The 72,089-nt window shown below is 44.8% G+C and overlaps 1 protein-coding gene and 2 long non-coding RNA genes across 3 annotated transcripts; 2 read left to right on the top strand and 1 right to left on the bottom strand.

Annotated features, from left to right (window-relative positions):
• Positions 1 to 44,070: 44,070 nt before the first annotated feature.
• LOC127291814 (uncharacterized) lies at positions 44,071 to 47,001 on the top strand. Its single transcript, XR_007844749.2, has 4 exons — positions 44,071 to 44,501; positions 44,642 to 44,892; positions 45,365 to 46,126; positions 46,236 to 47,001. It is a non-coding gene; the product is annotated as an uncharacterized lncRNA (long non-coding RNA).
• Positions 47,002 to 48,535: 1,534 nt separating this feature from the next.
• Positions 48,536 to 51,607, bottom strand: LOC139830441 (uncharacterized). The gene is made up of 5 exons (XR_011742350.1): positions 51,264 to 51,607; positions 50,902 to 51,174; positions 50,690 to 50,784; positions 50,116 to 50,200; positions 48,536 to 48,804 (listed from the first exon to the last, which is right to left on the bottom strand). It is a non-coding gene; the product is annotated as an uncharacterized lncRNA (long non-coding RNA).
• Positions 51,608 to 61,816: 10,209 nt separating this feature from the next.
• Positions 61,817 to 62,239, top strand: LOC139838841 (uncharacterized). Its single transcript, XM_071828858.1, has one exon. It carries the CDS (start codon positions 61,817 to 61,819, stop codon positions 62,237 to 62,239), a length of 423 nt encoding a protein of 140 aa, XP_071684959.1.
• The last annotated feature ends 9,850 nt before the right edge of the window (positions 62,240 to 72,089 follow it).

Raw genomic sequence — 72,089 nt, 5'->3', positions numbered from 1 at the left:
TATGTGGACTTATGTGGGAGTATTTTCTTTGAACACTTTTAATTCATGTAAATTACCGCTTGTACTTCCTGTTGTCTCCGCCTGTACTTCTCGGAATCACTGCTCGTACTTCCTCGCAGATGACGGGATTATTTTGTTTTTTCTATATTTGGACTTTGTCGGATTTCTTGTACTTCCTATATTAAGTAGGTGTATTGCTCGTGTCGAATGGTTGTACTTCTCATTGTCAAGTATATGAACTTCTTTAAGGGTGATGGGATTATTATTATTTTTTGCTATGTGGACTTATGTGGGAGTATTTTCTTTGAACACTTTTAGTTCATGTAATTACCGCTTGGGGGCGGCGGTGGACCTCCACGAGGCGGCGGCGGAAGCACATCCAAGACTGCGGGGAGTTGGGATCGAGGGAGGTCGGGGATGAGTGGGTCGATGGGAGAGGGGAGAAGGGTGTCGTGCGCAAGGTGGGGAAGGGACCGAGTTATTTTTTTGTACTTGTCGCAGCCATGTACTCGTACTTCCGTGCCTATTTTTCTTTGAAGCACATGTCGTAATGTTATTATTATTATTTTGGTTTTTTAGGATGACATAGTGACAATTAATGAATGTCTTAATCGTACTTCCCGTTGCTACTCGTTTGTACTGCCAGGTGCTACATATGTGCACTTTCCTGATAAATTTTAACTTTTTTTGCTTGGACTTCTAGGCGTTATGAGCTTGTACTTATCGGCAGCATATACTCATACTTCTGTGCCTAATTTTTTGTGAAGCATATGCCATAACATTATTATTTTTATTTTTCAGCATTTTAGGATGACAAGATGATAATTAAAGAAGGCATATGTATCAATAATAATAAAATGAAAATAAATATGGCCTCCACCTTATTTTTTGCACACTATTATTTGAAGATCGTTTGTCTTTTGTTTTCTCGATGTCAAAAGTGTGTTGCCGAGTATAAATCTTCGTACTGCTATGATTTATTTCAAAATAATAAAAGAAATTAATTTCAGCTTTCACAAAATAAAACGATTTGCTGCCCCGGTCCAAAAGTGGATTTCCTCTTACAACAGGGTGCCCTTTCTCTGATGGCAGCACCCGAGGAGCGCAGGGGAGGGAGAAGCTGCGTGCGGGTGTGAGCGGCGGGAAGCGGAGCAGGGTCACCAGGTTTTACAGCTTTTATTTTTACAGGGCAAGATCGCACAACAGCACAAAGCGTTTCTTTTGGACTTCCCAGTTAGGAGCAGTAAACGTATTAGTTTCAATCATCTACACTGCCCAACAATTATTTTCTACAAATTTACCTGCAAATCAAACTTCACACGGATGATATGCCATCGAACACTATCACACAACATCAAATTAAAAATTGAACGAATGATGCTTGATGCCGCGGTCTGGAAAATGGGGGAGGGGTGACGTGCAAGGAGGATGGCCAGATGTAGTGGAGGAGGTCCACGGCAGATGGGGAGGAAGGCCGCCGGCGCCAAGGAACGCTGTGGCCGAAGCCAAGGGGATTGGAGGTGGGCTGACCGGCGATGTACCAGGGTTGCGGCCGCCCGCGTATCCGGCGAAGAGGAGCTGCGAGAGGAAAGCGTCGGTCACCGGAGCGGCGCACAGACGGCGCTAGCACCAGGGTGCAGCGGCGGTGAGGCCACCTGGGGGCAGCGGCGTCGGGGCAAACCAGGGGAGGTGGCGATTGGGCCAGCCGGGGCGAGGCGAAGGGGGGCCGTTACCGGCGGCGGCTTGGGAAGAGCGTGGCCGAGGGCGGCGAGGAGGGGAACGCGTGGCCGGCGGTGGCTCGGGAGGGCGCGTGGCCGGCGGCTGGCGGGGTTGCGTGGTGGCCGGCGGAATCCTGTGAGGTAGGTGGGCAATGGATCGAGAGAATTGTGGTTTGACTTTTTTTACTTCGTCCCCACCGCGTCGCTGTCTTATAGGGCCGGTTGGTGCTCAGAATAATATTCTGAGCACTGGTTTCAGAATAGTGCGACCATATATATATATATATATATATCTATCGAGCCAAGTTAACTTCAATGTTCCCCTTCCTTTGATTTGGAGCAAGTCTGCTTGATTCCAAACGATCATCTAGCTTCCCTGATTTCGAGCAAGCGTACGTGGGAAATTGATTGTAATCATCGTTCAAGATCGACGCGCGCTTGCAGGGGCACGCGTGTATTCATACTACTGCATATTAATTGTTCTTCTTTCCTCCCAGTCTTACCGCCCAGCGGCGGCGCCCTCCGGTCCTCATCGGCACCACTCCACGGCGACCGTCCGCATCATCTCCGCCCCAACGGCGCCGACCCTCCACACGTGGACTCCACTTATCCACGGTATGTTCCTACTCATTTTGATGTGCTCACACTTATGGATCCAATTCTGCTGATGACCTCGTTATATGCATCTATATATATGTCTTTTCAGTACTATTCTAGAGCGCAACTGATGTTATCTCGAGGATACTGTAGCTGGAACAAAAATATGGTGACAAGAAATTAGTAGATTGATTGACATATAGTGCACACCATAATGAATGTAATCATCTTTAAGCATTGATTTCTTTGGTACAGTAGGCTATTCAATATTCATTGCTGTTTTCCCCCACGTACTTGATTGTGGAATAGCATAGTATTTCTCAGTATAGAACTGTGCCCCTGTATGCCATAGTTTGCATGGGAAGTAGCATGTCAAATGGGAAAAGTCCCGTGGAGCAGGTTCGCAAAGCGCATGCATATCATAGTCGTTCATTGTTTCTGGAGATATGAGACCGACGACCACACGGTCAGATGGTGCCATCTATGCTACTGTAGCATATCAGTTGACTTCCCTCTTTTTTGTCTTGTACCTGGCATGTTTGCACAGTGCACCCACGGCTCAGACACTCTCTTTCCTGCGTGTTAGCTAACCTTGCTGCTGATGATTCTATTTCTGAGGTATGTTCAGTTTCTTAAAGTTCACTCTCTCCTACACTCTGCCAACAGTTGCTTACTTTTTGGTTTGATTTTTGTTATCAAGTGGCATGCATCTGCATCTCTTCTCTCTCTCACGTGGCTGAACTCTCTCTGACACAGAAGAGTATTATTGTAAGAAGGAGACAAACTATGGTGGAACCCACTCAATTTAGAATACCATTTCACTGTATGGGTGCGCAGCGCGCACCTGCGCTGAAAATGCACTCGCATGTCAAATACCAAAGCTGAGTCAGATTTTCAACATTTGTTGAACAGCTCCTGGTGTGATTGGTTTTGTTGCTGTTCACTTTTGGTATGTAGGATAGAGAAGTAAAATAGGTAAGATTGGTAAATCTTTGCCATATTATTGTTTGTACTATAGATATGCTAGCTATTGTCATTCCCAAAACACTTCGTAGTGGTGATTGATGGCAATTTGTGGTGACATATCCTATTTTCTAATTACTGTTTTTTTCCCGCTAGAAAGACGACACCAATCAGCTGATGGGTAAAGTGCTGGACTGGAACATGTGTGGAGCCAAACTGAAGAAGTTTGGTGGACGCGGGGATGATTGCACAGCTCCCCCGGAGGATTGTGGGGATGGCCCTGAGGGTGGTGGCAGAGGCCTTGAGAATCATGATAGTGGCATGAATGATAGTGGAATGGCCTCGAAGGATAGCAATGATGATAGTATATCACTTATTGGACTATTTGGCCACGTGCGGTGCAATTGTTGGCCATTTGTGCAAACTTCCCTATCTGCGAAATCGTCGGCTATGACTGGCAGCACACAAGGCGCATCTACGTGCAGCGCGAGAGGGAAGTACAAGAGGTATATACTAGCGACCTTATATTATATCTACTATATGCTTTATGCCTGGTACATACTGATACATATCGTAATAAATTAAAACCCTCCACATCCATGCTTGCATGTGCAGGAAGGAATGGTCGATTTGGTGCCCATTGGACCCCGTGAAATTCTCATGGCTTATAGTACCTTCGGCTTGGAAGTTTATACCGACGACGAGTCTGGTCCTCCCACTATCACAGAAGCGTGGGATGTTTGTGCCGACGATGAAACTGAGGAATACACACAAACCATATGTGCAGGCCCTGGCCGCAAGTTGGAGATCACATACTTGGTGATTCCCTATGCTATTGAGGCCAAAGTTGAGGTCAAGTTAAAGTTGAAAGACCTCGGTTCTAGAAGCCGTGCCATTTATGGTAAGATCAAGGCGCGTCCACATCTTCAGTTGTGAACGAGGGACGAGCTTGTCCTTTCCCTCTGGCTCCACATCTAATCTTCCGTTGAGTCCATCAAAGGTTGCCGTGCAATGTCGTTGGCAGCTCGAACTCCACATAGAAGTGGACCTGACAGTAATCACATGTGATAGTCAAGAAGAGCAGGACATGAATTTAAAATTCAGTCTAGAATTCACCCATGAAATTATGAGCCAAGAAAGAGAAGTAGATGATGATCAAGTTGAAGTGAAAATCAAGTGGTAGCCGATTGGTTGATACTTGGTACCAGGAACAGAGACGTGATGTAGTATTGGCAGCGCAAGATGACTATGAAATAAGTGAAGGGGTGTCATGGTAGTCGCAGACTCGCAGCACCAAATCTTGAACTTTTTGTATGTTTAACAGATGATCTTACCAATTTTCTTTTCTATTTGATCGATTAATGTCGTTTTTATTTGAACTGAACTATTCAAGTCATTGGGTGAATGGGTACCAAAAAGAAAGGTACCCGCGCTAAGGATATGAACTTTGACAGGGAAGAGCAATGCTGGACATTGACGTCTCAAATTAGATGCAAGCATGTTTGCGTTTCAACGCTTAACATGGTCCAATATATGATGGATGCTTTGTGGCCATCACCCGATCCTGCCGCATCAACTCATGTTTGAACGAACTCTCATACATTCAGTAAAAGAACAATCGCTTTGATATATTTATTATTATACCTTAACTGCATCGATATCACCTGACATCCAATGTTGAGTGAATCGCTTATCGGTTTCAACTCGGTCGGCTGCAATCAGTCGATTAATCGGCTCATAAATTAGTTAATCGGACGATAAATAAGTTAATCTGCTAATTGGTGACCCACTGAGTAGCGATTAATCAGCCGATTAATCGTTGAATCGGTCGACTTTTTTACCAACGATAGCTTGTTGAACGTGACTTCAAACGCCTCCACGTCGTAACAGTTTAACAATGTGTAAATAGGTTGAATACAAAATCAATAAAAATCTAGTTAATCTGCCAATCACACTAACCTAGTGAATCCGCGAGATGCGGTAACGGTTCATCTTGACCGCGCGCGGAAGGATCAATGGCAATGCTAAATCATGACAATGTATACAAAGGAAAAAATCTAGTAAATCTTAACACATCTCGAGCGAGCATGTGTTTAAACTCGCGGAGAGTCTATAAAGAGCATGTGTTTAAATCTCACGGGCACGCCAATCACACCCGGCGGCGTGGTCTCCCACCTAAGAAAGAGAAGTCGATGATGATCAAGTTGAAGTGAACATCAAGTGGTAGCCGATCTCAGTAGTAAGCCTTGTTACATGTTCCGTCGTGGCCGCGCCCACGCCCTCTGTCGTGGCGCCGGTTTGGCACATAGCTGCTACCAGGCGGATTATCGCACTAGAGATGCATGCAGGCGAGCCACTGTGCCTCCATGAACAGGACCTTGCTACTGGAGTCGTGCTTGTCGTCTTCTCGTTCATCGTTGACCTTCAACCGGCCGACGAGCTACCCGATGGACAATGTTTTCAAGTCCACTAGGCTCTCAATGGCCAACATAGCTGCTTGTACTGCTTCAGAGCGATACAGAGGAACTTGAGGACGACCTTCTTCTCGTCGAGTGGTTCACTATGGACCTCCAACTCAATAGCCAGATCTTGGAGTCTCATGGTGAATTCATCGATCGACTCCCCGAGACTGAACTTGATCTCTTCGTAGTTAAGGCGTAATGTTTGCGTCCTTGACTCGCGCACGTGCTCGGAGCCGAGTCGTAGAGTCTTGATTGTGTCTCATGCCTCCTTGGTTGTCTTCTTGAGGGCGAGGTGGCGTGCATGTCCAACGGCACGACATGAAGGATTGCTTCGAGTGCCAGCCTGTGCCGATTGATTAGCAGGTAATCCATTTATATTTTCTCCATTCTATGTGGTTGTTCGCCCTTGTCGTTGTTAAGTTCCTGTTTTTTTCGATAATAGGCACTTGTATTACTTGAGCAAGCAATTACACCCGACCTCGGCATAATCAGGATGCACACAGCCGTTTAAAAGTCCTCTAAGTATGCATTAAATAAAGAAAAAGGCGGAATACATGTCGTGACGAGAAAATGTGAAACGCCTATGAAGCAAGAGGAGCTCCAATCTGCAGATTATGCGGCCATCCATGTAGGGAAAGAGTATCCCTCGATGTAGCCTTCAATCATGTACAGACCTTCGTAAAGAGGTCGCGATTCACCACCCACTGAGGAGGCGACCACAAACAAAGAATACAGGTACATTTGTGGATAACCTGCAGATAGAATAATTTTTATCACTATCTTTTTTATCATTTCTACATAGCCATAACGCCTAGATAACTGCAAGCGCACCCATCCAAATAAGTTTCAAAAACCTTAAATCGATACCATGAAGCCAATTGCAAAAGACGTTGGCAACACTAGTCGGAGGATGAAGGCTGGAAGCTACTTGGATGATCGACCATATAGATCTACCAAACCAACACTGGAAGAACAAGTGTTGAATAGTCTCATCGTGATGACATACTACACACCGAGTACTTCCATGCCAGTTCCGCTTAACAAGATTATCTTTGGTGAGAATAACCCCACGATGAAGATACCATGCAAAAAATCTTGTTTTTTAACGGTATTCTCATCTTCCAAATTTTTTTATTATTATCAATTGTTGTATCTGATAGAAAGATTGCTTTGTAAAGAGAATCTACCGAGAAATTGCCATTGACACGTAGATTCCATCAAAATTCGTCAGGTGCATCCGATAATTCGTTAAGTGCCTGTATCTGGTAGATCCTCTAGTGATTGGACCTATTATAGAACGAGAGTGAGTTAGGGAGAGAGAGAGAAATCGGGTCGGTCTTTCTGCCGGTCGTAGACAGTAGATTGCTGTTTTTTTTGCCAAGGGAACATTGCTGATTGCTCCAAAGTTGTAACGCGTTCAAGGCTGGCTCTTTATTTATCTTTCGGTTTTGATCGATCGATCGAGTAGAACCTATGTACTCCTCCTACTACTCCTATTCGGTATTTTTTTCAAGGGCTCAATGGATGATGCAAGGCGTGAAATTGGAAAGCCAGCTATGATTTGCCCACCAAACCCAACGTTTTTTCCCCATCTCCTAAGAAAGAAAAAAGAAACAGCGAGCGAGCAGAGGCGTAAAAGATCCGGTCTCCATCCAGAGATCACGGACGCGTTCACCGGTGCGACGTGAGTCGATCTCGTTTGATCGATCGTCATGGGAGCACCGGGAGGACACCCGATCGGCGGCGGCAACATGTGGGCTCTCCTCCTCGACAAAGACCCCGGCCACAGCGCGGCGGCCGCCAATGACCTCGCTGTGGATGTCATCGATCTAAAGCTTAAGAAAGCCACCCCCGTCGTCGCCGTCAAAGTAAAGGAGGCACCGCCCGCTCGTAACGTCGCCAAGCCAGCCAAACGCGTCGACAAGACCAAGAAGAATAAGAAACCCTCCGCCGGGAGCAGTAATATGGCGGCTGCCAACGTGGACTATGGCGGCAAGGTGCAGGTCAACGTCGACGCAACGTCCAACCACGAGGATAGAGAAGTAAAACAGGTAAAATTGGTAAATCTTTGCCATACTATTGTTTGTACTATGTATATGCTAGCTATTGCCAGTCTCAAAACACTTTGTGGTGACATGTCCTATTTGGTAATCTTTTTTTTTCCACTGGAAGGACCACACCAATCAGCTGATTGGCAAACTGAAGAAATTTGATGGACGTGTTCTTCACACTGCCAACGAGGATGGTGAAAGAGGCAAGGATGATGCCACAGCTCTCCCGGAAGATTGCGGGGATGGCTCTGAGGATGGTGGCAGCGGCCCTAAGAATCATGATAGTGGCCTGGATGATCGTGGAATGACCTCGAAGGATAGCAATGATGATTGTGAACCACTTGGCAACCGTGCGGTGCAATTGTTGGCCATTTGTGCAAACTTCCCTATCTGCGAAATCATGGGTTATGACTCTAGCCTAGTTCGGCGCATCTACGTGCAGCGCAAGGGGGAAGTACAAGAGGTATATACTGGCTACCTTATATTATATCTATTAGATGCTTTATATCACATATTGTAATAAGTTAAACCCCTTCACATCCATGCTTGCATGTGCAGGAAGGAATGATCGATTTGGTGCCCATTGGACCCCGTCAAATTCTCATGGCTTATGGTTACTTCGGCTTGGATGTTTATACCGACCGCGAGTCTGGCCCTCCTGCCATCACAGAGGCGTGGGATGTTGAAGTCGACGATGAAATTGAGGAATACACACGAACCATCTCTGCAGACCCTGGTCGCAAGTTGGAGATCACATACTTGGTGATTCCCAATGCCATTGGGGCCAATGTTGAGGTCAAGTTAAAGTTGAAAGACCTCGGTTCTAAAAGTCGTGCCGTTTATGGTAAGATCAAGGCAAGCGCCACTGACTATAGGAACAAAAGTGTCCACCTCTTCAGTTGTGAACGAGGGACGAGCTTGTCCTTTTCCTCTGGCTCCACATCCATTCTTCCGTTGAGTCCCTCTATGGTTGCTGTACCATGTCGTTGGCAGCTCGAGCTCCACATAGAAGTGCACCTGACGGTAATCATATGTGATAGTCAAGAAGAGCAGTACAAGACTTTAAAATTTAGTCTAGAATTCACCCGTGAAATTATGAGCCAAAAAAGAGAAGTCGATGATGATCAAGTTGAAGTGAACATCAAGTGGTGCCCGATTCATTGATACTTGGTACCACGAACTGAGACCTGATGTAGTAGTGGCAGCACTAGCTATGAAATAAGTGAAGGGGTGTCATAGTAGCCGCAACACCAAACCTGGAACATTGTGTATGTTTGACAGATGATCTTATCTATTTCCTTTTCTTTTTGACCAATTCATATTGTTTTTTTTTTTTTGCGAGAAATCCACCGATCTATTAATAATCATCAACAGTAGTACAAATAACCCAAAAAGTAAAGAAAAATACAAATTGGTATTCGGACCACCTAGCGACGACTACAAACACTAGCACGAGCCGAAGGCGCGCCGCTGTCCTCGCCCCTCCATCGCCGGAGTCAGGCAAAGCTTGTCGTGGTAGAGCTTGTTGTAGTAGACATACGGGAAAGTCGTCGTGCTAAGGTCCCAAAGGACCAGCGCACCAGAGCAGCAACCATCGCCAATGATGACAACCGTAGATCGGAAGAGACTATCATGAAACCACACCAACAAACATGAAAACCGACCGGATCCCAGCAGATCCGACGGGCACACAACTCCACGCGCCCTCCGACAGCGCTAGATGCACCACCGGAGCGAGGATAGGGCGGGGAGGACCTTATTGTGACTTCAGGATGTAGCCGCCGCCTCACCATCCTAAAAAAGAGACTGAAAAGCAAACTAAATTAAGAACAGAAACTCCCCGCCGACGAGGGACCGTGGTCCACCACACCTCCAAGGCCCAAAGGCCACCGGAGGCGGAGCGGACCGGCGGTATCGCCGGCGAGGAGGACGGAACCCTAGATGGGTTTTTTGCCTTTTTTCCGCCGCCTCCTGGGTTTCCTTGGCACCGTACCGGTTCGACACAAACTAGTACTCATATTGTTTTTATTTAAACTGAACTATTCGTATCGTTGGGTGAGTGGGTACCGAAAAGAAAGGCGCCCGCGCTGAGGCATAGGAAGTTTGACAGGGAAGGGCAATGCTGAACATCGACGTCTCAAAATTAGATACAAGCATGTTTACCGTTACAACGCTTAACATGATCCTGGCATTCATCCTCCAACAGCTAGGATTCATCGGAATGTAATGACTGATACATCCAGATCGTTTAACAGCCAGAAGTGATTTCCGCATATATGCAGATGCCTCTTCTTGAGAAATGCGCCAGAAATAGCTGGATTTTGTGCCTCTCTTGGGTACGAAAATAGAAACAAACTGGCTAGTATTGTTTTTGTTATGACCGGTATTGGTTATGTTAGGAGGGGGCCCAACCATGGGCCCAACTAGGGGTTTAGTCCATTATCAGTTTAGGGTTTAGCTCTTTATATACTGGATGTAACGATGCAAATAGGTAAGCAATAATCATATTCATTATTGCCGACTCCCTGAGGAGTCGGTCTCCTAAACCTAGCCGCCGCCCTCCTCTTCTCAGCCGCGCATGACGGCGCCCTACCGCCGGCGTCCGCCGCCTCGTCCGCACACCACTCCCTCCTTCCCCTACAAACTACGCCCTAGGCCCGGTAGAGCTATTGGTTCTACCAATTTGGTATCAGCTAGCTCGGCTGCGATCATGTCGTCTCCGCCGTCAACCACCACGTCGTCCGCGCCTCCGCCCGTTCCTTCGGCCGCCGCCACCACGGCGGGTTCTCCAGCGGCCGCCACGACGGCGGGCTCCGCCGCGCCGGCGCCCGTCCTCTACACGCCCAAGCAGATGAGCGGGGTCGTCAACGACCTCGTCACCGCGGTTCAAGGCAACCGCCTCTTCTTGATCGGTTCCCAGGGGCCCCCGACGCCGCCGCAGTCGGCCGTCTTCTCCGTGCCGGCGCCCGCACCATGGGTTCCGCCCTTCACGGGCGTCCCGCTGCAGCCTCCGCCGGCGCCGGCCCTGGCCGCAGTGGCCACCGTCCGCCCCCGCCAGTCCAAGTATCGTAGCCACGGGGGGCGTCCCCATCCACTGGATTCTCTTCCCCCCGTCGCCGTCGCCGCTGCCGGCGTGGCTCGCCGCGTCGTCGACTCAGCCGGTCTACACCACCGCTGCCGAGCCGCCGCTGCCCTTCCTCCCGAGCGCCGGCCCCGGGGGTATGCACGCCCCCATGAGGCGTGCACCGACGCACACGGCCCGGCGGGGTTACACAGCCACCGCCCCGCTACACCAAGGTCGACTTCGCCACGTATGATGGGTCGGAGGACCCCCTGAACTGGCTTAGCCAGTGTGAGCAGTTCTTCCGCGGGCAGCGCACCCTGGCGTTGGATCGCACCTGGCTTGCCTCCTATCATCTCCGGGGCGCCGCCCAGACGTGGTACTACTCCCTCGAATAGGACGAGGGCGGCATGCCTCCTTGGGACCGCTTTCGGGAGCTATGCCTCCTTCGCTTTGGACCGCCAATCCGAGGGAGCCGCCTCGCGGAGCTGGGGCGCCTCCCCTTCACGTCCACGGTGCAGGACTTCGCCGATCGCTTTCAGGCCCTCGCCTTCCACGCCCCAGGCGTCACGGGGCAACAACGCGCGGAGCTCTTCGTCGGCGGATTCCCGGATCACATACGGGTGGACGTGGAACTTCAGGACCCCCACGACCTGCAGACGGCGATGCACTACGCTCGGGCGTACGAGCGCCGAGCACAGGCCCTGCAGCCGCCTCCCCCGAGTCGCGGGGCCCGACCAACCGCCCGCCCCCGCCGGCCGCAGCACCGACCATGTAACCAGCACCGCCCGCTCCAGCAGCGCTGCAGCGGACCGTCCGGTGCCTCAGCCCGGCGGAGCAGTTGGAGCGCTGTCGCCTCGGCCTGTGCTTCAACTGCGACGAGCCCTACGCGCCAGGTCACGTCTGCCCGCGCCTCTTCTACTTGGAGACGGTCGACGATTGCGACGCGGACACAGGCATCGACACAGCGCCGGAGACCACCATCGACGCCGCGCCGGCCACGGCGTGCGTGGTCTCGCTACATGCGTTGGCAGGCATCCGCAACGAGCAGAAAATGCTCCTGCCGGTGACGATACACGGCGAGCAGCTGGTGGCCCTCCTCGACACCAGCTCCACACATAACTTTCTGCCGGAAGCCACCATGCGTTGCTTGGGCCTCCAGCCGAAGGGCGGCGATCACCGCCGCGTCACCGTGGCCAACGGCGACCGCCTTCGCTGTCACGGCGTGGCGCAGCACGTGCCGCTCTCCATCGGCGAGGAACAATTCACCATCGCGTGCGTCGGCATCAACTTGGGCTGTTTCGACTTCATCCTCGGCGTGGACTTCTTGCGGCCCCTCGGGTCCATATTGTTGGACTTCACAGCCTTGACGATGACCTTCTGGCGCCAGGGCCACCGCGTTTGTTGGACGGGCATTGGGGGCGCCGCCCCGGCACCACAGCTTCAGCTCACCACGGCCGACATCGACTACGACCACCCTCTGTTGGCCCACCTCCTGCAGCAGCACGGCGACCTGTTCGACGAGCCGCAAGGCCTTCCGCCGACCCGGGTGTACGATCACCGTATCCACTGATGTCTACGCACGCTTCTATTCCTGTAGACGGTGTTGGGCCTCCAAGAGCAGAGGTTTGTAGAACAGCAGCAAGTTTCCCTTAAGTGAATCACCCAAGGTTTATCAAACTTAGGGAGGTAGAGGTCAAAGATATCCCTCTCAAGCAACCCTGCAATTACGATACAAGAAGTCTCTTGTGTCCCCAACACACCTAATACACTTGTCAGATGTATAGGTGCACTAGTTCGGCGAAGAGATAGTGAAATACAAGTAATATGGATGATTGTAAGTAGTAATTGCAATCTGAAATAAAGATGGCAGCAAGCAAACATGTAACAGAACTTGTTGGAAACGGTGTTTCAATGCTTAGAAACAAGGCCTAGGGATCCTACTTTCAGCAGTGGACACTCTCAACAATAATCACATAATAAAACTACTCTATACTCTCTTGTTGGATAACAAACACCATTCATTGTGTAGGGCTATAAAATCACACCTCAAGCCGGAGTAAACAAGCTCCACAACATCCGGAGTTCATATTAAAGTAACCTCTAGAGTGCATAATAGACCGTTGCAATTTCGACCGAGTACTAACATAGCATACACACTATCAACAATAGCTATGAAAGGGGGAATAGATCGCATCAATACTATCATAGTAATAGTTAACTTCATAATCTACAAGAGATTACAATCATAACCTACGCCAAGTACTACATGATGCACACACTGTCAACATTACATCATGGAGGAGGAATAGACTACTTTAATAACATCACTAGAGTAGCACATAGATTAATAGTGATACAAAGCTCATGATCACATAAAGATCACATCATGGGAGAGAGAGATGAACTACAAAGCTACCGGTAGAGCCCTCAGCCTCGGGGGATAACTACTCCCTCCTCATCATGGGAGACAGCAACGGCGATGAAGATGGCGGTGGTGTCGATGGAGATGACTCCGGGGGCAATTCCCCATCCCGGCGGCGTGCCGGAACAGAGACTTCTGTCCCCCCGAATTGGAGTTTCGCGATAGCGGCGGCGCCCCTGGAGTCTTTCTGGAGTTTCGTCAATTGGTGTCGAGTTTTTAGGTCACGAGGGGTTAAATAGGCGAAGATGCGGAGTCGGAGGGGCCAGGGGGCTCCCTCCTCATAGGCTGGCGTGCCCCCCCTCCAGGCCGCGCCGCCCTATGGTCTGGGGGCCCTGGGCCTCCTCTCCGGCTCCCCTTCGGTGTCCTGGTTCGTCTCGGTGAAATATGATGTTTGGCCTTTGTTTTGTCGAATTCCGAGAATATTGCCCAAACAGCCTTTCTGGAACCAAAAACAGCAGAAAACAGGAACTGGCGTTTCGGCATCTTGTTAATAGGTTAGTTCCGGAAAATGCATCAAACTGATATAAAGTATGAACAAAACATGTAGGTATTGTCATAAAACTAGCATGGAACATCAGAAATTATAGATACGTTTGAGACGTATCAAGCATCCCCAAGCTTAGTTCCTACTCGCCCTCGAGTAGGTAAACGATAACAAGGATAATTTCTGAAGTGACATGCTACTATCATAATCTTGATCAATACTATTGTAAAGCATATGAGATGAATGAAGTGATTCAAAGCAATGGTAAAGATAATGAATAAACAATTGAATCATATAGCAAAGACTTTTCATGAATAGTACTTTCAAGACAAGCATCAATAAGTCTTGCATAAGAGTTAACTCATAAAGCAATAGATTCTTAATAGAAAGTTTTGAAGCAACACAAAGGAAGATTTAAGTTTCAGCAGTTGCTTTCAACTTTCAACTTGCATATCTCATGGATAATTGTCAACACAAAGTAATATGATGAGTGCAAATAAGCAAGTACGTAAGAATCAATGCACACAATTGACACAAGTGTTTGCTTCTAAGATGGAAAAAGTAGGTAAAATGACTCAACATAAAGTAAAAGAAAGGCCCTTTGCAGAGGGAAGCAGGGATTACTCATGTGCTAGAGCTTTTTATTTTGAAAACATGGAAACAATTTTGTCAACGGTAGTAATAATTCATATGTGTTATGCATAAGACATCCTATAAGTTGCAACTCATGCATAGAATACCAATAGTGCTCGCACCTTGTCCTAATTAGCTTGGATTTACATGGATTATCATTGCATAACATATGTTTCAACCAAGTGTCACAAAGGGGTACCTCTATGCCGTCTGTACAAAGGTCCAAGGAGATAGATCGCATTTGATTTCTCGTTTTTGATAGATCTCAACTAACGACATCCATACCGGGACAACATAGAAAACAGATAATGGACTCCTCTTTAATACATAAGCATTCAACAACAGGTAATATTCTCATAAGAGATTGAGGATTAATGTCCAAACTGAAACTTCCACCATGATTCATGGCTTTAGTTGGCGGCCCAATGTTCTTCTCTAACAATATGCATACTGATACGTCTCCGACGTATCGATAATTTCTTGTGTTCCATGCCACATTATTGATGATATCTACATGTTTTATGCACACTTTATGTCATATTCGTGCATTTTCTGGAACTAACTTATTAACAAGATGCCGAAGTGCCGATTCTTGTTTTTGCTGTTTTTGGTTTCAGAAATCCTAGTAAGGAAATATTCTCGGAATTGGACGAAATCAACGCCCAGGGTCCTATTTTGCCACGAAGCTTCCAGAAGACCGAAGAGGAGACGAAGTGGGGCCACGAGGTGGCCAGACTATAGGGCGGCGCGGCCCAGGTCTTGGCCGCGCCGACCTATAGTGTGGGCCCCTCGTGTGGCCCCCTGACCTGCCCTTCCGCCTACTTAAAGCCTCCGTCGCGAAACCCCCAGTACCGAGAGCAACGATACGGAAAACCTTCCAGAGACGCCGCCGCCGCCAATCCCATCTCGGGGGATTCAGGAGATCGCCTCCGGCACCCTGCCGGAGAGGGGATTCATCTCCCGGAGGACTCTACGCCGCCATGGTCGCCTCCGGAGTGATGAGTGAGTAGTCTACCCCTGGACTATGGGTCCATAGCAGTAGCTAGATGGTTGTCTTCTCCCCATTGTGCTTAATTGTCGGGTCTTGTGAGCTGCCGAACATGATCAAGATCATCTATCTGTAATTCTATATGTTGCGTTTGTTGGGATCCGATGAATAGAGAATACTTGTTATGTTGATTATCAATTTATATCTATGTGTTGTTTATGATCTTGCATGCTCTCCGTTACTAGTAGATGCTCTGGCCAAGTAGATGCTTGTAACTCCAAGAGGGAGTATTTATGCTCGATAGTGGGTTCATGTCTCCGTGAACTGGGAAGTGATGAGAAATCTCTAAGATTATGGATGTGCTGTTGCCACTAGGGATAAAACATTGGTGCTATGTTCGAGGATGTAGTTACTGATTACATTACGCGCAATACTTAATGCAATTGTCTGTTGTTAGCAACTTAATACTGGAGGGGGTTCGGATGATAACCTGAAGGTGGACTTTTTAGGTATAGATGCATGCTGGATAGCGGTCTATGTACTTTGTCGTAATGCCCAATTAAATCTCACTATACTCATCATAATATGTATGTGCATGGTCATGCCCTCTTTATTTGTCAATTGCCCAACTGTAATTTGTTCACCCAACATGCTGTTTATCTTATGGGAGAGACACCTCTAGTGAACTGTGGACCCCGGTCCAATTCTCTATACTGAAATACAATCTACTGCAATACTTGTTTTACTGTTTTCTGCAAACAATCATCTTCCACACAATACGGTTAATCCTTTGTTACAGCAAGCCGGTGAGATTGACAACCTCGCTGTTACGTTGGGGAAAAGTACTTGGTTTGTGTTGTGCAGGTTCCATGTTGGCGCCGGAATCTCTGGTGTTGCGCCGCACTACATCCCGCCGCCATCAACCTTCAACGTGCTTCTTGACTCCTACTGGTTCGATTAAACCTTGGTTTCTTACTGAGGGAAACTTGCCGCTGTGCGCATCACACCTTCCTCTTGGGGTTCCCAACGGACGTGTCAACTACACGCATCAAGCAAATTTCTGGCGCCGTTGCCGGGGAGATCAAGACACGCTGCAAGGGGAGTCTCCACATCCCAATCTCTTTACTTTGTTTTTGTCTTGCTTAGTTTTATTTACTACTTTGTTTGCTACACTAAATCAAAATACAAAAAAATTAGTTGCTAGTTTTACTTTATTTGCTATCTCGTTTGCTATATCAAAAACACAAAAAATTAGTTACTTGCATTTACTTTATCTAGTTTGCTTTATTTACTGTTGCTAAAATGGGTACTCCTGAAAATACTAAGTTGTGTGACTTCACAACCACAAATAATAATGATTTCTTATGCACACCTATTGCCCCACCTGCTACTACAGCAGAATTCTTTGAAATTAAACCTGCTTTACTAAATCTTGTTATGCGAGAGCAATTTTCTGGTGTTAGTTCTGATGATGCTGCTGCCCATCTTAATAATTTTGTTGAACTATGTGAAATGCAAAAATATAAAGATGTAGATGGTGACATTATAAAATTAAAATTGTTCCCTTTCTCATTAAGAGGCAGAGCTAAAGATTGGTTGCTATCTCTGCCTAAGAATAGTATTGATTCATGGACTAAATGCAAGTATGCTTTTATTGGTAGATATTATCCCCCTGCTAAAATTATATCTTTGAGGAGTAGCATAATGAATTTTAAACAATTAGATACTGAACATGTTGCACAAGCATGGGAAAGAATGAAATCTCTGGTTAAAAATTTCCCAACCCATGGACTGACTACTTGGATGATCATCCAAACCTTTTATGCAGGACTAAATTTTTCTTCGCGGAACCTATTGGATTCAGCTGCTGGAGGTACCTTTATGTCCATCACTCTTGGTGAAGCAACAAAGCTTCTTGATAATATGATGATCAACTACTCTGAATGGCACACGGAAAGAGCTCCACAAGGTAAGAAGGTAAATTCTGTCGAAGAAACCTCTTCCTTGAGTGATAAGATTGATGCTATTATGTCTATGCTTGTGAATGATAGGATTAATGTTGATCCTAATAATGTTCCGTTAGCCTCATTGGTTGCTCAAAATTCTAGGCCATATCCTGCTAATGGTAACTCTTATGGTAGATATGTTTCACCTAATGAGGAAAAGATGTTAGAAATTGAAAGATCTACCAAGAGCTTTATGCAATCACAATATGAGCAAAATAAATTGTTTACTAAAACTATGAATGAACAATCTACCTTGTTGAAGAATATAGGAAATCAACTTGAAAATCTGAATATGGAGATTTCTGGGTTGCAAACTAAACTTGCAAATGCTGAAAACCGAATCTCATACATGTCTGCGTCACAATCTTCTTTAATTAATAAAATGGCTGCTAAACCTGAGGATATTGAAAATAAAATTGTTACTACAGCAAATGCCATCCAAGTTAGAATTAATGAGAATATAAGATTAATGGCTGAATTGCGTGCTAGGTGGGATAGAGAAGAAAATGAAAAACTAGCTAAAGAGAAAAATGTAGCTAAAGTTTGGACTATTACCACCACAAGTAATGTTGATTCTTCACATGTTGCTGCACCTCCTACTATTAATGGTAAAATAATTGGTGTTGGCAATGTTTCTACTCCTAGTGCAAAGCGTACAAAACTGCCTGAAATTGCTAAAACTGCTGAAATTGCTTGTGATAAAACTGCTGAAATTTTTTCCAACCTTGGGGATGATGATCCCATTGCTGTAGCTCATAATGATTTAGATTTTGATGATTGCCACATCTCTGAAGTTATAAAGTTCTTACAAAAACTTGCTAAGAGTCCCAATGCTAGCGCTGTAAACTTGGCTTTCACAAAACATATTACAAATGCTCTCATAAAAGCTAGAGAAGAGAAACTAAAACTTGAAACTTCTATTCCTAGAAAGCTAGAGGATGGTTGGGAACCCATCATTAAAATGAGGGTCAATTATTTTGATTGTAATGCTTTATGTGATCTTGGTGCAAGTATTTCTGTTATGCCTAAGAAAGTCTATGATATGCTTGACTTGCCACCATTGAAAAATTGTTATTTGGATGTTAATCTCGCTGATAATGCTAAAAAGAAACCTTTGGGGAGAGTTGATAATGTTCATATTATGGTTAACAATAACCTTGTCCCCGTTGATTTTGTTGTCTTGGATATTGAATGCAATGCATCTTGTCCCATTATATTGGGAGGACCTTTTCTTCGAACCGTTGGTGCTATCAGTGATATGAAGGAAGGTAATATTAAATATCAATTTCCTCTCAAGAAAGGTATGGAACACTTCCCTAGAAAGAGAATGAAGTTACCTTTTGATTCTATTATTAGAACAAATTATGATGTTGACACTTCGTCTCTTCATAATACTTGATACACACTTTCTGCGCCTAGCTGAAAGGCGTTAAAGAAAAGCGCTTATGGGAGACAACCCATGGTTTTTACTACAGTACTTTGTTTTTATTTTGTGTCTTGGAAGTTGTTTACTACTGTAGCAACCTCTCCTTTTCTTAGTTTAGTGTTTTGTTGTGCCAAGTAAAGTCGTTGATAGTAAAGTTCATACTAGATTTGGATTACTGCGCAGAAACAGATTTCTTTGCTGTCACGAATCTGGGCTGTTTTCTCTGTAGGTAACTCAGAAAATTATGCCAATTTACGTGAGTAATCCTCAGATATGTATGCAACTTTCATTCAATTTGAGCATTTTCATTTGAGCAAGTCTGTTGCCTCGATAAAATTTGTCAATACGAACTGTTCTGTTTTGACAGATTCTGCCTTTTATTTCGCATTGCCAGTTTTGTTATGTTCGATGGATATTTCGATTCCATTGACTTTCAGTAGCTTTGTGCAATGTCCAGAAGTGTTAAGAATGATTATGTCACCTCTGAACATGTATATTTTGATTGTGCAAAAACCCTCTAATGAGTTGTTCTAAGTTTGGTGTGGAGGAAGTTTTCAAGGATCAAGAGAGGGAGATGATACAACATGATCAAGGAGAGTGAAAGCTCTAAGCTTGGGGATGCCCCGGTGGTTCACCCCTGCATATTCTAAGAAGACTCAAGCGTCTAAGCTTGGGGATGCCTTGGGCATCCCCTTCTTCATCGACAACATTATCAGGTTCCTCCCCTGAAACTATATTTTTATTCCATCACATCTTATGTGCTTTGCTTGGAGCGTCGGTTTGTTTTTGTTTTTGTTTTTGTTTTGTTTGAATAAAATGGATCCTAGCATTCACTTTGTGGGAGAGATACACGCTCCGTTGTAGCATATGGACAAGTATGTCCTTAGGCTTTACTCATAGTATTCATGGCGAAGTTTCTTCTTCGTTAAATTGTTATATGGTTGGAATTGGAAAATGATACATGTAGTAATTGCTATAATGTCTTGGATAATGTGATACTTGGAAATTGTTGTGCTCATGTTTAAGCTCTTGCATCATATACTTTGCACCCATTAATGAAGAAATACATAGAGCATGCTAAAATTTGGTTTGCATAATTGGTCTCTGTAAAGTCTAGATAATATCTAGTATTGAGTTTTGAACAACAAGGAAGACGGTGTAGATTCTTATAATGTTTACAATATGTCTTTTATGTGAGTTTTGCTGCACCGGTTCATCCTTGTGTTTGTTTCAAATAGCCTTGCTAGCCTAAACCTTGTATCGAGAGGGATTACTTCTCATGCATCCAAAATACTTGAGCCAACCACTATGCCATTTGTGTCCACCATACCTACCTACTACATGGTATTTCTCCGCCATTCCAAAGTAAATTGCTTGAGTGCTACCTTTAAAATTCCATCATTCACCTTTGCAATATATAGCTCATGGGACAAATAGCTTAAAAACTATTGTGGTATCGAATATGTACTTATGCACTTTATCTCTTATTAAGTTGCTTGTTGTGCGATAACCATGTTTCTGGGGACGCCATCAACTATTCTTTGTTGAATATCATGTGAGTTGCTATGCATGTCCGTCTTGTCTGAAGTAAGAGAGATCTACCACCTTAATGGTTGGAGCATACATATTGTTAGAGAAGAACATTGGGCCGCTAACTAAAGCCATGATTCATGGTGGAAGTTTCAGTTTTGGACATATATCCTCAATCTCATATGAGAATAATAATTGTTGCCACATGCTTATGCATTAAAGAGGAGTCCATTATCTGTTGTCCATGTTGTCCCGGTATGGATGTCTAAGTTGAGAATAATCAAAAGCGAGAAATCCAAAATGCGAGCTTTCTCCTTAGACCTTTGTACAGGCGGCATGGAGGTACCCCATTGTGACACTTGGTTAAAACATGTGTATTGCGATGATCCGGTAGTCCAAGCTAATTAGGACAAGGTGCGGGCACTATTAGTATACTATGCATGAGGCTTGCAACTTGTAAGATATAATTTACATGATACATATGCTTTATTACTACCGTTGACAAAATTGTTTCTTGTTTTCAAAATCAAAGCTCTAGCACAAATATAGCAATCGATGCTTTCCTTTTTGAAGGACCATTCTTTTTACTTTTATGTTGAGTCAGTTCACCTATTTCTCTCTACCTCAAGAAGCAAACACTTGTGTGAACTGTGCATTGATTCCTACATACTTGCATATTGCACTTATTATATTACTCTATGTTGACAATATCCATGAGATATACATGTTATAAGTTGAAAGCAACCGCTGAAACTTAATCTTCCTTTGTGTTGCTTCAATACCTTTACTTTGATTTATTGCTTTATGAGTTAACTCTTATGCAAGACTTATTGATGCTTGTCTTGAAGTGCTATTCATGAAAAGTCTTTGCTATATGATTCACTTGTTTACTCATGTCATTACCATTGTTTTGATCGCTGCATTCATTACATATGTTTACAAATAGTATGATCAAGGTTATGATGGCATGTCACTCCAGAAATTATCTTTGTTATCGTTTTACCTGCTCGGGACGAGCAGAACTAAGCTTGGGGATGCTGATACGTCTCCGACGTATCGATAATTTCTTGTGTTCCATGCCACATTATTGATGATATCTACATGTTTTATGCACACTTTATGTCATATTCGTGCATTTTCTGGAACTAACTTATTAACAAGATGCCGAAGTGCCAGTTGCTGTTTTCTGCTATTTTTGGTTTCAGAAATCCTAGTAAGGAAATATTCTCGGAATTGGACGAAATCAACGCCCAGGGTCCTATTTTGCCACGAAGCTTCCAGAAGACCGAAGAGGAGACGAAGTGGGGCCACGAGGTGGCCAGACTATAGGGCGGCGCGGCCCAGGTCTTGGCCGCGCCGACCTATAGTGTGGGCCCCTCATGTGGCCCCCTGACCTGCCCTTCCGCCTACTTAAAGCCTCCGTCGCGAAACCCCCAGTACCGAGAGCCACGATACGGAAAACCTTCCAGAGACGCCGCCGCCACCAATCCCATCTCGGGGGATTCAGGAGATCGCCTCCGGCACCCTGCCGGAGAGGGGATTCATCTCCCGGAGGACTCTACGCCGCCATGGTCGCCTCCGGAGTGATGAGTGAGTAGTCTACCCCTGGACTATGGGTCCATAGCAGTAGCTAGATGGTTGTCTTCTCCCCATTGTGCTTAATTGTCGGGTCTTGTGAGCTGCCGAACATGATCAAGATCATCTATCTGTAATTCTATATGTTGCGTTTGTTGGGATCCGATGAATAGAGAATACTTGTTATGTTGATTATCAATTTATATCTATGTGTTGTTTATGATCTTGCATGCTCTCCGTTACTAGTAGATGCTCTGGCCAAGTAGATGCTTGTAACTCCAAGAGGGAGTATTTATGCTCGATAGTCGGTTCATGTCTCCGTGAATCTGGGGAAGTGACAGAAATCTCTAAGATTATGGATGTGATGTTGCCACTAGGGATAAAACATTGGTGCTATGTTCGAGGATGTAGTTACTGATTACATTACGCGCAATACTTAATGCAATTGTCTGTTGTTAGCAACTTAATACTGGAGGGGGTTCGGATGATAACCTGAAGGTGGACTTTTTAGGCATAGATGCATGCTGGATAGCGGTCTATGTACTTTGTCGTAATGCTCAATTAAATCTCACTATACTCATCATAATATGTATGTGCATGGTCATGCCCTCTTTATTTGTCAATTGCCCAACTGTAATTTGTTCACCCAACATGCTGTTTATCTTATGGGAGAGACACCTCTAGTGAACTGTGGACCCCGGTCCAATTCTCTATACTGAAATACAATCTATTGCAATACTTGTTTTACTGTTTTCTGCAAACAATCATCTTCCACACAATACGGTTAATCCTTTGTTACAGCAAGCCGGTGAGATTGACAACCTCGCTGTTACGTTGGGGCAAAGTACTTGGTTTGTGTTGTGCAGGTTCCATGTTGGCACCGGAATCTCTGGTGTTGCGCCGCACTACATCCCGCCGCCATCAACCTTCAACGTGCTTCTTGACTCCTACTGGTTCGATTAAACCTTGGTTTCTTACTGAGGGAAACTTGCCGCTGTGCGCATCACACCTTCCTCTTGGGGTTCCCAACGGACGTGTCAACTACACGCATCACATACTCGAACCATTTGATCATGATAAATCACCCTTACTTCAGACAAGACGAACATGCATAGCAACTCACATGATATTCAACAAAGGTGTAATAGTTGATGGCGTCCCCAGAAATATGGTTACCGCTCAACAAGCAACTTATAAGAAATAAGATACATAAGCTACATATTCAATACCACAATAGTTTTTAAGCTATTTTCCCATGAGCTATATATTGCAAAGACAAAGAATGGAATTTTAAAGGTAGCACTCAAGTAATTTACCTTGGAATGGCAGAGAAATACCATGTAGTAGGTAGGTATGGTGGACACAAATGGCATAGGTTTTGGCTCAAGGATTTGGATGCACGAGAAGTATTCCCTCTCAGTACAAGGCTTTGGCTAGCAAGGTTGTTTGAAGCAAACACAAGTATGAACCCAGATGCAATGAGAACTTACATAAGAACATATTGCAAGCATTATAAGACTCTATATTGTCTTCCTTGTTGTTCAAACACCTCACCAGAAAATATCTAGACTTTAGAGAGACCAATCATGCAAACCAAATTTTAACCAGCTCTATGGTAGTTCTTCATTAATAGGCGCAAAGTACATGATGCAAGAGATTAAACAGGATCTATTTGAGCACAACAATTGCCAAGTATCAAATTATTCAAGACATTATACCAATTACCACATGAAGCATTTTCTGTTTCCAACCATATAACAATGAACGAAGCAGTTTCAACCTTCGCCATGAACATTAAAAGTAAAGCTAAGAACACATGTGTTCATATGCAACAGCGGAGCGTGTCTCTCTCCCAAACAAAGAATGCTAGGATCCGATTTTATTCAAACAAAAACAAAAACTAAAACATACAGACGCTCCAAGTAAAGCACATAAGATGTGACGGAATAAAAATATAGTTTCACTAGAGGTGACCTGATAAGTTGTCGATGAAGAAGGGATGCCTTGGGCATCCCCAAGCTTAGATGCTTGAGTCTTCTTGAAATATGCAGGGATGTGATACGTCTCCGACGTATCGATAATTTCTTATGTTCCATGCCACATTATTGATGATATCTACATATTTTATGCATACTTTATGTCATTTTTATGCATTTTCCGGCACTAACCTATTAACGAGATGCCGAAGAGCCAGTTGCTGTTTTCTGCTGTTTTTGGTTTCAGAAATCCTAGTAACGAAATATTCTCGGAATTGGACGAAATCAACGCCCAGGGGCCTATTTTCACACGAAGCTTCCAGAAGACCGAAGATAATACGAAGTGGGGCCACGAGTTGGCCAGACGCTAGGGCGGCGCGGCCCAAGCTTTGGCCGCGCTGCCCTAGTGTGTGGGCCCCTTGCGTCGCCCCTTGACCTATCTCCTCCGCCTACTTAAAGCCTTCGTCGCGAAACCCCCAGTACCGAGAGCCACGATACGGAAAACCTTCCAGAGACGCCGCCGCCGCCAATCCCATCTCGGGGGATTCAGGAGATCGCCTCCGGCACCCTGCCGGAGAGGGGATTCATCTCCCGGAGGACTCTACACCGCCATGGTCGCCTCCGGAGTGATGAGTGAGTAGTTCACTGATGTCTACGTTCCCCCTCCTTTCCTGTAGACAGTGTTGGGCCTCCAAGAGCAGAGGTTTGTAGAACAGCAGCAAGTTTTCCCTTAAGTGGATCACCCAAGGTTTATCGAACTCAGGGAGGAAGAGGTCAAAGATATCCCTCTCATGCAACCCTGCAACCACAAAGCAAGAAGTCTCTTGTGTCCCCAACACACCTAATAGGTGCACTAGTTCGGCGAAGAGATAGTGAAATACAGGTGGTATGAATAAGTATGAGCAGTAGCAGCAACGGTGCGTAAAATAGCTTGTGGCGTGTAGTTGATGGTGGTAGTATTGCAGCGATAGTAACGCTTGATAAAACAGTAAACAAGCAGTAGTAACGCAGCAGTATTTAGGAACAAGGCCTAGGGATTACACTTTCACTAGTGGACACTCTCAACATTGATCACATAACAGAATAGATAAATGCATACTCTACACTTTTGTTGGATGATGAACACATTGCGTAGGATTACACGAACCCTCAATGCCGGAGTTAACAAGCTCCACAATAATGTTCATATTTTAGTAACCTTATAGTGTAAGATAGATCAACAGACTAAACCAAGTACTAACATAGCATGCACACTGTCACCTTCATGCATATGTAGGAGGAATAGATCACATCAATATTATCATAGCAATAGTTAACTTCGCAATCTACAAGAGATCATGATCATAGCATAAACCAAGTACTAACACGGTGCACACACTGTCACCTTTACACACGTGCAGGAGGAATAGAACTACTTTAATAACTTTGCTAGAGTAGCACATAGATAGTAGTGATACAAAACTCATATGAATCTCAATCATGTAAAGCAGCTCATGAGATTATTGTATTGAGGTACATGGGAGAGAGATAAACCACATAGCTACAGCGGAGCCCTCAGCCTCGGGGGTGGATTACTCCCTCCTCATCATGGAGGCAGCGATGGCGGTGAAGATGGCGGTGAAGACGGCGGTGGAGATGGCTCCGGGGGCAATTCCCCGTCTCGGCAGGGTGCCGAAACAGAGTTCTGTCCCCCCGAATTGGAGTTTCGCGATGGCGGCGGCGCCCCTGGAGTCTTTCTGGAGTTTCGTCAATTGGTACTGCGTTTTTAGGTCGAAAGGGCTTTTATAGGCGAAGAGGCGGCGCAGGGGGGCACACAGGGCGCCACACCCTAGGCCGGCGCGGCCAAGGCCTGGCCCGCGCCGCCATGTGGTGTGGTGGCCCCCTGGCCCCTCTCCGACTCTTCTTCGGTGTTCTGGAGCCTTCCGGGAAAAATAGGAGGTTTGGCGTTGATTTCGTCCAATTCCGAGAATATTGCCCGAACAGCCTTTCTGGAACCAAAAACAGCAGAAAACAGCAACTGGCTCTGTGGCATCTTGTTAATAGGTTAGTTCCGGAAAATGCATGAAAATGATATAAAGTGTGAACAAAACATGTTGGTATTGTCATAAAACAAGCATGGAACATCGGAAATTATAGATACGTTGGAGACGTATCAGCATCCCCAAGCTTAGTTCCTACTCGTCCTCGAGTAGGTAAACGATAAAAGATAATTTCTGAGGTGACATGCTACCAACATAATCTTAATCATACCATTGTAAAGCATATGAGATGAATGCAGCGATTCGAAACAATGTAAATGCAATGAGTAAACAAGTGAATCATATAGCAAAGACTTTTCATGAATAGTACTTTCGAGACAAGCATCAATAAGTCTTGCATAAGAGTTACTCATAAAGCAATAAATTCATAGTAGAGACATTGAAGCAACACAATGGAAGATTAAGTTTCAGCGGTTGCTTTCAACTTGTAACATGTATATCTCATGGATAGTTGTCAATGCAAAGCAATATAACAAATGCAATAAGCAAGTATATAAGAATCAATGCACAGTTCACACAAATGTTTGCTTCTTGAGGTGGAGAAAGATAGGTGAAGCTGACTCAACAATAAAAGTAAAAGAATGGTCCTTCAAAGAGGAAAGCATCGATTGCTATATTTGTGCTAGAGCTTTTATTTTGAAAACATGAAACAATTTTGTCAACGGTAGTAATAAAGCATATGTATCATGTAAATTATATCTTACAAGTTGCAAGCCTCATGCATAGTATACTAATAGTGCCCGCACCTTGTCCTAATTAGCTTGGACTACCGGATCATCACAATGCACATGTTTTAACCAAGTGTCACAAAGGGGTACCTCTATGCCGCCTGTACAAAGGTCTAAGGAGAAAGCTCGCATTGGATTTCTCGCTATTGATTATTCTCAACTTAGACATCCATACCGGGACAACATAGACAACAGATAATGGACTCCTCTTTTATGCATAAGCATGTAACAACAATTAATAATTTTCTCATATGAGATTGAGGATATATGTCCAAAACTGAAACTTCCACCATGGATCATGGCTTTAGTTAGCGGCCCAATGTTCTTCTCTAACAATATGCATGCTTAACCATAGGGTGGTAGATCTCTCTTACTTCAGACAAGACGGACATGCATAGCAACTCACATGAAATTCAACAATGAATAGTTGATGGCGTCCCCAGTGAACATGGTTATCGCACAACAAGCAACTTAATAAGAGATAAAGTGCATAATTACATATTCAATACCACAATAGTTTTTAAGCTATTTGTCCCATGAGCTATATATTGCAAAGGTGAATGATGGAATTTTAAAGGTAGCACTCAAGCAATTTACTTTGGAATGGCGGAAAATACCATGTAGTAGGTAGGTATGGTGGACACAAATGGCATAGTGTTGTTTGGCTCAAGGATTTGGATGCATGAGAAGTATTCCCTCTCGATACAAGGTTTAGGCTAGCAAGGTTGTTTGAAACAAACACAAGGATGAACCGGTGCAGCAAAACTCACATAAAAGACATATTGAAAACATTATAAGACTCTACACCGTCTTCCGTGTTGTTCAAACTCAATACTAGAAATTATCTAGACCTTAGAGAGACCAAATATGCAAACCAAATTTTAGCATGCTCTATGTATTTCTTCATTAATGGGTGCAAAGCATATGATGCAAGAGCTTAAATATGAGCACAACAATTGCCAAGTATCACATTACCCAAGACATTAATAGCAATTAATACATGTATCATTTTCCAATTCCAACCATATAACAATTTAACGAAGAGAAAACTTCGCCATGAATATTATGAGCTAAGAACACATGTGTTCATACGAACCAGCGGAGCGTGTCTCTCTCCCACACAAGGATGATGTAATCCAATTTATTCAAACACAAATAAAAACAAAAACAAACAGACGCTCCAAGTAAAGTACATAAGATGTGACTGAATAAAAATATAGTTTCAAGGGAGGAACCTGATAATGTTGTCGATGAAAAAGGGGATGCCTTGGGCATCCCCAAGCTTAGACGCTTGAGTCTTCTTGATATATGCAGGGGTGAACCACGGGGGCATCCCCAAGCTTAGAGCTTTCACTCTTCTTGATCATAGTATATCATCCTCCTCTCTTGACCCTTGAAAACTTCCTTCACACCAAAACTCGAAACAAACTCATTAGAGGGTTAGTGCACAATAAAAATTAACATATTCAGAGGTGACACAATCATTCTTAACACTTCTGGACATTGCATAAAGCTACTGGACATTAGTGGATCAAAGAAATTCATCCAACATAGCAAAAGAGGCAATGCGAAATAAAAGGCAGAATGTGTCAAAACAGAACAGTTCTTATTGACGAATTTTAAAATGGCACCAGACTTGCTCAAATGAAAATGCTCAAATTGAATGAAAGTTGCGTACATATCTGAGGATCATGCACGTAAATTGGCTTAATTTTCTGAGCTACCTACAGGGAGGTAGACCCAGATTCGTGACAGCAAAGAAATCTGGAACTGCGCAGTAATCCAAATCTAGTACTTACTTTTCTATCAAAGACTTTACTTGGCACAACAAAACACAAAACTAAGATAAGGAGAGGTTGCTACAGTAGTAAACAACTTCCAAGACACAAATATAAAACAAAGTACTGTAGCAAAATAACACATGGGTTATCTCCCAAGAAGTTCTTTCTTTATAGCCATTAAGATGGGCTCAGCAGTTTTAATGATGCACTCGCAAGAAATAGTATTTGAAGCAAAAGAGAGCATCCAGAGGAAAATTCAAAACACATTTAAGTCTAACATGCTTCCTATGCATAAGAATCTTGTAAATAAAAAAGTTCATGAAGAGCAAAGTAACAAGCATAGGAAGATAAAACAAGTATAGCTTGAAAAATTTCAGCACATAGAGAGGTGTTTTAGTAACATGAAAATTTCTACAACCATATTTTCCTCTCTCATAATAACTTTCAGTAGTGTCATGAGCAAACTCAACAATATAACTATCACATAAAGCATTCTTATCATGAGTCTCATGCATAAAATTATTACTCTCCACATAAGCATAATCAATTTTATTAGATGTAGTGGGAGCAAATTCAACAAAGTAGCTATCATTATTATTCTCATCAAGTGTTGGAAGCATTGTATAATCACAACAAAATTTACTCTCCATAGTAGGTGGCACCAAAAGACCACTATCATTATAATCATCATAAATAGGAGGCAAAGTATCATCAAAGAAAAATTTCTCCTCAATGCTTGGGGGACTAAAAATATCATGCTCATCAAAGCCAGCTTCCCCAAGCTTAGAATTTTCCATATCATTAGCAACAATGGTGTTCAAAGCGTTCATACTAATATCATTGCTACTAGCATGCAAATAAGATTCCATGGGTTTTTTAATTTTCGCATTAAACCATTCATGTCTTGACTCAGGAAATAGAATAAAAAGCTCACAGATGTTGTCCATTATGCCTTACTAGTGTAAACAAGAAACAAAAAGTTGCAATTGCAGGATCTAAAGGAAATAGCTTTGAGTACTTACAACGGCGGAAAATAGCTTGGTAGCCGAGGTCCGGAGTGTGAGTACCTTTTACCTTTTCTCCCCGGCAACGGCGCCAGAAAAGTGCTTGATGTCTACGTTCCCCCTCCTTTCCTGTAGACAGTGTTGGGCCTCCAAGAGCAGAGGTTTGTAGAACAGCAGCAAGTTTTCCCTTAAGTGGATCACCCAAGGTTTATCGAACTCAGGGAGGAAGAGGTCAAAGATATCCCTCTCATGCAACCCTGCAACCACAAAGCAAGAAGTCTCTTGTGTCCCCAACACACCTAATAGGTGCACTAGTTCGGCGAAGAGATAGTGAAATACAGGTGGTATGAATAAGTATGAGCAGTAGCAACGGTGCCAGAAAATAGCTTGCTGGCGTGTAGTTGATGGTGGTAGTATTGCAGCAGTAGTAACGCAAAGAAACGATAAACAAGCGGTAGTAACGCAGCAGTATTTAGGAACAAGGCCTAGGGATTACACTTTCACTAGTGGACACTCTCAACATTGATCACATAACAGAATAGATAAATGCATACTCTACACTTTTGTTGGATGATGAACACATTGCGTAGGATTACACGAACCCTCAATGCCGGAGTTAACAAGCTCCACAATAATGTTCATATTTTAGTAACCTTATAGTGTAAGATAGATCAACAGACTAAACCAAGTACTAACATAGCATGCACACTGTCACCTTCATGCATATGTAGGAGGAATAGATCACATCAATATTATCATAGCAATAGTTAACTTCGCAATCTACAAGAGATCATGATCATAGCATAAACCAAGTACTAACACGGTGCACACATTGTCACCTTTACACACGTGCAGGAGGAATAGAACTACTTTAATAACTTTGCTAGAGTAGCACATAGATAGTAGTGATACAAAACTCATATGAATCTCAATCATGTAAAGCAGCTCATGAGATTATTGTATTGAGGTACATGGGAGAGAGATGAACCACATAGCTACAGCGGAGCCCTCAGCCTCGGGGGTGGATTACTCCCTCCTCATCATGGAGGCAGCGATGGCGGTGAAGATGGCGGTGAAGACGGCGGTGGAGATGGCTCCGGGGGCAATTCCCCGTCTCGGCAGGGTGCCGAAACAGAGTTCTGTCCCCCGAAGTGGAGTTTCGCGATGGCGGCGGCGCCCACAGAGTCTTTACGGAGTTTCGTCAATTGGTACTGCGTTTTTAGGTCGAAAGGGCTTTTATAGGCGAAGAGGCGGCGCCGGGGGCCACCAGGGGGCGCCACACCCAAGGCCGGCGCGGCCAAGGCCTGGCCGCGCCGCCATGTGGTGTGGTGGCCCCCAGCCCCTCTCCGACTCTTCTTCGGTGTTCGGAGCCTTAGGGAAAAATAGGAGGTTTGGCGTTGATTTCGTCCAATTCCGAGAATATTGCCCGAACAGCCTTTCTGGAACCAAAAACAGCGAAAACGAGGAGCGGCACTGTGGCATCTTGTTAATAGGTTAGTTCCGGAAAATGCATGAAAATGATATAAAGTGTGAACAAAACATGTTGGTATTGTCATAAAACAAGCATGGAACATCGGAAATTATAGATACGTTGGAGACGTATCATTCACCCCTGGACTATGGGTCCATAACAGTAGCTAGATGGTTTTCTTCTCCTCATTATGCTTCATTGTCGGGTCTTGTGAGCTGCCTAACATGATCAAGATCATCTATCTGTAATGCTATATGTTGTGTTTGTTGGGATCCGATGGATAGAGAATACTATGTTATGTTGATTATCAATCTATCTATGTGTTGTTTATGATCTTGCATGCTCTCCGTTACTAGTAGATGCTTTGGCCAAGTTGATGCTTGTAACTCCAAGAGGGAGTATTTATGCTCGATACTGGGTTCATGCCTCTATTGAATCTGGGGGAGTGACAGAAACCCCTAAGGTTGTGGATGTGCTGTTGCCACTAGGGATAAAACATTGATGCTATGTCCGAGGATGTAGTTATTGATTACATTACGCACCATACTTAATGCAATTGTCTGTTGTTTGCAACTTAATACTGGAAGGGGTTCGGATGATAACCTGAAGGTGGACTTTTTAGGCATAGATGCATGCTGGATAGCGGTCTATGTACTTTGTCGTAATGCCCAATTAAATCTCACAATACTCATCATATCATGTATGTGCATTGTCATGCCCTCTCTATTTGTCAATTGCCCAACTGTAATTTGTTCACCCAACATGCTATTTATCTTATGGGAGAGACACCTCTAGTGAATTGTGGACCCCGGTCCTACTCTTAACATCGAATACAATCTACTGCAATACTTGTTCTACTGTTTTCTGCAAACAATCATCATCCACACTATACATCTAATCCTTTGTTACAGCAAGCCGGTGAGATTGACAACCTCGCTGTTTCGTTGGGGCAAAGTACTTTGGTTGTGTTGTGCAGGTTCCACGTTGGCGCCGGAATCCCTGGTGTTGCGCCGCACTACATCTCGCCGCCATCAACCTTCAACGTGCTTCTTGGCTCCTACTGGTTCGATAAACCTTAGTTTCTTACTGAGGGAAAACTTGCCGCTGTACGCATCACACCTTCCTCTTGGGGTTCCCAACGGACGCGTGCTGTACGCGTATCAAGCTCTTTTTCTGGCGCCGTTGCCGGGGACGTGAAGGAAAATTACTCCACAGAGATTTCTAACTCCCACGTCAACTACACGCCAGCAAATCTTTTTCTGGCGCCGTTGCCGGGGAGATCAAGACACGCTGCAAGGGGAGTCTCCACATCCCAATCTCTTTACTTTGTTTTTGTCTTGCTTTATTTTATTTACTACTTTGTTTGCTGCACTAAATCAAAACACAAAAAAATTAGTTGCTAGCTTTACTTTACTTGCTATCTTGTTTGCTATATCAAAAACACAAAAAAATTAGTTACTTGCATTTGCTTTACTTATTTCAACATGTTTCCTTTTAATTTCACTGTAAAAGATATACCTGTGGGACAAGGGTCTATAATTGGAAGAGATAATATAGAAGAATTTTTCACCCACGTTAGTATGCATGAAGATCTTAAAGATATACCTCTTGCAAAAGTTGTCCCTACTTATGAAGATGCCTCTGTTTGTTTGGTACGCATGATGGAAGCTAGATTTATTAGTCTCAACCCCATGATACAACACATGTTTCTTACACTTTCTGATATGGAGAGGGGAGAGAAGAGAGATTTTGTTCTAAAGGTCTTAGTGCGAGAATTTGCGGATATAGCTAAAGAAGCTAGAAAAGTTTTTAGTAAGCATGATAGGCTTGGCATGATCACCGATTTTAAAAGAACACTTGAAAAGATGGATATGGATATAATTAAGTACACCAATAATGTTAATGATGGTGGGGAGATTAAAGCACCAATACCCTGTAAGCTCCTAGCAATGCATGAGGCACTAGAAAATAACTATGCTTAGCTTGTTCCTGAAAATTTGTTTGATGAGAGTAGCAAGCCCAAGACTAATGAAAAGGGAGCCGCTGAAACTTATGTATCCAAAATACTATCCATGGTTGAGAAAACTCCACACCCCGCTGTTAGTGCACCATCTCTTGATAACACTTGATGCACACTTTCTGCGCCTAGCTGAAAGGCGTTAAAGAAAAGCGCTTATGGGAGACAACCCATGTTTTTACTACAGTACCTTTATTTTATATTTGAGTCTTGGAAGTTGTTACTACTGTAGCAACCTCTCCTTATCTTAGTTTTGTGCATTGTTGTGCCAAGTAAAGTCGTTGATAGTAAGGTTCATACTAGATTTGGATTACTGCGCAGAAACAGATTTCTTTGCTGTCACGAATCTGGGCCAAATTCTCTGTAGGTAACTCATAAAATTATGCCAATTTACGTGAGTGATCCTCAGATATGTACGCAACTTTCATTAAATTTGAGAATTTTCATTTGAGCAAGTCTGGTGCCTCAATAAAATTCGTCTTTACGAACTGTTCTGTTTTGACAGATTCTGCCTTTTATTTCGCATTGCCTGTTTTGCTATGCTTGATGGATTTTTCGATTCCATTGACTTTCAGTAGCTTTGTGCAATGTCCAGAAGTGTTAAGAATGATCATGTCACCTCTGAACATGTAAATTTTGATTATGCACTAACCCTCTAATGAGTTGTTTTGAGTTTGGTGTGGAGGAAGTTTTCAAGGATCAAGAGAGGGAGATGATACAACATGATCAAGGAGAGTGAAAGCTCTAAGCTTGGGGATGCCCCGGTGGTTCACCCCTGCATATATCAAGAAGACTCAAGCGTCTAAGCTTGGGGATGCCCAAGGCATCCCCTTCTTCATCGACAACATTATCAGGTTCCTCTAGTGAAACTATATTTTTATTCCATCACATCTTATGTACTTTGCTTGGAGCGTCGGTTTGTTTTTGTTTTTGTTTTGTTTGAATAAAATGGATCCTAGCATTCTTTGTGTGGGAGAGAGACACGCTCCGCTGTTGCATATGGACAAATATGTCCTTAGGCTTTACTCATAGTATTCATGGTGAAGGTTGAATCTTCTTCGTTAAATTGTTATACGGTTGGAATCGGAAAATGATACATGTAGCAATTGCTAAAATGTCTTGGATAATGTGATACTTGGCAATTGTTGTGCTCATGTTTAAGCTCTTGCATCATATACTTTACACCTATTAATGAAGAAATACATAGAGCTTGCTAAAATTTGGTTTGCATAATTGGTCTCTCTAAGGTCTAGATAATTTCTAGTATTGAGTTTGAACAACAAGGAAGACGGTGTAGAGTCTTATAATATTTACAATATGTCTTTTATGTGAGTTTTGCTACACCGGTTCATCCTTGTGTTTGTTTCAAATAAACCTTAATAGCCTAAACCTTGTATCGAGAGGGAATACTTCTCATGCATCCAAATCCTTGAGCCAACCACTATGCCATTTGTGTCCACCATACCTACCTACTACATGGTATTTCTCCGCCATTCCAAAGTAAATTGCTTGAGTGCTACCTTTAAATTTACATTCTTCATCTTTACAATATATAGCTCATGGGACAAATAGCCTAAAAACTATTGTGATATTGAATATGTACTTATGCACTTTATCTCTTATTAAGTTGCTTGTTGTGCGATAACCATGTTCCTGGGGACGCCATCAACTACTCTTTGTTGAATATCATGTGAGTTGCTATGCATGTCCGTCTTGTCTGAAGTAAGGGAGATTTACCACTAAAATGGTTAGAGCATGCATAATGTTAGAGAAGAACATTGGGCCGCTAACTAAAGCCATGATCCATGGTGGAAGTTTCAGTTTTGGACAAACATCCTCAATCTCATATGAGAAAATTAATTGTTGCTACATGCTTATGCATTAAAGAGGAGTCCATTATCTGTTGTCTATGTTGTCCCGGTATGGATGTCTAAGTTGAGAATAATCAATAGCGAGAAATCCAATGCGAGCTTTCTCCTTAGACCTTTGTACAGGCGGCATAGAGGTACCCCTTTGTGACACTTGGTTAAAACATACGCATTGCGATGATAATCCAGGTAATCCGAGCTAATTAGGACAAGGTGCGGGCACTATTAGTATACTATGCATGAGGCTTGCAACTTGTAGGATATAATTTACATAACACATATGCTTTATTACTACCGTTGACAAAATTGTTTCTTGTTTTCAAAATCAAAGCTCTAGCACAAATATAGCAATCGATGCTTCCCTCTGTGAAGGGCCTTTCTTTTACTTTTATTGTTGAGTCAGTTCACCTATTTCTCTCCACCTCAAGAAGCAAACACTTGTGTGAACTGTGCATTGATTCCTACATACTTGCATATTGCACTTGTTATATTACTTTACATTGACAATTATCCATGAGATATACATGTTACAAGTTGAAAGCAACAACTGAAACTTAATCTTCCTTTGCGTTGCTTCAATGCCTTTACTTTGAATTATTGCTTTACGAGTTAACTCTTATGCAAGACTTATTGATGCTTGTCTTGAAGTACTATTCATGAAAAGTCTTTGCTATATGATTCATTTGTTTACTCATGTCATTTACATTGTTTTGATCGCTGCATTTATTACATATGCTTACAATAGTATGATCAAGATTATGATGGCATGTCACTCCAGAAATTATCTTTGTTATCATTTACACGCTCGGACGACGAGAAACTAAACTTGGGGATGCTGATACGTCTCCGACGTATAGATAATTTCTAATTTACCATTCCACATTATTGATGATATGTACATGTTTTATGAATACTTTATTTCATATTAATGCATTTTACGGCACTAAGCAATTAACGAGATCTTGAAGAGAGCCGATTCTTGTTTCTGCATTGTTTTTGGTTTCAGAAATCCTAGTAAGAAAATATTCTCGGAATTGGACGAAATCAACGCCCATGGGCCTATTTTCACACGAAGCTTCCAGAAGACCGAAGATGATACGAAGTGGGGCCACGAGGTGGCCAGACGCTAGGGCGGCGCGGCCCAAGCCTTGGCCGCGCCGGCCTAGTGTGTGGGCCCCTCGCGTCGCCCCTTGACCTATCTCCTCCGCCTACTTAAAGCCTTCGTCGCGAAACCCCCAGTACCGAGAGCCACGATACGGAAAACCTTCCAGAGACGCCGCCGTCGCCAATCCCATCTCGGGGGATTTAGGAGATCGCCTCCGGCACCCTGCCGGAGAGGGGATTCATCTCCCGGAGGACTCTACACTTCCATGGTCGCCTCCGGAGTGATGAGTGAGTAGTTCACCCCTGTACTATGGGTCCATAGCAGTAGCTAGATGGTTGTCTTCTCCTCATTATGCTTCATTGTCGGGTCTTGTGAGCTGCCTAACATGATCAAGATCATCTATCTGTAATGCTATATGTTGTGTTTGTTGGGATCCGATGGATAGAGAATACTATGTTATGTTGATTATCAATCTATCTATGTGTTGTTTATGATCTTGCATGCTCTCCGTTACTAGTAGATGCTTTGGCCAAGTTGATGCTTGTAACTCCAAGAGGGAGTATTTATGCTCGATAGTGGGTTCATGCCTCTATTGAATGCAGGGAGTGTGAAACCCCTAAGGTTGTGGATGTTCTGTTGCCACTAGGGATAAAACATTGATGCTATGTCCGAGGATGTAATTATTGATTACATTACGCACCATACTTAATGCAATTGTCTGTTGTTTGCAACTTAATACTGGAAGGGGTTCGGATGATAACCTGAAGGTGGACTTTTTAGGCATAGATGCATGCTGGATAGCGGTCTATGTACTTTGTCGTAATGCCCAATTAAATCTCACAATACTCATCATATCATGTATGTGCATTGTCATGCCCTCTCTATTTGTCAATTGCCCAACTGTAATTTGTTCACCCAACATGCAATTTATCTTATGGGAGAGACACCTCTAGTGAACTGTGGACCCCGGTCCTACTCTTAACATCGAATACAATCTACTGCAATACTTGTTCTACTGTTTTCTGCAAACAATCATCATCCACACTATACATCTAATCCTTTGTTACAGCAAGCCGGTGAGATTGACAACCTCGCTGTTTCGTTGGGGCAAAGTACTTTGGTTGTGTTGTGCAGGTTCCACGTTGGCGCCGGAATCCCTCGTGTTGCGCCGCACTACATCTCGCCGCCATCAACCTTCAACATGCTTCTTGGCTCCTACTGGTTCGATAAACCTTGGTTTCTTTCTGAGGGAAAACTTGCCGCTGTACGTATCACACCTTCCTCCTGGGGTTCCCAACGGACGCGTGTTGTACGCGTATCAAGCTCTTTTTCTGGCGCCGTTGCCGGGGACGTGAAGGAAAATTACTCCACAGAGATTTTTAACTCCCACGTCAACTACACGCCAGCAGGATGAACCACGGGGGCATCCCCAAGCTTAGAGTTTTCACTCTTGTTGATCATATTGTATCATCCTCCTCTCTTGATCCTTGAAAACTTCCTCCACACTAAACTCAAAACAAACTCATTAGAGGGTTAGTGCATAATCAAAAATTCACATATTCAGAGGTGACATAATCATTCTTAACACTTCTGAACATTGCACAAAGGTACTGAAAGTTAATGGAACAAAGAAATCCATCCAACATAGCAAAATAGGCAACGCGAAATAAAAGGCAGAATCTGTCAAAACAGAATAGTACGTAAAGACGAATTTTTTAGCGGCACTTAACTTGCTCATATGAAAAATCTCAAATTGAATGAAAGTTGCGTACATATCTGAGGATCACGCACATAAATTGGCAGATTTTTATGAGTTACCTACAGAGGGGGCTACTCAATTTCGTGACAGAAAGAAATATGTTTCTGCGCAGTAATCCAATTCTAGTATCAACCTTACTATCAAAGACTTTACTTGGCATAACAATGCAATAAAATAAAGATAAGGAGAGGTTGCTACAGTAGTAACAACTTCCAAGACACAACAAAACAGTAGCAAAATAAACACATGGGTTATCTCCCAAGAAGTACTTTCTTTATAGCCATTAAGATGGGCTCAGTGATTTTAATGATGCTCTCGCAAGAAATAAGAGTTAAAGCAAAAGAGAGCATCAAGAAGCAAATTCAAAACAAATTTAAGCCTAACCCACTTTCTATGCATAGGAATCTTGTACACAAATAAATTCATGAAGAGCAAAGTGACAAGCATAGGAAGATAAAACACGAGTAACTTCAAGATTCTCAACATAAAGAGGGGAAACTTAATATTATTAAGATGCATATAACCATGTTTCCCTCTCTCATAATAACTTTCAGTAGCATCATTAATGAAATCCATAATATACCCATCACTTAAAACATTCTTATCATGGTTCATATGCATAAAAGTATCATTAATTTTGGCATAAGAAAAACTCTTCTCATTAATAGTAATTGAAGCAGGATCATTATCAAGAATTTGAACATGATAAACAAGTTGCATACTAAGGGAATTGTTTTTGGCAATCTGATGACGCGTCAAGCACACGCCCTTTGGGAACCCCAAGAGGAAGGTGTGATGCGTACAACAGCAAGTTGTCCCTCAGTAAGAAACCAAGGTTATCGAACCAGTGGGAGTCAAGGAACACGTGAAGGTTGTTGGTGACGGAGTGTAGTGCGGCGCAACACCAGGGATTCCGGTGCCAACGTGGAACCTGCACAACACAATCCAAATACTTTGCCCCAACTTAACAGTGAGGTTGTCAATCTCACCGGCTTGTTGTGAACAAAGCATTAAATGTATGGTGTGGAAAATGATGTTTGTTTGCGAAGAACAGTAAAGAACAATGTTTGCAGTAGATTGTATTCAGATGTAAAAGAATGGACCGGGGTCCACAGTTCACTAGTGGTGTCTCTCCAATAAGATAAATAGCATGTTGGGTGAACAAATTACAGTTGGGCAATTGACAAATAGAGAGGGCATAACAATGCACATACATATCATGATGACTACTATGAGATTTAATCAGGGCATTACGACAAAGTACATAGACCGCTATCCAGCATGCATCTATGCCTAAAAAGTCCACCTTCGGGTTAGCATCCGCACCCCTTCCAATATTAAGTTGCAAACAACAGACAATTGCATTAAGTATGGTGCGTAATGTAATCAACACAAATATCCTTAGACAAAGCATTGATGTTTTATTCCTAGTGGCAACAGCACATCCACAACCTTAGAACTTTCTGTCACTGTCCCAGGTTCAATGGAGGCATGAACCCATTATCGAGCATAAATACTCCCTCTTGGAGTTACAAGTATCAACTTGGCCAGAGCCTCTACTAGCAACGGAGAGCATGCAAGAACATAAACAACACATATATGATAGATTGATAATCAACTTGACATAGTATTCCATATTCATCGGATCCCAACAAACACACCATGTAGCATTACAAATAGATGATCTTGATCATGATAGGCAGCTCACAAGATCTAACATGATAGCACAATTAGGAGAAGACAACCATCTAGCTGCTGCTATGGACCCATAGTCCAAGGATGAACTACTCACACATCAATCCGGAGGCAATCATGGTGATGAAGAGTCCTCCGAGAGATGATTCCCCTCTCCGGCAGGGTGCCGGAGGCGATCTCTTGAATCCCCCGAGATGGGATTGGAGGCGGCTGCGTCTCTGGAAGGTTTTCCATATCGTGGCTCTCGGTAATAGGTTTTCGCGACAGAGGGAATAAATAGGCGGAAGGGCAGCGTCGGAGGGCTGACGAGGGGCCCACACCATAGGCCGGCGCGGGCCCCATGCTGGCCGCACCGCCCTATGGTTACGGGCCCTCGTGGCCCCACTTCGTATGCTCTTCGGTCTTCTGGAAGCTCCGTGGAAAATAAGACCCTGGGCGTTGATTTCGTCTAATTCCGAGAATATTTCCTTTGTACGATTTCTGAAACCAAAAACAGCAGAAAACAGCAACTGGCTCTTCGGCATCTCGCCAATAGGTTAGTGCCGGAAAATGCATAATAATGACATAAAGTGTGTATAAAACATGTGAGTATCATCATAAAAGTAGCATGGAACAGAAGAAATTATAGATACGTTTGAGACGTATCAAGCATCCCCAAGCTTAGTTCCTACTCGCCCTCGAGTAGGTAAACGATAACAAAGATAATTTCTGAAGTGACATGCTATCATAATCTTGATCAATACTATTGTAAAGCATATGAGATGAATGCAGTGATTCGAAGCAATGGTAAAGACAATGATTAAACAACTGAATCATATAGCAAAGACTTTTCATGAATAGTACTTTCAAGACAAGCAACAATAAGACTTGCATAGGAGTTAACTCATAAAGCAATAGATTCTTAGTAGAAAGTTTTGAAGCAACACAAAGGAAGATATAAGTTTCAGCAGTTGCTTTCAACTTCAACATGTATATCTCATGGATAATTGTCAACACAAAGTAATATGATGAATGCAAATAAGCAAGTATGTAGGAATCAATGCACACAGTTGACACAAGTGTTTGCTTCTAAGATAGAAAGAAGTAGGTAAACTGACTCAACATAAAAGTAAAAGAAAGGCCCTTCGCAGAGGGAAGCATGGATTACTTTTTTTGTGCTAGAGCTTTTATTTTGAAAACATAGAAACAATTTTGTCAACTGTAGTAATAATTCATATGTATTATGCATAAGACATCCTATAAGTTGCAAGCCTCATGCATAGAATACCAATAGTGCTCGCACCTTGTCCTAATTAGCTTGGATTTACATGGATTATCATTGCATAACATATGTTTCAACCAATTGTCACAAAGGGGTACCTCTATGCCGCCTGTACAAAGGTCTAAGGAGAAAGTTCGCATTGGATTTCTCGCTTTTGATTATTCTCAACTTAGACATCCATACCGGGACAACATAGAAAACAGATAATGGACTCCTCTTTAATGCATAAGCATTCAACAACAGATAATATTTTCATAAGAGATTGAGGATTCATGTCCAAACTGAAACTTCCACAATGATTCATGGCTTTAGTTAGCAGCCCAATGTTCTTCTCTAACAATATGCATACTCAAACCATTTGATCATGATAAATCACCCTTACTTCAGACAAGACGAACATGCATAGCAACTCACATGATATTCAACAAGGTGGAATAGTTGATGGCGTCCCCAGAAACATGGTTACCGCTCAACAAGCAACTTATAAGAAATAAGATACATAAGCTACATATTCAATACCACAATAGTTTTTAAGCTATTTTCCCATGAGCTATATATTGCAAAGACAAAGAATGGAATTTTAAAGGTAGCACTCAAGTAATTTACCTTGGAATGGCAGAGAAATACCATGTAGTAGGTAGGTATGGTGGACACAAATGGCATAGGTTTTGGCTCAAGGATTTGGATGCACGAGAAGTATTCCCTCTCAATACAAGGCTTTGGCTAGCAAGGTTGTTTGAAGCAAACACAAGTATGAACCGGTACAGCAGAACTTACATAAGAACATATTGCAAGCATTATAAGACTCTATATTGTCTTCCTTGTTGTTCAAACACCTCACCAGAAAATATCTAGACTTTAGAGAGACCAATCATGCAAACCAAATTTTAACCAGCTCTATGGTAGTTCTTCATTAATAGGCGCAAAGTACATGATGCAAGAGATTAAACAGGATCTATTTGAGCACAACAATTGCCAAGTATCAAATTATTCAAGACATTATACCAATTACCACATGAAGCATTTTCTGTTTCCAACCATATAACAATGAACGAAGCAGTTTCAACCTTCGCCATGAACATTAAAAGTAAAGCTAAGAACACATGTGTTCATATGCAACAGCGGAGCGTGTCTCTCTCCCAAACAAAGAATGCTAGGATCCAATTTTATTCAAATAAAAACAAAAACTAAAACATACAGACGCTCCAAGTAAAGCACATAAGATGTGACGGAATAAAAATATAGTTTCACTAGAGGTGACCTGATAAGTTGTCGATGAAGAAGGGATGCCTTGGGCAGCCCCAAGCTTAGATGCTTGAGTCTTCTTAAAATATGCAGGGATGAACCACGGGGGCATCCCCAAGCTTAGACTTTTCACTCTTCTTGATCATATTGTATCATCCTCCTCTCTTGACCCTTGAAAACTTCCTTCACACCAAACTCAAAACAGACTCATTAGAGGGTTAGTGCATAATCAAAAATTCACATATTCAGATGTGACATAATCATTCTTAACACTTCTGGACATTGCACAAAGCTACTGAAAGTTAATGGAACAAAGAAATCCATCCAACATAGCAAAACAAGCAATGCGAAATAAAAGGCAGAATCTGTCAAAACAGAACAGTCCGTAAAGACGAATTTTTCTGGGGCACTTAACTTGCTCAGATGAAAAAAGCTCAAATTGAATGAAAGTTGCGTACATATCTGAGGATCACGCACGTAAATTGGCAGATTTTTCTGAATTACCTACAGACAGGGCTGCTCAATTTCGTGACAGTAAGAAATCTGTTTCTGCGCAATAATCCAAATCTAGTATCAACCCTACTATCAAAGACTTTACTTGGCACAACAATGCAATAAAATAAAGATAAGGAGAGGTTGCTACAGTAGTAACAACTTCAGGACTCAAATATAAAACAAAAGTGCAGAAGTAAAATAATGGGTTGTCTCCCATAAGCGATTTTCTTTAACGCCTTTCAGCTAGGTGCAGAAAGTGTGAATCAAGTAACATCGAGAGATGAAGCATCAACATCATAATTTGTTCTAATAATAGAATTATTAGGTAACTTCATTCTCTTTCTAGGGAAGTGTTCCATACCTTTCTTGAGAGGAAATTGATACTTAATATTACCTTCCTTCATATCAATAATAGCACCAACAGTTCGAAGAAAAGGTCTTCCCAAAATAATGGGAGAAGATGCATTGCATTCAATATCCAAGACAACAAAATCAACGGGGACAAGGTTATTGTTAACCGTAATGCGAACATTATCAATCCTCCCCAATGGTTTCTTTGTAGCATTATCAGCAAGATTAACAGCCAAATAACAATTTTTCAATGGTGGCAAGTCAAGCATATCATAGATTTTCTTAGGCATAACAGAAATACTTGCACCAAGATCACATAAAGCATTACAATCAAAATCATTGATCTTCATCTTAATGATGGGCTCCCAACCATCTTCTAACTTCCTAGGAATAGAAGTTTCAAGTTTTAATTTATCTTCTCTAACTTTTATGAGAGCATTTGTAATATGTTTTGTAAAGGCCAAATTTATAGCACTAGCATTAGGACTTCTAGCAAGTTTTTGTAAGAACTTTATAACTTTAGAGATGTGACAATCATCAAAATCTAAACCATTATTATCTACAGCAATGAGATCATTGTCCCCAATATTTTGAAAAATTTCAGCAGTTTTATCACAAGCAGTTTCAGCAGTTTTAGCAGTTTCAGGCAGTTTTGCACGCTTTGCATTAGGAGTAGAGACATTGCCAACACCAATTATTTTCCATTGATAGTAGGAGGTTTAGCAACATGTGAAGCATCAATATTACTAGTGGTGGTAATAGTCCAAACTTTAGCTACATTATTCTCTTTAGCAAATTTTTCTTTTTTTCCCACCTAGCATGTAATTCAGCCATCAATCTAATATTCTCATTAATTCGAACTTAGATAGCGTTTGCTGTAGTAAATAACTTAATATCTTTAGTTTCATTAGGCATAGCTTTCAATTTTAAAAGATCAACATCAGCAGCAAGACTATCAACCTTAGAAGCAAGAATATCAATTTACTAATCTTTTCTTCAACAGATTTGTTAAAAGCAGTTTGTGTACTAATAAATTCTTTAAGCATGGCTTCAAGACCAGGGGGTGCACTCCTATTATTGTTGTAAGCATTCCCATAAGAATTACCATAACCATTGCTATATACTATATATAAAAGTTGAACCTTTTTGCAGAAATCTCAGCGTTTTGGAGTTTTAGATACTGTTCATGGTAGCTTTTTGTCCAATTAATCGTTGACACATCGGTGATTTTTACTGCAGATGGTGTGATGCCGTGTCAAACGATCGTGCATTTCTAATCAGGGGCGGTCAAAGCGGTGCGACAGTTCCAAACCGACCTTGACCATTTCAGTTTACGACCAAATCTTTGCTTCCACTTCCTATCCCATCCCTTTTCTTTTCTCTAAACAGTTGGCCAACGGACGACCTCCCAATCAGCGGCGGCGCCGGCGGAAGGACAAGCGCTCCATATCATCCCATACCCAAGGGTGCCGCCCTCTTCTCTCTCGCAGGCAGAAGTGTCTGCCCCCTTGCCTGAGCATCTCGATATTCGACTTTGTTCCACCAGCTCCGGCAATAGATTCTTGAGTGACGAATGAACGAGAAGGCCGACGAAACTCCGAAGGGGGCTTCCTCTTTTCCATCTCACATCCTCTCCTTTTGAGGAACCGCTGGACGTGGCGAGGACGGAGATGGATGCGTGTACCAGCAGATGCAATATCCTCGCCAGAATCAGTCGCTCGAGCCCTAAGTGGAGGATGATGTCGAGCTCTACCCCACGCATCTCTTCTCCGTCCTGGAGGGATTAGGTAAGCAGTGAAGTCCCGGGTCTTCCCTTTCCTTTCCATGAATTAATTTCCATAGTCTGCGCCTTTATTTTCATCCTCCAACCCTGAGGACGGATTGGGTTGGGTTCCATGACCACGGTCCTTCATCTGTTGTTTGACAGGTTGGTCCTTTTTTATAAGAGCGGGAGTAGCTACGGGTGCCTGGCAGACGGAGGAGAACCGAAGATATCTGACGGATGAGGCGCAGTCCACGCAGTACCTCCCTGCAGCTGCTCGGTCTTCGGTCTGGCGGTGTTGCGGACGTCGGCGCAGCAGCGCCGGCCTGCTCCTTCCATGCCTCACCGTTCTGGCCCCGACACCTATCCTGCAGAGTCGAATCGGTCTCTGGCATCGAGGCGTTCTCCATCCACAGGTACAGATTTTCAAGGTTCACTAATTAGAGGTTATAAAAACGCATCCCCCTCCCCACCACTTAAAAATATAGATCCTGATAGTATTGTTCTTTTGTATAATCAGCTGGATGCCATGTTCAAGTTCGTAGCAGATTTTCCATTGTCCAGCTATTTTTTGACAGAGATCTATTTACCTAAAAAACCAAGTCATAATGGACAGCTCTTTGTTAGAATTGCCATCTTATGCTATACGATTCCAGTGTTCAGCTAGCACAGCCATGCGTATATATAACTGACTTTGGAGCTTACCCAGATCTTCTTTAATTCCAAGCTTGCTTGCTTAGGATATTTTCCATTCTTTTGTACATTTTTTACTTTTATCTTCTCGACAACTTAGAACGTAACTAACCAGGAGAAAGGGAAGGAAAACGAATAGCCTTCAATTTTGTCTTTGGTATAATTAATCAGTATTATGTATTCTGCTTTTTCCAGGGCTGGTGGTGTGGTACCTCCGTGTCTTCGTGGTTCACAATGGGCATCATGTTTGTTACTTCAGAACTTGCTGTTTCTGCTTCATGTGCAGGAAGGAAGACTAAACATTCAGTAAGCTAGCTTAATATTTTTTTGTTGAATCGCCATATTAATATAATACTGGTGTTTGACATTGGAAGAGTTAATTGAACTATTTTTTATGTCTCATGAAACATGAGATATACATAATTTGTTGCATGGTTCAGCGGCTGCAAAGTGGAGAGCATCAAGAGATGGATGCATGAATAACATAAGCTTTCTAATTGGTGATGTTTCAGCTGCTGAGCGTGTCTTCCAGATCATTTACTCTTAGTGTGTTCTTATCATTTGTTTGAGGATTCTACAACTAATCCACTGATAAGTATCCATGTGAAGAGGCGAGGAAAGTGATGTTCCTCTCCTCATGTATATTTGATTTAGGACGTCTTTATCTGCAGGTGCGGTCCCTTCAGTCCTCATGAAGGTTATCTTTTCGTCTATTTTTGCTTTTGTTCAAATATCATGTGGTACTGCTATCTAGACCAATTAGTTCAGAGTTGGTGCAACCAATTTTTGATGTGTTGATCATTGATAGTTTAAATAGGTTGTATAAAGAGGACATGGAATACACAGTGATTTGGCATGAGCTTCTTTATTTGCACGACTCTTTGTTCAAGAGAGGCTCCGTAGCTTAAAAGAGAAGGCAACCCAACAACCGCTTGGTGTTGATTATTTGATCACGAGGTCATCTTATCTAAATTACCACTTCTTATTCATTATTTAATTACTCACACTTCAAAATTAAGTAACTGAATGTTCCTCCCATTTGGATTCCTTATCTGGAGTACAAAAGAACCCAACAGATCCTCACCTTAACGGTGGCCCCCACGACACCGCCGGTGGTCTCCCACCGCTGGGTGAGCGCTAGACGACCAGCAGTGCTGATGCCTGCTCCAGATCAAGGGAGCATGGCGTCTCCTAGAAGTTTCCCTGCTGTCACTATGACTTTCTCCATCACCATCATCTGTTTTCAGTTTTATCTATAAAAGGTGTTATCTAATTATTATTTGTTGCAGAATTAGCCGAACCATATGTACATCCACTTTCATATAGTACTGATATGAATATATGATTGTGCTGCATGTTTGTGTACTCATGGTCAACTTGCCATCATATTCTTACCTACAGAAGAAGGATTCCATGGTCAGTGATGCATCAAATGTACTTTTCATATGCAAATCATATGAGTTCTTCATTTCCAGTACCATCCTGCAGCTGAAAGGTTATCTAATGCCATTATTTTGGATGCATTTGCCGTGATGTTTCTTAGTGCTAAGGATTCTTCTAATTTTCCTACATAGGGACTCATTTCTTAGTGTGCATTTTCTTGACTTCTAATAGCAGTTGACTCTTGTTTTTTTGCCAAACCATCAGTTACATTTTACTAAATTCAACTTCATGTGTGAATATGTAGTTCATTACATTATTATATATAATTACGGGTTGGGCCCTGATTAACTATATATTGATCCTTCCATTTGTGGAAGAAACCTTCAATTTTCTATATGTCCTTAGTAACCATCTATAGCATAAAGTCATCCTACCCATAAGGGATCCCTGTGACAAGGTATCAACTTGTCAATGCCTATGGATTGTAGGCTAGGGTTTAGTTGGAAGTAGAGGGTAAGTAGATCTCGAAGGTTTCAGCCGGAAAGTACTCGACGAATATGAAAACTAGGGTTTGCAGACAATGATTCGATTGATTCTTTGTCCCTCAACTCCCCCTTTATATATGAGGTGGAGCCGAGGGATTCGTGCTATACAAGTTTACAGAGTCCGGGACGGTTTCTAACTCATCCCGCCAAATTACAAATAACACTTCCTATTACAGCCCTATCTTTTCCTTAAATACATCTTGGGCTCTCGAATCTTCTTATTCTTCGGGTAATGGGCCTTCATTAAACCCCGGGTACTATATTCGGCAGGCCCATTTGGGATGCCTATGTCACCCTGTGCCAGAAAGGAACAAGTTACAGAGTACAAACACTCAATTTGTGTGCTCCGTATAAATTGATCCTGCTAATATTTTGGTCACTTTATGCAGAAAGGAGTATGACTTATTTGATTTCTAGCTTACAAAGACTGTAAATACTTCTTTTTGCAGCAAGATTATAAATTCGGGATTTGGTGCCTGAATGCTTGGTAGAGAAGGTGCTTTTCTTAGCTAGGAATCTACGGGTCTGTGGTTGGTGTCGGAAGAACTAATGCTTGATTGCATCTTTACTTATATTTTTCAGTTTGCTCACAGCGTAAGCTTTTGTGATGTATAATTTTGTAACGTTTCTACGTAGGTGTCTTGGATTGCTCCTATATGGACATATTTGTTTCACAATCTATACTGGATCTCGAGATGCTTTACATACTGCTTTTTTTTACTTCCAAATTACCACTGACTTGCCACCAACTGCTACTATTATTTTTCGAGAACTTTTAGATACCATCCCCTTTTACTCTTAACCACACACTATCCTCTTCTACTCTTCGCCACACAATAGCTCCACGGGCGCGGCGTGACGCCGCGCCTCACCTTCCTAGTATTATTAATAAAACAACACTTTGCCTCTAGCATATGGAGCAAATGCTAAAACTTAGAGCTGCCTTTTATAAATAAATAAAAATACTCAACCAACAGGCAGTAGCACATGTGTCATTTCTATGCACACAACCTACCCCTCCCCGCACACGACCTAACCCTCGCGTCCGCGCGGCGGCCACCGCGCCGCGTCCGCGCGCCCCTTCCTCCCTCCCCTAGCCCTTATATGCGTGGTCTCCTCTTCGTTGCCGCTGCCCGGAGCGTCGCCGGGCAAAGCCCCTGCGGCGCGGCAGCGGCGGCCTTCCTCAGCCTGGCGATTGGGGTGCGGCGGCGTCCCTCCACTCCTTTCAAGCGGCAGCGATCTGAGATGGCGGCGACTGGGAGATCACGCATCGGCGATGTTCGTGGTGGTCGTTGGCCCCAAGCCCTTTGGGCCTCGGCGGGCGGCGGCGCTGCCGACCTTCGGCGTGTGACGCCCCGGAACCGGTACCCTGAGGATCCCAGCGAAACCGCCGAAATCCGCACGATATCGATTCCGACACGCCCTCCGACACGATGCTAGAGGAATTACCACGATCGGTAACATTACAACAGGATTACAATAGAGCCCACAAGATACATATATTACAACAACGACTCCAACGAGTCAAGATACAAATATACAATACAAAGATCCAAATCATACAGAAGATCGAATACGTCCGAGTACGGACAAGATACAAACTGGACTAAGAGTCCTGAAGATAACCAGCAGCGTCCATAACCCTGCCCAGGCCAAGCCGGAAGGGTAACCTTGCTAACGTCGTCTTCATCGAACATATCTTCATACCTGCCCGGTTATATCCCGTAGAAGCAGCAATAAGTACGGGTTCGTACTTAACAAGACTTCAAGACGTGTAAGCATTCGTCAACCAGTCGTCCTTTGTACTTGAGGCACGCAGGGGACTTAGAGGACGCAAGAGGAACGTCATAGGCAATATGGTGGGGTTAAGCGGCAACGCGCAAGCACTAAAAACCTATAGAGACACTCTACAACATTTGTCTAATCAGAGGAGATGAGAGAGCGCAAAAACTAACAGTTCTATACTCTGCAAACATAACACAGCCGATACTTTCCCCCTTCGCCAAGAAGTACTTACAAAGGCACTCACACGGTGGACAAGTTTTAACCATTTATTATTAGAGTTGTGCTAACTTACTACGCAAGTTATTTTGATTGAAACAGCAAGTGTAAGTTGTCTATGGTCGAGTCATACAGCTCCAAGTCGTCCATAACCGCGGACGCGGCTTATCGATAAGATTGTAACCCTGCAGGGGTGCCCAAATGTGCCCACACGCACGATCAACCCACTTACGACAGGTGGATATCACGACACGCACTCTCCTTCACTACAACAATGTCTAGGAAGCCACCTAACTAAGTTAACCCGTTTCGGAGCCCGATTGAAACTCCGACGCGGACTTAGCTGTTTGCGTCTACGGCTTTCGGATGGAAACAGTGCCCGCAGGGTGAATCCATCTTCAGCAATACGTACCGCATCCTACGAGCGTGCAAGAGACAACGGGGTTACAAGGCAACATGGCTTCCCCAAGAGTAACATCATATCATCTGCCCACAAAGAAACAAGCTTGCACGCCTGGGAGAAACAAACAAACATTCAAACTAATTGTGGCCACTGGACAAAGCTGTAGGTTCTGGCAATGATCGAGGGGAGACCCGGTAAGCATACCCACGTGTGGTTAGAGCGCTCAGTCTCGGAACAGATAACAAGAACTCGGGGTCCTAAGATATTTAGGAAACACAAGTGAGCCGTCACAAAACGAGCAGCTGACCCACCGATGCCTCCGCTAAGCAAATATCAACAACTAAAGTAACCATGATTCTTCCCAACGTATAACCCGATAAGATAACAATAACGATAACGAGATAAAACAGCACTAGCATGCACTACGACTCGCAAGGCAGACCCGAAACCAAACAATAGCTGTAGGTGGTTAGTGGAGGCAATATAGGCTGCTTGAGGTAACAAGTGGAAGGGACACGTGACAAGAACGCAACTTAAGGATAGCATGAGGGAGAAGGCAAAGTAAAATAGGTGAGCGACTTCTGCAGAGGCAGAAGTATAGGGGAAATGCTTGCCTGTTAAAGCTTGCCGAGGAACATCCGGAGGACTTGTCGTATCTCACAACACCACTTCGTGATCCTATCCGGGAAGAAGCAAATGCTGGAACACACACAACGTATGCAAGTCTTACAACTACGGATAAAGAACAATCGGCATGAGCAAGATGATATGCATGACATGGCAAAGATGATGCGATGCACTTATCCAATTTAATCGGAGTCGGAACCCCGGACAAACAGATAGGGTTGAAGTGGCAATTCTACCGGCAAGTTTAAGTGTTGTATAGCATGGCACGACATGGCAAGGGTGAGCTACTTCAATATTAAACGGAGCGGGGAGAACCGTAGTTGGTATCCGAAATAGTCCGCATATATGTTAGGTGGTATGCACGAACTATCAACGCGCGACATGATGCGAGATGCAAACAGGCATATGGATGGCATATTCATGTTCAGCACATTTTTCTGATCAATTTTCGTATATAACACTTTGCGTTTCGAATTACGGTTTGAAAGATATGATTTATACGAGATATACACATTTTCAGGAATTTCAGAAAAACAGAGAAAAGGGAAAAATGGGTTATACCCAGGCAGTGCTAGCCACAGTGGCTGACGGGGCGGGCCCAGGGCGCTGACTGGGTGGCTGACGAAGAGAGGGGCCCCGGGTTGATGCTCCAGATTCTGCAGGGGGTTGTGTAGAAAAGGATCAAGAGGAGGGACCGCGGGTTGGAAGTCAAAAGGTTGCAGGGGGCAAAGTGCAAAACTGAAATAGATCTGGATCTGGGAACGGTTTCTCACCGGGATGGATCTGAGCCACAGAGGATGACGGGTGGGGTCCGGTGCTGACGAGGCGGCTGCCGCGCTGGCGAAGCGTGCGTGCACGCACGGGAGGTGCTCGACACCGGGCGCGTGCGGTGAGCGGCGGTCACCGCGGCAGAGCTTGGTGCGCGCCGGCGACTGGAGGCGTCCCAGGGCGCGAGGAAGGGGGCTTCGGGTGCGCCTCGACGGCGCGGGTCAGGGGGAGGCGGCTCCGTCGCCAGGAGGAGGCCGGAGTGCTGCCGTCGACGAGGTCTGCGGGGAAAAGGCACGGCCACCACGGTGAGGAAGCATAGCAGGGGCAAGGGAGGGGAAGAGGGGGTCCAGGGGAGGCGCAAGGGTACCAGCAAGCTTGACGAGGTGTCGGTGTCGACGGAGGAGGTCGGAGACGGCCCAATTCGGCGAATCCCGCCGTCGGTGCTGTGGAAGAAAAAGGGTCGAGGGGGGCGATAGGAGCTGTCCCGGTGCGATTCCTTGCGCGAGGCGAACGAGGACTTCGCTGCGGAGCTCCTGGGGGTGGTGGCTTGGCGAGGGGACGGCCGGAGCGACGGGTCGACGGCGAATTTGTGTCGGAGGCGCACGGTGGTTTCTTCCTCTCACGTTTTCTTGCAGATGAAGGAAAAGGGGAGGCGAGAGAGACATGAGAGAGGGGAGCGGGTGGTTGCAGCTGGTGCCAGGGAGGATAAGGAGAGGGCTCACGCGCGCGGCGTGGGCGCGGTGGTTGAGCTCGGGAGGACCACTGCCTCACCATGTGCGTGCTCGGGAGAAAAACGACAGAGGAAAAAGGAGCGAAGGGGTACGCGGGCCAGGCTGAAAGGAGAGAGGAGGTGGGCTGCGCGGTGGAGGAGAAACAGGCCAATTGGGTAGAGGGTAACGGGCCAGAGAAGGAGGAAGAGGTGGGCTGGGCCGCCGGGGTGAAGAGAAGGGCCAGGAGTTGGCTGCTGGTTAGGTTAGAGGGGGGTTTTCTCTTTAAAAAAAATAAATTTCCTTTTGTTTTGAAAACTGGTTGGAAACTATTTTTGAAAACAAACAGAACCAGGTTTGCTTTTAAATTGAAAGTATTTGAAATTAGTTTTATTTACTATATAGTTTTGGGAGTTTAGGGTTTGTGAAAAGAAACATAAGAAGAGAGGTTTATTAAATAAACCTTATGAGAGGGGGAAACTCAAAATAGTTTTATTCCAAATAATTTTTATTTGATAAAATCTTGTGGATGATATGATGCATGATGCATGATGACTTGGAACGACACGGAAAAACAAGCAGCGGTGAAAAATCTAATATTGGGGTTTTTCCGGGTCGTTACAAACGACACCACTAACAAGGAATCTCGCCCCGAGATTCCACGTCCAGGTACGGGGGGAGAGAGGTGGAACTATCGGATCTTCAGGCGATGTGTCGAACTCCTCGACACCACTAACACGAATTCTTGCTCCATGCTGATCGGGCGACACCACTAACAAGAAGTCGTTGTTCCGTTGTTGACGATGCGCTTTCTTCGAGATCCTCTGAAGATCGGACCTATTAGGATAAGGCAAAGATCGTCCAACCCGCGTCGGAACCTAAGACTCAGAGAAACAGATAAGAGAAGATTCAAACTCGCAAAGGTAAGAGGAGAAAGAATTTAGGTAAGGATAAAAATAGAGCTAATCAGATCTATCCAACGAATTTTCAGAAAATAGTTTTGACACTCTAAACTCAACGACCGTTGGCAAGGTTATCCTACAGGCTGGACTAGTTATAAGAAGGATATGGCCTATAGTTGTTAGTAAAATTATTCCGATAAGCATTGTTGTTGAAATTATTATTTTTAATGAAGTTCACATCAACATGCTCTTCTTGAGAAACCAATGAAGCTAAAGGAACATTATTAGGATCAACATTAGGTCTACCATTCACAAGCATAGACATAATAGCATCAATCTTATCACTCAAGGAGGAGGTTTCTTCAATAGAATTTACCTTCTTACCTTGTGGAGTCCTTTCCGTGTGCCATTCAGAGTAGTTTATCATCATATCATCAAGAACCTTTTTTGCGGCGCCTAAGGTGATGGACTAAAAGTACCTCCAGCAGCTGAATCCAATAGGTTCCGCGAAGAAAAATTCAGTCCTGCATAAAAGGTTTGGATGATCATCCAAGTAGTCAGTCCATGGGTAGTGCAATTCTTTACCAAAGATTTCATTCTTTCCCATGCTTGGGCAACATGCTCATTATCCAATTGCTTAAAATTCATTATGCTACTTCTCAAAGATATAATTTTAGCAGGAGGATAATATCTACCAATGAAAGCATCCTTACATTTAGTCCATGAATCAATACTATTTTTAGGCAAAGATAGCAACCAATCTTGAGCTCTTCCTCTTAAGGAGAAAGGAAACAATTTTAATTTTATAATGTCACCATCTACATCCTTATACTTTTGCATTTCACAAAGTTCAACAAAATTATTAAGATGGGCAACAGCATCAACAGAACTAACACCAGAAAATTGCTCTCTCATAACAAGATTTAATAAAGCAGGTTTAATTTCAAAAAATTCTGTTGTAGTAGCAGGTGGAGCAATATGTGTGCATAGGAAATCATTAATATTTGTGCTAGTGAAATCACACAACTTAGTATTCTCAGGAGTACCCATTTTAGCAGTAGTAAATAAAGAAAACTAAATAAAGTAAATGCAAGTAACTAATTTTTTTTTGTGTTTTTAATATGGGGAACTCAAACAAGGTAGTAAATAAAGTAAAGCGAGTAACTAATTTTTTTGTGTTTTTGATATAAAGCAAACAAAGCATTAAATAAAATAAAGTAAAGCAAGACAAAAACAAAGTAAAGAGATTGGATGTGGGAGACTCCCCTTGCAGCGTGTCTTGATCTCCCAAGCAACTAGCGCTGTGAAAACAGTCTTGATGACGCGTCAAGCACACGCCCGTTGGGAACCCCAAGAGGAAGGTGTGATGCGTACAGCAGCAAGTTTTCCCTCAGTAAGAAACCAAGGTTATCGAACCAGTAGGAGTCAAGGAACACGTGAAGGTTGTTGGTGACGGAGTGTAGTGCGGCGCAACACCAGGGATTCCGGCGCCAACGTGGAACCTGCACAACACAATCCAAATACTTTGCCCCAACTTAACAGTGAGGTTGTCAATCTCACCGGCTTGCTGTAAACAAAGAATTAAATGTGTGGTGTGGAAAATGATGTTTGTTTGCGAAGAACAGTAAAGAACAATGTTTGTAGTAGATTGTATTCAGATGTAAAAGAATGGACCGGGGTCCACAATTCACTAGTGGTGTCTCTCCAATAAGATAAATAGCATGTTGGGTGAACAAATTATAGTTGGGCAATTGACAAATAGAGAGGGCATAACAATGCACATACATATCATGATGACTACTATGAGATTTAATCAGGGTATTACGACAAAGTACATAGACAGCTATCCAGCATGCATCTATGCCTAAAAAGTCCACCTTCAGGTTAGCATCCGCACCCCTTCCAGTATTAAGTTGCAAACATTAGACAATTGCATTAAGTATGGTGCGTAATGTAATCAACAAAAATATCCTTAGACAAAGCATTGATGTTTTATCCCTAGTGGCAACAGCACATCCACAACCTTAGAACTTTCTGTCACTGTCCCAGGTTCAATGGAGGCATGAACCCACTATCGAGCATAAATACTCCCTCTTGGAGTTACAAGTATCAACTTGGCCAGAGCCTCTACTAGCAACGGAGAGCATGCAAGAACATAAACAACACATATATGATAGATTGATAATCAACTTGACATAGTATTCCATATTCATCGGATCCCAACAAACACAACATGTAGCATTACAAATAGATGATCTTGATCATGATAGGCAGCTCACAAGATCTAACATGATAGCACAATTAGGAGAAGACAACCATCTAGCTACTGCTATGGACCCATATTCCAAGGATGAACTACTCACACATCAATCCGGAGGCGATCATGGTGATGAAGAGTCCTCCGGGAGATGATTCCCCTCTCCGGCAGGGTGCCGGAGGCGATCTCGTGAATCCCCCGAGATGGGATTGGTGGCGGCTGCGTCTCTGGAAGGTTTTCCATATCATGGCTCTCGGTAATAGGGTTTTCGCGACGGAGGGAATAAATAGGTGGAAGGGCAGCATCGGAGGGCTGACGAGGGGCCCACACCATAGGCCAGCGCGGGCCCCATGCTGGCCGCGCCGCCCTATGGTTACGGGCCCTCGTGGTCCCACTTCGTAAGCTCTTCGGTCTTCTGGAAGCTCCGTGGAAAAATAAGACCCTGGGCCTTGATTTCGTCCAATTCCGAGAATATTTCCTTTGTAGGATTTCTGAAACCAAAACAATGAAAACAAAGAATCGGCTCTTCGGCATCTCGTCAATAGGTTAGTGCCGGAAAATGCATAATAATGGCATAAAGTGTGTATAAAACATGTGAGTATCATCATAAAAGTAGCATGGAACATAAGAAATTATAGATACGTTTGAGACGTATCAAGCATCCCCAAGATTAGTTCCTACTCGCCCTCGAGTAGGTAAACGATAACAAAGATAATTTCTGAAGTGACATGCTATCATAATCTTGATCAATACTATTGTAAAGCATACTAAGGGAATTGTTTTTGGCAATCCCATCATAACTATGACAAGTTTCATAAGGGTAATTATAACCTATGTCATAGCATGCTTTATAATAATTGTCAAAGATTGGAGGCATAGTGTCATCATAAGAAATAGAATAGTTATCTTCCACAGTATGTTCATCCGTAACCTTACCATCATTGTTACTAGAAGGAGATGTATCAAACATATAATCATCAGTAGCAAAAGGATTTTCAAACACCTCATCCCCAAGCTTAGAGCTTTCTATATCATTATGGGAAGAAGCATGGATAATACTAATACTATGGCAATTATTAACATCATCATTTTTAGAATTAGTTTCCCAGAGATTTTCAATATCAAAAGTGGTGTGCTCTTTCAAATCATGATCACTAATGTAGGTAAAGGGCATAGGAAGATCATTGTACTCAGATTCATTATCATAATAATCATTAGGAGCAACATACTTATGGTTACCTATTGTTATCTCATACACGCGGGGATATGCCGTTACCTCATTCTCCCTCTTCTTCTTCTTCTTCTTCTTCTTCTTTTTCGTTCCCTTCTTCTTCTTCTTCTTTTCCTTCTCCTCTTTCCCTTCTTTAGGAGGGAGAGGCTTGATGGGAGGCTTCTCCACATAACCTGATTTATTTCCAGAAAAAATAGAAGAAACTTGGGAGGATTCCTCCTTTTCATTAGTAAGTTCAAAACACACAACGGTCCTATCATATTTTGGCAGAGTGTCATCTTCTAAAATATTTTGTATGTAAGCATTTGTATGGCAATTATCAATGCAATAAGAAAGACACCCATGCAGGACACTATTAATATCAAGATCATTAATATCTAACAAAGAAATTTTTCTTGATAACTCTTCACACCACAAAAATAAAGTAAGTTCATCATGCTGATTAGGAGTAATTTCATCATCACAATACAAATTTGCAGCACTCATAGGGTTCGAATTATCATTGGAGGAGCATTGAAAATTAAAATGACCCACTCTGTGGCAAAGTTCACAAATATAAGGATAGAGGGCACAAACTTTTTCACCAAGATTATCTAGAGCCCTAGACCACTTTCTAGTTTTTTCATTCCTATGATGGATACAATATTCATCTTCGATTTGATTAATTCCACAAGGTCTATGCATTCCACAAAAATTAACATGCTTATAAGAGATAGTATTCTCAGAAGTTTGGGCATGTTTATTGCAATCATTAACAACAATTTCATTTTCCATACAAGTGTCTTTAAAAGGTTCATGATACATGTACCAATTTTCTTTAGGAACATTAATGTAAGAAGCAAAGGCTCTATAGCAATCGACCATAATTTGAGGATCAAGACCATATTTAGCACAAAGCTCTTGAAAATCAACAGTTTTAATGAAAGACTTAATGCATTCATATTCATAGTTTATACCTGATTCTTTACCTTTGTCATTCTCCCAATCTTCAGCGTTCTCCTGAATCCATTCAAGAAGATCCCATCTAGCTTCAACCTCCTTGCTTGTGAAAGATCCCTCCAAACAGGCATCTAGACAGTCCTTGTGGTGTCCTGAAAGCCTTGCATAAAAATTATTAATAATAACATTACGGGGGAGCTCATGAATGGGACATTTGAGCATTAGTGACTTCAATCTTCCCCATGCTTGGGAAATACTCTCTCCATCACGAGGATAAAAGTTATAAATGTAATTCCTATCAATATGCACTTCATGAGGAGGATAAAATTTAGAATAAAAGAGAGGTGCAATTTCCTCCCAACCAAGAGATCGACCATTCTTCAGCATCTTATACCATTCCGCAGCTCTGCCCTTCAGAGATATAGAGAATAGCTTCTTCTTAACTTGGTCTTTTGAAATACCTGCACTCTCGAACAACTCGCATAATTCATGAATAAAGAGTAAATGATCACTAGGATGGACAGTCCCATCTCCAAAATAGCAATTGTTCATAGCAAATTCAACAATTTTCATAGGTATCTTGAAAGGAATACTTTCAGTAGGTGGATTTAAAATATCACAAGCATCATTAGAGTTATTGCATATGGGAGATAAAGTATTATCAGAGAAAATTTTCTTCCCTAAAGATGGGAAGCTAAAAAGATCATAAAAACTAGCTTCCCCAAGCTTAGACTTCTCCATAGCATTAGCAGTAATTGCGTTCATACTAATAACATTGCTACTAGCATGCAAATAAGATTCCATAGGTTTTTTAATTTTTGCATCACACAATTCATGTCTTAACTCAGGAAATAGATTAAAAATCTCACTGTTATTTTCCACTATGCCTAACTAGTGAAAAATAAAAACAAGAAACAAAAAGATGCAATTGCAGGATCTAAAGGAAATAGCTTCGAGCACTCACACACCGGCAACAGTGCTAGGAAATAGCTTAGTAGTCGGAGGATGTGAATACCTTTTACCTTACCTTCCTGGCAACGGCGCCAGAAAATAGCTTGATGTCTACGCACGCTTCTATTCAGTAGACAGTGTTGGACCTCCAAGAGCAGAGGTTTGTAGAACATCAGCAAGTTTCCCTTAAGTGAATCACCCAAGGTTTATCGAACTCAGGGAGGTAGAGGTCAAAGATATCCCTCTCAAGCAACCCTGCAATTACGATACAAGAAGTCTCTTGTGTCCCCAACACACCTAATACACTTGTCAGATGTATAGGTGCACTAGTTCGGCGAAGAGATATATAGTGAAATACAAGTAATATAGATGATTGTAAGTAGTAATTGCAATCTGAAATAAAGATGGCAGAAAGCAAACATGTAACAAAACTTGTTGGAAACGGTGTTTCAATGCTTAGAAACAAGGCCTAGGGATCCTACTTTCACTAGTGGACACTCTCAACAATGATCACATAATAAAACTACTCTACACTCTCTTATTGGATAACAAACACCATTCATTGTGTAGGGCTATAAAAGCACACCTCAAGCCGGAGTAAACAAGCTCCACAACATCCGGAGTTCATATTAAAGTAACCTCTAGAGTGCATAATAGACCGTTGCAATTTAGACCGAGTACTAACATAGCATACACAATGTCAACAATAGCTATGAAAGGGGGAATAGATCGCATCAATACTATCATAGTAATAGTTAACCTCATAATCTACAAGAGATTACAATCATAACCCACGCCAAGTACTACATGATGCACACACTGTCAACATTACATCATGGAGGAGGAATAGACTACTTTAATAACATCACTAGAGTAGCACATAGATTAATAGTGATACAAAGCTCATGATCACATAAAGATCACATCATGGGAGAGAGATGAACCACATAGCTACCGGTAGAGCCCTCAGCCTCGGGGGAGAAATACTCCCTCCTCATCATGGGAGACAGCAACGGCGATGAAGATGGCGGTGGTGTCGATGGAGATGACTCCGGGGGCAATTCCCCGTCCCGGCGGCGTGCCGGAACAGAGACTTTTGTCCCCCGAATTGGAGTTTCGCAATGGCGGCGGTGCCCCTGGAGTCTTTCTGGAGTTTCGTCAATTGGTGTCGAGTTTTTAGGTCACGAGGGGTTAAATAGGCGAAGAGGCGGAGTCGGAGGGGCCAGGGGGCTCCCTCCTCATAGGCTGGCGCGCCCCCCTCCAGGCCGCGCTGCCCTATGGTCTGGGGGCCCTGGGCCTCCTCTTCGGCCCCCCTTTGGTGTCCTGGTCCGTCTCGGTGAAATATGGTGTTTGGCCTTTGTTTCGTCGAATTCCGAGAATATTGCTCGAACAGCCTTTCTGGAACCAAAAACAGCAGAAAACAGGAACTGGCACTTCGGCATCTTGTTAATAGGTTAGTTCCGGAAAATGCATCAAAATGATATAAAGTATGAACAAAACATGTAGGTATTGTCATAAAACTAGCATGGAACATCAAAAATTATAGATACGTTTGAGACGTATCATCCACCTCGCCCCGGACACGGCGCCGGTGGCCGTGCGGCCTTACCGCTACCCTCAGCTGTAGAAGGACGAGCTCGAGCAACAGTGCGCCCTGATGCTCGCCGCAGGCGTCATCCGGAACTCTACGTCGCCGTTCTCGGCGCCGGTGCTGCTCGTCCGCAAGGCAGATGGCACATGGCGCTTCTGCATCGACTACCGCGCCCTCAACGCGCTTACGCTGAAGGACAAGTTCCCCATTCCGGTGGTCGACGAGCTCTTCGACGAGCTCCATGGGGCGCGCTTCTTCACCAAGCTCGACTTACGGTCGGGCTATCACCAGGTGCGCATGCACCCGGACGACATCGCCAAGACGGCCTTCCGGACCCATCATGGCCACTTCAAGTTCGTGGTGATGCCCTTCGGCCCCACCAACGCGCCAGCGACATTCCAGGCCCTGATGAACGATGTACTCCGCCCCTATTTACGTCGGTTTGTGCTCGTTTTCTTTGACGATATTTTGATCTATAGCGCCTCGTGGGTGGAGCACCTACAGCACGTCGCCATCGTCTTCAACGAGCTTCGCGCGCATCATCTTCACCTTAAGCGCTCGAAGTGCTCGTTCGGGACGACATCGGTCGCCTACCTCGGCCACGTCATCTCCGCTGAGGGGGTGGCCATGGACGCCGACAAGGTGGCGGCCGTCGCCGCGTGGCCACCTCCTCGTTTGCCGCGTGCTCTCTGCGGCTTCCTGGGTCTCGCCGGGTACTACTGGAAATTCATCCGGGACTTCTGCATCATCGCGACACCTCTCATGCGGCTTCTGCGCCGCAACGCCTTCGCCTGGGATGATGAGGCCACCGCCGCGTTCGAGGCCCTGAAGGGGGCCCTCACGACGGGTCCCGTTCTCCAGATGCCGGACTTCGCACGGCTGTTCATCGTCGACTGCGACACCTCCGGAGTGGGGTTCGGTGCAGTGCTTCACCAGGGCAATGGCCCGCTTGCCTACTTCAGCAGGCCTTTCGCCGCACACCACCTCAAGATTGCGGTGTACGAGCAGGAGCTCATTGGCTTGGCGCAGGCCGTGCGCCATTGGCATCCCTACCTTTGGGGGTGCTCGTTCCAGATTCGCACGGACCACTACAGCCTCAAGTACTTGTTGGATCAGAGGCTTTCGACCGTTCCACGGCATCAGTGGATCAGCAAGCTGTTCGGCTTTGATTTCACTGTCGAGTATCGGCCGGGGCGCCTCAACACCGTCGCCGGCGCTCTCTCCCGCAGCGACGGTGTTGACGAGGACGGCGCACCCAAGGGGCTGGCGTTGTGCATCCGTTCGGGCCCCTCCTTCGCCCTCTTCGATACCATCCGCCAGGCTACTACGACGGCGCCTGACGCCCAGCTTCTGCGGCAGCAGCTGGAGGCGCCATGGATCTGGGCGGAAGGGCTACTCTTGCATGGGCGCCAGATCTTCGTGCCCGACAACAACGATCTTCGACACCAGGTGCTCCTGCTGGCCCACTCGTCCGGCCATGAGGGGGTCCAGAAGACCCCTCACCGTCTCCGTGCCGACTTTTACATCCCTGGGGATCAGGCCTTGGTCCAGGATTGGGTGTGTTCTTGCGAGATATGCCAGCGCAACAAGACGGAGACACTGCGACCAGCGGGGATGCTGCAGCCGCTGGAGGTGCCCTCCCAGGTCTGGGCCGACATCTCCATGGACTTCATCAAGGGCCTCTCCAAGGTGGGCGGCAAGTCCATCATCCTCACGGTGGTCGACCGCTTCTCCAAGTACGCCCACTTCATCGCGCTTGGGCACCCGTACACCGCCGCATCCGTTGCTCGTGCCTTCTTCGACGGCATCGTCCGCCTCCACGGTTTCCCCGCGTCGATCATTAGTGATCGGGATCCGGTGTTCACGGGGCACGTCTGGCGCGACCTTTTCCGGATGGCGGGCGTCAAGCTCCGGTTCAGTACGGCATTCCATCCTCAGACGGACGGTCAGTGCAAGGTGGTTAACAAGTTGATTGCCATGTACTTACGCTGTGTTACAGGTGATCGTCCTCGTGCATGGGTGGATTGGCTCGCTTGGGCAGAATATTGCTACAACACCTCCTACCATTCCGCCCTGCGTGCCACGCATTTGAGGTGGTCTACGGGCGTCCGCCAACGCCCATCTTGTCGGTTGATCCAGCAACCGCTCAGACGGAGGCTGCGGGGGAGCTTCTCCGCGACCGCGACGAGATGCTTGCTAAGGTGCGGTAACGTCTCGTTCAGGCCTAGCAGCTCGCCAAGCACTACTACGACGGTCATCATCGCGAGGTGGCCTATGCGGTGGGAGACTGGGTGTGGCTGCGCCTTCTTCATCGATCCACCCAGTCCCTCGATCCGTGTGCGATGCGCAAGCTTGGACCTCGCTACGCTGGCCCCTTCCTCATCTTGGAGCGTGTGGGCACACTTGCATATCGCCTTCAGCTGCCAACGGGCTCCCGCATCCATGATGTCTTTCATGTGGGTCTGCTGAAGCCTTACCATGGGGAGCCGCCAGCAGCGCCACCAGCGTTACCGCCGATCGCCGATGGTCGTCTTCTTCCGAGCCCGGCGAAGGTGTTACGTGCTCAGCTCCGTCGCGGCATTTGGTACTTGCTGGTGCAGTGGGAAGGCCTTCCAGAGGAGGAGGCTACTTGGGAGAAGCGCGAGGAGTTCAGCCATCACTACCCCGACTACCAGCTCGAGGACGAGCTGTTTGCACAGGCGGGGAGAGATGTTATGACCGGTATTGGTTATGTTAGGAGGGGGCCCAACCATGGGCCCAACTAGGGGCTTAGCCCATTATCAGTTTAGGGTTTAGCTCTTTATATACTGGATGTAACGATGCAAACAGGCAAGCAATAATCATATTCATTATTGCCGACTCCCTGAGGAGTCGGTCTCCTAAACCTAGCCGCCGCCCTCCTCTTCTCAGCTGCGCACGACGGTCCCTGCCGCCGGTGTCCGCCGCCTCGTCCGCACACCACTCCCTCCTTCCCCTACAAACTACGCCCTAGGCCCCGGTAGAGCTGTTGGTTCTACCAGTTTTTCTGGAGAATAGCCTGGCATGTCCTCACGGTTGATCTTGAGCGGAAGTATCTTCAAGCATTTAACTAGAACAAGGATGAACAGAAAGCTATTTTATAAAGCGTGTTAACATGTACAACATGGATAAATCTAGTGAACATGTAACACATCTTCAGGGCCGGGGCTGATCTTGAGCGACAGGAACACCAGCGTGCATTTAAACTCAAGGAGAGTTTCTAATGGAAGAATCGGCGGAGCATTATATTCCTCATCGAGTTCCTCTCATAGGCACTCGTTCTCCCAATCACACCTCACTTTTGCTTCGGTGTCCCCCTCTTCGTTCAAATTATGGTGAACTGAAACACATGAATGGCTAAGATCTCTTCTTACCTCTTCGTAACTAGGGGTGCAATGATTAAAATAAAAATGAATAAAAAGACATAAATATAAGACCTAGAGTAGCCCATACAATCCGTTTAAGTCTATACTATTCAGTAGTCAGACACGCAGACAACGGTGTACGTTGAAAACTGAAATCGTCCGTGGGTAAAATATTTTGTCGGCCACATTGGCTCACTAGTAGAAAACTGGGCTTCCGTCCAGGCCTTTTGTCCCTACCCAGATTGGAGCCGGGACAAATAGGCCGGCCACGTCGTCCTAAAATCACCGAGAAGCTACGGAGCCTTTTGTCGCGGTTCTTTAAGGCCTTTTGTCCCGGTTGGAGGCTCCAACCGGAACAAAAGGGTCTGAGGCCTTTCGAGTCCTGCTGGCAGCCCTTTTGTCCCGGTTGGAGACACGAGCCGGGACATAAGGTCCAACCGTTTGTTCCCGCGTGGGAAACGATTCGTGTCGCCATTACTGCACACGGAAAACAGAGAGAAGCAGAATGATCGTCCATGCCGGAATTTGCATCGCCGTCGGTGCCATGACTGGCCTTTTCACCTCCCTCTCCCCTATATACATGCCTTGTTCTTCCTCGGATCTCCATAGCCACCAAAACTGCACCATTAGCCACATCACTCTCTCAAAAAAGAGCCCGGCCAGCGCCAGCCTCTCTCTCTCTCTCACGCGCCTCGGCCGACCCTCTCCCGAGTCTCTCATGGAACTCGAAATGGTCAAGCTCGCGCGCGCCATCGACTTCCCTCGATCTAAAGTCTACTACGATGTTATGGAGAAGATGAATTTCAAGGTCACGTACACCCTCCGTGCGAAGAGGGTGGAGAGGTGGATCCGCGCCGTCAAGAGGGATTTCCTCGACGCTGCGGAAATCAAGGTTAGTTTTTCCATGACTTTTGTTATCAAAGATATGAAGCTTAAAATTTAGAGATATCATAAAGCATCCAAAATCCCAATGGCAATTTTTTCTGTGTTTGGGTAACCAACATGCCGCCGTCATGTAAATCTCCGTCGCGCAACATACTCTGGTCTTCCATATTATTCCGTCTACGATCAACCTCTAGCAGATCCTCCAGAACCCCATCCCAAATAAGCAGACTCCGAGTTTGTATGATTCGGAAAATCATTATATTGGGATGGGTCTCGAGCAGAAGAAGAAGTTTAATTATAAGAAGAATAAGCCGTCGAAGACCGCCAAGGAATTAGAAGAAGAGGCACTGATTTTTGGATGCCCCTTGAGGCATAAGCAACTGCAATATTAATAAAAGAATAAAAATAAAATTATTACATATTCAAATTCCTCACACTTTTCTAATAGTTATGCATATATTATTTATCCACTTGCGGTTTAAAGATTGAAAGATATTAATTATTTAGCCATATTATATGAATAATGCTTATATTATTTGATAATAATATTAATAAAAGAATAAAAATAAAATTATTACATATTCAAATTCCTCACACTTTTCTAATAGTTATGCATATATTATTTGTCCACTTGCGGTTTAAAGCTTGAAAGATATTAATTATTTGGCCATATTATATGAATAATGCATATATTATTTGATAATAATATTAATAAAAGAATAAAAGTAAAATTATTCCATATTCAAATTCCTCGCACTTTTCTAATAGTTATACATATATTATTTGTCCACTTGCGATTTAAAGATTTAAAGATATTCAAATTCCTCACACTTTTCTAATAGGAATGCTATAATATTATCTTACGGTAGTATTTACAACAAGGTACAACCACATTCGTGGGAGCACAACATGAAAGAACCGAGGAGTTAAGCGTGATGAGGTTGGAGTATAGTGAGGATGGGTGACCGACCGGGAAGTAACCAAGTTTGAAATTAAGTATAGATTAAGTGTAATTAGTGTTAACAATGGTCCAAGTGGAGAGTAACGAGTCAAACAAAATGAAAAAAGATAAATGAAAAAATAAAAATAAAACCTTTTGTCCCGATTTTTGTTACGAGCCGGGACAAAAGGTCCTCCAGCCCAAACACCTGCATCGCAACCACGTGGTGGACTTTATGTCTCGGCTGGTAAGCAGGCCGGGACAAAAGATTGGGCCTTTTGTCCCGCCTCCGTTATCCCGGGTGGCCGGCCGGGACAAAAGCTTCTAACGGCCCGCGACAACAGACCTATTCTCCACTAGTGGCTGTTAGGAACATTGAGTACACCTAGTATATCTATACGATTGTATATATGGCTTGATATGGGTTCTTGCAGGCTAAAAAAGGAAGGTACGGGGTAAAATTTACCCCTTCAAATTTTGGTGAGAGGGGGACACCGAAGCAAGCCTCATCACACCTAGCTGTGTCGTCCCCCACCTGCCTAGCACAACAGACGGCCACATTCACGTTACCATGACCGGAACACTAGCTTGAGCGTGACACCAAAAGGCTCCACCCCGCTCCGTATGTCTGCGGCGAGGCTATCCATCATGTACCCTTGCAGGCCCATGCTGACGCCGCTGGCAACGAAACTCATGTCCCGTTTCTTCCTTGTCACGACACAGATCAAGCACGGTGGGGCTGGCTGCGAGCGGGGCGCACCGGTATGACACCTCCACGTATGGGCCGGCGTCGATGCAGGCGCTGCGCCGAGAGCTGCTGGAGGCGATGCAGACGGTGATGTTGAACTCCGGGTGGTCCAGTATCAGGTTCGTGGGTGACGTTGGGTCTAGGCCGGCGGCGGAGTCGATCGCCACGGAGTAAAGTGTCTCTCCGGAAACTACTACGAGCAAGAGGAGGATGAGGCCGGCGAGCAAGGTCGGACCGCCTAAGAACCAGTAGACCCAGCGAGGCAGGCGCGATTGGCTTCCATAGTAGTTGGTCGTCGATGGTTTGCAAAGTTGCAACGCCCGTTTTTGGTATATATAGGACAAAGCCCGTGCTTCGCTACGGAGCAAATCGCAAATCTATCCCATAACTTTTGGTTATCACCTAGGACACAAACATCGTCTTTCTGCTAGCCCCACCACCCTTGGTGAGGTTACATGGTTGTGTGGTATGTTAGAGTATATATCTGTATATTGTAGTTTCCCCATATGTTAGGGGGCTTCCTGCATATTTGCACCTGTACATGTACTATATATTGTGGCTTTTGGCCCCCTGGTAATACAACACGCATATTCCTCTAACATGCTATCAGAGCCAAAATTGGTTCTCTAGTTTCTCGGCCGACGTTTGCTTGTCCGTTGTTGCCCTTTGTTCAGCTGCCGCTCTCCGTCCCGGGCCGGCTCTTGTTCATCTCCGTCGCCCGTCCGTCTTCCTCTCATCCTCAATCGATTGGCCGTGCTGTTCTTTCTCCTCGTGCTCGATCGGATCGAAGATCAGATTGATTCCCACGTCCGATTCCACGTCAGGACCACGGCCGATCCCACGCCAGGACCTGCTCCTTGCTCCATCTCCACGCGGGAGATTCCCACGCCAGAACCTGCTCCACGCGGGAGAAATTCGCTTCGCTCGATCGAAAATTGATCTCCACGCGTGAGATTCCCACGCCAGTACGCTGCTCCACGCCGGACCTGCTCCTCGCTCGATCGATCTCCAGCCCCGCTTGCAGCGACGCGCCAGGATCCGCCCGCCCCTGCCTGCTCCCACGCGACAGGACCGCCCCGCTTCGCTCCGCTGGTCCGCGCCGCCTGCAGTTGACTTCTTCGATCTGAGGTTAAAAAAAAAAAAAAAAAAAGAGCTATGTCTTTCGCTGATCCTGCCCCTTTTTTGGGCCCACCTTCGGTACTTGGTATTTGTCCGCTGCCTTCGTGCATGACTGCTAGCTATTCTTCATCGCCGTTTGCGGCCTCTTCACGCGGCTCTGCCCGCGCTTCACCGACTTTCGCGGCCTCTTCCCGCGGCTCTGGCCGTGCTTCGCCGATTTTGTCTACGTCGGCTCGCCGCTCTTCACCGACTTTCGCGGCCTCTTCCCGCGGCTCTGGCCGTGCTTCGCCGATTTTGTCTCCCTCGGCCTGCCGCTCTACATCGACTTTTGCGGCCTCTTCACGCGGCTCTGCCCGCGCTTCGCCGACTTCGTCTATGTCGGCCTGTCGCTCTACATCGACTTTTGCGGCCTCTTCACGCGGCTCTGCCCGCGCTTCGCCGACTTCCTCTATATCGGTCTGCCGCTCTACATCGACTTTCGCGGTCTCTTCCCGCGGTTATGGCCGCGCTTCGTCGACTCCGTCTGCGTCGGCCTGCCGCTCTACATCGACTTTCGCGGCCTCTTCACGTGGTTATGACCGCGCTTTGCCGACTCTGTCTTCATCGGCGTGTTGCTCTTCGTCGCCCCCTTTGGTGGCCTCTGTGCGTGTGGATCATAGCTCCTCGTCGGCACCTGATTGTACGTCGACCTCTCCAGTCGCGCCCCTCTCTGCGCATGAGATAGCGCAGCTTCACTGCCTGCTGGATGCTTGGGATTCCAGTTTACGTCAGCAGCCTCGCGGTCCGAGTCTCCGCCCTCGTCCTTATTGCACCTACTGTGGCAAGGTTGGCCACACTTCCTCCACCTGCTGGACGCGGGATCCCAGCCACGTCAGCCAGTTCCAGGATCGTCGCAGGCTGGCTCTTCGAGATCTTCTGCAGTTGCACTCTCGATCAGGACATTCTCGTGGGTCTTCGTGGTCTGCTCGCTACTCTGCACTCTTCCTCGCCGGCGCTCGCCGGTTCTCGTGGATCGGCTCTTCTGGCACTGCGCGACCACCACTTTCTACACAGTCAGGTACGTCCCCGTGGTATCTGGATTCTGGAGCTTCCTTTCATATGACCTCTGAGTCTTCTATCCTGTCTGCTCTTCGGTCTCTTATTTCTCCTATCCGTGTTGTCACGGCTGATGGTACCTCTATTCCCGTTTCTAGTACAGGCACCCTTTCTACTCCCTCTTTCTCTGTCCCTGATGTTTCTCATGTTCCTCGCCTTCAGATGAACCTTTTTTCTGCTAGCTAGCTCACCGATTCCGGTTGTCGCGTCATTCTTGACGCTGAGTCTTGTGCGGTTCAGGATCGTCGCACACATGCCCTGGTTGGAGCTGGCCCTCGTAGCCGTCAGTCTCCGGGGCTTTGGGAGTTAGACTGGCTTCGTGTTCCTTCCGCTGCCACTTCATCTGCCAGTTCTCCTCCGGTTGTTGCCTCTGTCACCGGCTCTTTTCAGCAGTGGCATCATCGTCTTGGTCACCTTTGTGACTCTCGCCTGTCGTCTTTGGTTCATCGTGGCCTTCTGGGGTCTGTCTCTGGAGATGGGTCGTTACACTGTAAGGGTTGTAGGTTAGGCAAACAGATTCAGCTTCCTTATCCTACTAGTGTGTCTGTCTCTCAGCGACCGTTCGATTTAGTCCATTCAGATGTTTGGGGTCCGGCTCCCTTCGCTTCGAAAGGGGGCCATCGATACTATATCTTATTCATTGATGATTTTTCACGGTACACCTGGGTGTTTTTCATGCACTCTCGCAGTGAGGTGCTCTCTATTTATCAGCGTTTTGCGGCCATGGTCCGCACTCAGTATTCCTCACCCATTCGCGTGTTCCGTGCTGATTCTGCTGGTGAGTATATCTCTCAGCACCTTCGTGGTGTCCTTGCTGAGGAGGGTACCCTCGCTCAGTTTTCTTGTCCCGGCGCGCATGCTCAAAATGGCGTCGCCGAGCGTAAGCATCGTCATCTTCTTGAGACCACCCGTGCTATGATGATTGCCTCTTCTCTTCCGCCACATTTCTGGGCTGAGGCTGTCGCTACGTCGGCCCACCTCATTAACATTCAGCCTTTCGCTGCTCTACAGGGTGGCATTCCTCTCGAGCGTCTCTCTGGTGTTTCTCCAGACTACTCGACTCTCCGTTCATTTGGTTGCGTCTGCTATGTCCTTCTGCCTCCTCGTGAACGCACCAAACTGACCGCTCAGTCTGTTGAGTGTGTTTTTCTCGGATACAGTGATGAGCATCAGGGCTATCGCTGTTGGGACCCCGTTGGTCGTCGGATGCGCATCTCTCGTGACGTCACATTTGATGAGACGCGTCCCTTCTATCCTCGCCCCACCTCGGGTACTTACCCGGTGGATGATATCTCTTTTCTTCTTTTTCCGGATGCACCCCCTGCTGTCCCTCCTCCCCTCCCTCCTACTTCTGATGCGCCCCCTTCGACGCCATCCTCTCGTTCGTCTAGTCCACCTAGTACTCCTCGTTCTCCAGCTTCGGCTCCTTCCGATTCTGTCCCTTCTTCCTCTTCTTCTGATGACTTGTCTTCTGCAGATGACCTTCCTCCTTCTCGGCCTGTTCGTCAACGTCGTGCTCCAGTTCGTTACTCTCCTAGTCAGTATGGTCTCTCTGTCGTTTCCGAGCCGACTTCTTATCGGGATGCCGAGCGTCATCCTGAATGGCAGCTTGCCATGGCTGAGGAGATCGCTGCGCTTGAGCGCACTGGCACTTGGGATCTTGTTTCTCCCCCTTCTGGTGTTCGTCCCATCACGTGTAAGTGGGTCTATAAAATTAAGACTCGCTCTGATGGATCTCTTGAGCGCTATAAAGCGCGTCTTGTGGCTCGTGGTTTTCAGCAGGAGCACGGCCGTGACTATGATGAGACTTTTGCCCCTGTGGCTCATATGACTACTGTGCGTACCCTTCTTGCTGTTGCCTCTGTTCGCCGCTGGTCTGTCTCCCAGCTTGATGTTCAGAATGCTTTTCTTAATGGCGAGTTGAGTGAGGAGGTTTACATGCAGCCTCCTCCTGGATATTCTGTTCCCGATGGGATGGTTTGTCGTCTTCGACGTTCTCTCTGTGGTCTCAAACAGGCCCCTCGTGCCTGGTTTGAGCGCTTTGCCTCTGTGGTGACAGCTGCTGGTTTCTCTCCTAGTCTTCATGATCCAGCACTTTTTGTTCACACTTCTCCTCGTGGACGCACCCTTCTCCTTCTCTATGTTGATGATATGATCATTACTGGTGATGATCCTGAGTATATTGCCTTTGTAAAGGCTCGTCTTCGTGATCAGTTTCTCATGACTGATCTTGGTCCTCTTCACTATTTTCTTGGGATTGAGGTTTCCTCCACTTCTGATGGCTTTTCTATCTCTCAGGAGAAGTACATTCAGGATCTTCTTGCTCGTGCTGCTCTTGGGGATGAGCGCACGGTTGATACTCCTATGGAGCTTAATGTTAAGGTTCGTCCTACTGATGGTGATCCTCTTCCTGATCCCACACGTTATCGTCATCTTGTTGGGAGTCTTGTTTATCTTGCTGTCACTCGTCCTGATATTTCTTATCCTGTTCATATTCTGAGTCAGTTTGTCTCAGCTCCTACCACTGTTCACTACAGTCATCTCCTCCGTGTTCTTCGTTACCTTCGTGGCACGATCACTCGTCGCCTTTTCTTTCCTCGTTCTAGCTCTCTCCAGCTCCAGTGCTACTCGGATGCTACGTGGGCGAGTGATCCTACGGATCGTCGTTCACTTTCTCGCTTCTTGTGTGTTTCTTGGTGGTTCGCTTGTTGCTTGGAAGACGAAGAAACAGTAGCGGTTTCTCGTTCGAGTGTTGAGGCCGAGCTGCGGGCTATGGCTTTGTTGATTGCTGAGGTGACCTGGTTACGGTGGTTGCTTGCAGATTTTGGGGTCTCGTTACGACACCCACTCCACTTTTGTCCGACAAAGACAGTGCTATCAGTATTGCACGTGATCCGGTCAAGCATGAGCTGACCAAGCATATTGGTGTTGATGCTTTTTATACACGTGCTCAGGTGCAGGATGAGGTTGTTGCGGTTCATTATGTGCCTTCAGATTTGCAGTTGGCGGATTTCTTTACAAAGGCACAAACTCGAGCGCAGCATGATTTTTTACTCTCCAAACTCAGTGTTGTGGATCCACCATGAGTTTGCGGGGGGTGTTAGAGTATATATCTGTATATTGTAGTTTCCCCATATGTTAGGGGGCTTCCTGCATATTTGCACCTGTACATGTACTATATATTGTGGCCTTTGGCCCCCTGGTAATACAACACGCATATTCCTCTAACATGGTACACTCGTACCGGTCATGTCTTTTTCTTTCATCGCTCTCTCATTGTTCCCATTGCACCCCTTATCGAAAATTTATTATAACGACTAAAACGCAAAGTTCGTAAAATAAACAATCTTTTTTTCTATAACGGGTTATTTTTTGTTAAATTTCTTTGATGGAGCAAAACATTTTTGATATGGTGAGACGCTACTCTAAGAACCAGTATCAAGTAGGAATAACAACACAATTCTACTACAATGAGACTCAAATTGAACTAATTGAGGAAATTTTAAAATCGGGAAGTACCCAACCTGTCTATTTAAGCCTCGTACAACCAAGGATTGAGACACCGCTTGCCGAGTTTGCTTCCTCGCTAGTGCGACCGCCCTTAGAAGTTGTCGTCATGCTGGAGTCAACTCCTCGCCGGCGCTTGCAGCCACCGTCTAGCTTGTAGTTATTTATGTGGGACGCTCTTCGTCATCATCGGTAGGATGCGCTCCATGTCCCTGGGTCATCGTCTTAATTTGTATCAGGGTATACTTTTCCCAGGTGGACATATGGTTGCATCTAGATTGATCTTCAAGCCTCCTTCGTTAGGGTGATGGAAGTGGAACCCAATTCTACGAGGGTTTTGGTAGGACAGGTAGATTCTAAAAAAAACGACCACATTACGATATTAAGGTTGAAAAGCCACTGCTATTCGTCTACATTGCAAAAGTTCACCGATATTGAGAAAATTCGTCGCAATGTACACTGATTTGGGGATAACTCACGGTAGTGCTCATGTCGCCAGCTGCCTGTTTCTCTTTTTCCGGAAGGAGATGTGTCGCATTCTTGCTCCATCCATGACCCTGGGAGTATAGCTCTTATGATCTCAGGATGTTCTTGTCCACAAAAATATTCTAGATCCGTTGCTCAGATTGTGTAATAGGCATAGTCTCCACATCAACTGATTATATTGTCGATTATTTGCTTTCCATGGATTCTTATCTATACTTTTTTTCTTGCACCTTCAGTGTTGAACTATTGACTTGTTTCCTGTACAAGAAGATTGACATGCTTTTCCGCTCGTTCTTTGCCGGAAATCGCCGCGCTTGCTCGCTCGCGGAGCTCACCCGTGGCCACCCATGCCGCAGCACGCCCTGCCCTCTGCCGGAGCTCTCCGTGCCCGTCCCTTGCTCGAGCTCAACCGCGGTCGTGACTGCCAGAGCTCGCCGTGGCCGCCACTGCCA

The sequence above is a fragment of the Lolium perenne genome, chromosome 4 (genome assembly GCF_019359855.2).
Source record: "Lolium perenne isolate Kyuss_39 chromosome 4, Kyuss_2.0, whole genome shotgun sequence".
NCBI lineage: Eukaryota > Viridiplantae > Streptophyta > Magnoliopsida > Poales > Poaceae > Lolium > Lolium perenne.
This window is presented reverse-complemented; position numbering and strand designations above follow the sequence as displayed.

Bases quoted from the DNA above. Each gene is read 5' to 3' on its own strand.
- LOC139838841 (XM_071828858.1), top strand. From the start codon at position 61,817: ATGCGCAAGCTTGGACCTCGCTACGCTGGCCCCTTCCTCATCTTGGAG.